The sequence below is a fragment of the Liolophura sinensis genome, chromosome 7 (assembly GCF_032854445.1).
Source record: "Liolophura sinensis isolate JHLJ2023 chromosome 7, CUHK_Ljap_v2, whole genome shotgun sequence".
Taxonomy (NCBI): Eukaryota; Metazoa; Mollusca; class Polyplacophora; order Chitonida; family Chitonidae; genus Liolophura; species Liolophura sinensis.
Window position 1 is genome coordinate 44,860,926 of NC_088301.1, and position 60,948 is coordinate 44,921,873.

General features: G+C 39.7%; 4 protein-coding genes and 1 non-coding gene across 6 annotated transcripts; 2 read left to right on the forward strand and 3 right to left on the reverse strand.

The window, feature by feature from the left end:
* Positions 1–21,597: 21,597 nt before the first annotated feature.
* Positions 21,598–29,610, reverse strand: LOC135469579 (solute carrier family 25 member 3-like). The gene is made up of 7 exons (XM_064748067.1): positions 29,529–29,610; positions 29,298–29,421; positions 24,805–25,109; positions 24,352–24,533; positions 23,769–23,941; positions 23,111–23,221; positions 21,598–22,246 (listed from the first exon to the last, which is right to left on the reverse strand). Exons 2-7 carry the CDS (start codon positions 29,410–29,412, stop codon positions 22,086–22,088), a joined length of 1,047 nt encoding a protein of 348 aa, XP_064604137.1. The 5' UTR covers positions 29,413–29,421; positions 29,529–29,610; the 3' UTR covers positions 21,598–22,085.
* Positions 22,689–22,910, reverse strand: LOC135471985 (small nucleolar RNA SNORA53). The gene has a single exon (XR_010444495.1). It is a non-coding gene; the product is annotated as a small nucleolar RNA SNORA53 (small nucleolar RNA).
* Positions 29,611–30,552: 942 nt separating the features above from the next.
* Positions 30,553–39,448, forward strand: LOC135469578 (pyruvate dehydrogenase E1 component subunit beta, mitochondrial-like). Of its 2 annotated transcripts, none has more exons than XM_064748066.1 (12): positions 30,553–30,590; positions 30,685–30,756; positions 31,709–31,816; positions 33,722–33,784; positions 34,322–34,357; positions 35,083–35,145; positions 35,386–35,430; positions 35,866–36,043; positions 36,284–36,394; positions 36,563–36,654; positions 36,816–36,957; positions 37,863–39,448. In XM_064748066.1, the coding sequence occupies exons 1-12, from the start codon at positions 30,558–30,560 to the stop codon at positions 38,009–38,011; spliced, it is 1,092 nt and encodes a 363-aa protein (XP_064604136.1). In that variant the 5' UTR covers positions 30,553–30,557; the 3' UTR covers positions 38,012–39,448. The 2 variants fall into 2 exon arrangements, with proteins under 2 accessions (XP_064604136.1, XP_064604135.1); XM_064748065.1 differs by having other exon boundaries at positions 30,555–30,590; positions 30,682–30,756.
* A 2,337-nt stretch (positions 39,449–41,785) lies between these two features.
* LOC135470200 (inner nuclear membrane protein Man1-like) lies at positions 41,786–53,484 on the reverse strand. Its single transcript, XM_064749009.1, is given in 17 exon segments — positions 41,786–44,238; positions 44,607–44,685; positions 45,510–45,612; positions 45,863–45,944; positions 47,285–47,321; positions 48,554–48,674; positions 49,041–49,080; positions 49,083–49,142; positions 49,568–49,669; positions 50,168–50,209; positions 50,212–50,333; positions 50,690–50,751; positions 51,169–51,272; positions 51,729–51,828; positions 52,093–52,148; positions 52,336–52,572; positions 52,575–53,484. Coding segments are annotated over 17 exon segments (2,409 nt in total). The 3' UTR covers positions 41,786–44,086.
* A 1,598-nt stretch (positions 53,485–55,082) lies between these two features.
* LOC135471818 (uncharacterized) lies at positions 55,083–57,730 on the forward strand. Its single transcript, XM_064751174.1, has 4 exons — positions 55,083–55,467; positions 55,843–56,226; positions 56,395–56,431; positions 57,370–57,730. Exons 1-4 carry the CDS (start codon positions 55,324–55,326, stop codon positions 57,417–57,419), a joined length of 615 nt encoding a protein of 204 aa, XP_064607244.1. The 5' UTR covers positions 55,083–55,323; the 3' UTR covers positions 57,420–57,730.
* The last annotated feature ends 3,218 nt before the right edge of the window (positions 57,731–60,948 follow it).

A 60,948-nucleotide genomic window follows, 5' to 3' on the forward strand; every position in this document is an offset into this window, starting at 1 on the left:
GACTCTTTTCATTCTAGACAAGACATATAAGCAAAAGAAAACACATGTACAATGTTTAACGAAAGAGTGGGCCTTTTCGTACAATGTATAACGTTGGCCTTTTACCTTTGACAATAAAATACAGTTTACTAGCTTCAATAAAATCATGTAATCATGTAATTTTAAATCCTATGCGTAGTAAGATATATTTGCATTTTAGTAAAGAAATGGAAAACTGTGGTGTTACCGATGGCGTGGTCAGTAGTGTTTGAACATAAAACCTGATTGGGCATTTAGAAAAAAACACCGTGATAAGTAATCTGCTGTGATATTACACAATTTATGGACAGTCATAAAGCGCCGCTGTGGTAAGGGTGAGTCGGCGTGGTCAGTAAAGAGTTTAAATACAACAATGAGGTATAGGAAGTTAGATGTTATATAGCTCTGTGGAATGGTAGGATGATATGACAACGATGGGAAAATATGATTGTGAAACGATAGCACCTTGCTAATGTTGGGACAATAGGCTAATATGATCAGTAAAGAGTATCCAATATGGTATGAAAATGCTGGATGTAATACAGCACCGTAGTGATGTTAGGCCGTACAATACTGCAGTGTAGTATTGCTGGCAGGAAGATGAATAATGTGGCAACGATGTGGTCAGTAGTGTGTTTCAATGTAACAATATGATAAGGAAGAAGAAATATAGCACCGTGGTATGTATGGTTAATAACATGAGTAAATTTAGCACCAGATGTATATAGCATCGTGGTAAATGAGGTAACATACTGGAATTATTACAGTGGTAACAAAGAGTGAAGTGCCATCCAGAATCAAGGTGAAGGTTGTAAGACAATATTGATGCAATGTTGACAAAACAGAATCTTGGCGAAGCCGATGAGGTGTTGCCATACAGGAAATCTGCATAAGGTTTGTAAGGCGAAGTCGATGAAGTGTCGTCATAGGGGACATCGGCATAAGGTTTCTCAGGCGAAGTCGATGAAGAGTTGCCATAGAGGACATCTACATAAGGTATGTAAGGCGAGGTCGATGAAGTGTTGCTATACAGGACATCTGCATAAGGTTTGTAAGGCGAGGTCGATGAAGTGTTGCGATACAGAGCATCTGCATAAGGTTTGTAAGACGATGAAGTGTTGCCATAGAGGACATTTGTATAAGGTTTGTAAGGCGAAGCCGAGGAGGTGTTGCCATAGAGGACATCTGTATATGGTTTGTAAGGGGAAGTCGATGAAGTGTTGCCATAGAGGACATCTGTATAAGGTTTGTCAGGCGAAGTCGATGAAATGTTGCTATACAGGACATCTGCATAAGGTTTGTAAGGCGAGGTCGATGAAGTGTTGCGATACAGGACATCTGCATAAGGTTTGTAAGGCGAGGTCGATGAAGTGTTGCGATACAGGACATCTGTATAAGGTTTGTAAGGCGAAGTCGAGGAGGTGTTGCCATAGAGGACATCTGTATAAGGTTTGTAAGGGGAAGTCGATGAAGTGTTGCCATGTAGACCCTCGGTAAGGGTTGTAACGCGAGATCTATGAGGTGTTGCTATATAAAACCTTGGTCAGACTTGATGGATGAAGTGTTATGATATAGAACTTCGGTACGGATTGAAAGGAATGATTGATGAAATGTTGACCATACAGAGCCTTAATTGTTAAGGGCTGTAAGACGAAATGGATCAAGTGTTGACGATATGGAAATTCGGTAAGGGTTACACGGAAGCCAGTTGTTAATGGTTTAAGATATGGTCAGTAATGGTAAGTGATGTAATGCAGCAGCCATAATGTGGTGGTCAATAAGATGTTCTCACATAGCTCATGTTTAATGAAACAGCCATTAAGTTGTCAAATACCACGCGATATTTTATCTCTGGCATCATATGTTCTGGTTTCTGTAGGAGTAGCACAATGAGTATAATATCGCTTACACTTTATGTACAGGTACATGCAAAATACACAGACTTCAGTGAGTTCCAAGACGCTATTAATTCAAAGGTTTAAGCGCGGAAAGAAACAATTTATTTTCTAACTTTGCAGGAAAGGAAAAAAAATCCTTTGTTTTATGTATTTATATATTTGGTTGGTGTGTTACGCCGCACTGAAGTATATTTCACTTATACGACGGCGGCCAGAATTATGGCGGGAGAAATCCGCAAAGAGCTCGGGGGGAACCCACAACCATGTGCAGGTTACTGCCGGATCCCCCCCACATGCGACTGAAGAGGAAGCCAGCATGAACTGGACTTGCACTCACAGCAACAGCAGTGGTGAGAGACTAATGTTCTGAGTCATTGCGCGATGCTGGCGCGTTAACCACCTCAGCCACGGCGGCCTCCTTTTGTGTTTTATAAGGTGCACAGAAAAATAAATTATAGCCTATTAAAACGTGTGTTTCAACAAATTTGGGGAAATTCCCTGTGATTCCAGTCATTTCAGACGTAACATAACAATAAAAGAGACTTGTAACAATTTGTTTCATTTCTGAGAAATCTATTTATTTAAGTAGGACATTGAGATTGGGTAGGTGGTACATGTAGGTGGGTCATGCATCCCATGTCGATGTACTCTAATCATGTGACAACAAATCAATAATGCCTACACCCTGAAGTAAAGTAAGTTCAAGTGATTTAAGTTCAAACATGTACGCATGATACAATGTAACATATCGGGTACGTTACATAAATTTAGGTCATACATATGCAAATGGATTGCCTATATATAAGGAGTAGTTGGAATGCAAAATTTCAACAGTAACGTATTGATATCGTATGTGAAATTTCTCTTATCCGAATTTAGAGTCGCGAACTATGTCGTTTGAAGACCTAGGCGATATTATGCTGCGTTGCATGCAGTAAACATTCTCAACCATGTAATATGCCCCTGCTCCTAGGCAGCCATAAGTTATATATGCACAGCCCGTGAGTACGTAATGTGTTATAATTTGTGTCATAACATTACTGCAAAACGGTTATAATATCGTCCATTGGCAGACTGGCCTTTAATACGTCTGAATGTATATAGAGTTACACAGACGTCTTCATTGATTCACACACCTGTATATAATGGGCTATTTCACTCAGGTATGGGCTGTATAGATGTATGGTTTGCTTACACACTTTGTATGAGGATCGTCTTCTCACGCACATATGTATTAAGTAGGTCTGTGCGTCTGATTACCTCAATAGGTTTACCTGAATATGAAAGTCTACAGTAGAAAGCCATCTAGCCAGCCACTGCATGACCTCGTTTGATCTGTAAACCGTATGGTAACGTTAACAATAACGTAAAAATTTTACGTATCTATTTCGCACCAGGACCGGGTTACACAGAGTGTCAGTGAAGTGAAAAGACAGAATACAATGGATTTTCGGCACATCTGATAAAATATGACTGCTCCACATAAATACATCTTATCACCTATCATTTAAATCTGAAATTCAGGTGTTCACAGCTGGTAGTGTTGCTAAAAAGTAGAAGTTGTACGACTTACATACCTATAGTCGCTCATATCTATATACCTGAGTGAAAGGAAAGCCTAGCCGGTGTGTATGTGTCAACCCATGCAATAACGTCGATTACAACTCAGACACTTATAGGAATAAGGGCCAATATCAATAAATTGTTCATTTGTATAATCACTTTTATACCACTTCAACAATTTGTCATTATCTAACTGAATACTCCAATCCCAAGGACTATGTACAATACGTATATACGCATGTCTGGGTCAGCGTCCTTTTTTTCAGATCAAATATTATCGTAAATACTAGACCTAATTTTGTAAGCAATTTCCTACACACAACTTTCAGAACATAAAATAAAATGGAAAATGTCAAACTGAGGACATGAGAGCTTACCTGCCCACCCCTCCTCGACCTACAAAATGACATGCTGACAACTCGAACACCCCTTTATACTCTCTTGCAGGAACATGGACGCCTGCGCGCAGTTTAACTGTCTATTGTGATAATTGTATAGTATAGCGGCGCTTATCCAGCCTTACATAAGTACATAAATATAGAATGTAGAGACTGCTGAGGTGACTAAACACTGTCTGGACTTGCCTAAAACTTTTCTACGAAATGCCTATAAAGCCCTATAGCAAACACGCAGGTAACGACATCCATGCGTATATAATTTAGCAGGTATGCACATGACATTTGATATATACACCTTTATGCACAATGCAATGTCTCCAGTGAAACACATAACTAGTACCTCTGATCGATCCCCACCTTAATATTGTGAAATTTACCTGTTCTTGTTAAAGACTGTTTGGTTAATAGTATAACTGCATAAGACAAGTTTTATATAGATCTAAATCACTCATTTTCGCGCTGTTAGTATAGTCACTATTCGTGTGGACTTGACAAAATATCAAGCCAATATTTACGTATATATCATCATGATGCTTTTATAGATCACATTTCTGTGGTTGCTGGTCTTTTGTCCCGCTTGACGGTGTGCACGTCCGGGTCAGAACTTGAAAGACTTAACATATCCTTGATGATATGCCTGTATATATATATGGTGTGACGTTACAGGACGTTTACCAAACATCATCCAAGTCACATGGATTTTTCTTTCTCTGTATAAAGAATACCTAACCTACCTTTCAAAATTTTCAGGTAGGCGGAAGAAAATGAAACACAAATGCATTGAGGATTTACATGCAGGGGGATGGGGATCGTGCCCGAAGGGTTAAAACGCTTCTCTTTCAATCGCCCAGAAACACGAGGTGTGCTTTCGATTCCGGATTAGTACCGCAAGTTTGTAAACTTCCCTTGTCCTCACCGTTCGCTGGACCTTGGTGATAATAAGCCGTTTGTCCAGCAGCCTATTGTTCGTTGAAGAAAACCAGTTACATGTGTGGATTTTCGCCATTAACTTCCCAAAGATCGATGGTTTACGCCGGTCATTCCAGTTTCGTCCTCCTATACAACTTAACCACTGTCGTTAGTGAAAATCAAGTATAGCGCTTCATAAAAACGAAGCAAACAGGGCCTAAATAAAAAACCAAAACATGATGCTTTTCATCAATCCTCTTTTTTCATTTACAATAGTAAATGTGCTAAGATAAAAACAAGTATGCTAATGTAAAGTACAGTATTCCTCTTTGAGAGATAATAGTTTACATTTCATGGGATAAAATGTAGGTGTTTGTTTTTTTGTTTTTGTTTTGTTTTTGTTTTGGATTTTTTTTTTGGAAGTTTTCAACAACTGATTGAGACACTTTTATGTGAAGCCTGAGGATTTCAGACATTTGCAGACGTTGATTAGATGTACATAGTGGTTTGTTCTTGTGCAATTTATGAAAATTATGTATTCTCGCACTATTTCAGCTTAGATCGAAAACGCCATGATAGTTGCATGCTGTTTAAAGAATACGAATTCCCATTTTTATTCAGTACGGTACATATAGAATATAAGCGTCATGTACGAGAAATGTCATGTCATATATAAGAAATTATGAGCACCTTTATGCCGACAATGGCGATCACACATAGCAGCGGTGCTGTGCATTGTGTTGCTATAAAGTAACTTTGTGTGCAAAACATTACATGTGCTTTCTGCCCAAAAAAGGCCCCAAATCATTAATGGTGCAGTCTAAGCCGGGACATCCATGAATGATTAAACCAAGAAGGGGAGTTTACTAAAGTTTCTATGTACATGTGTACGTATTGGACGTTCGCATGATTGGGATTATATATATATAGTGTAATCGAAAGAGAAACATTGCCATATACATAGTTCAACATAGGTATTTCAACGCCCACATTGTATACAAGGAAGCAGATATTGATTTTAACACATGATAAAAATAGGTATCGTACTACAAACACGTGACCATACAAATGATAAAAGTATAATATACATGGCTATAGCATACCATTTACGAAATGAAAGAGGCGTAAACCAAATGTTCTAGAACACTTTAATAAGTACAAAATTCCACATTAATTGTTGTTCACACATTTGATAACCGGAGTGATCATACTGCCATCCGGTGAAAAAAGTGTCGTTCATCATTTGACCGAAAAAATGTTGAAAGTGACGAGAAGCCAGGCAAATAAACAAACGAAATACCATAAAAATGAATGTATAGGGACAAAGATAGATTAAAAGTACGTTAAGTGACAAAACCTATATTCACGAAAATTATTTAGTGAATAATAGTACTTTATCCTTGAAGTATTTTCACCTTAATGTGAAAACTATTCAGTTTGGAAATCATTATCCGTGAATTCTGAACATGTCATTACATTTAACAACCTATCTCAAAGGTGCTTGTTTCTTATGCGGCCATATATGCCTAGTATCGCGATCTTGGCCTGTTCGCGACACCTCCTCAATCCAACAATAGGCGTTTAGATAGCCTGGGGTTCGATTGTAGCTTTGGAAATCATTTAAATTTGGCTGTTATGTATCTCTACGATTTCTCTTTGTAGCATACAGGTCCTAATGCCGATAAGTATATATGCATACCGTGTCTTTATTTTTTTTCCATTCAATTCATAGTTTGGGACAACCGCATTCCTGGCAAGGAGCTGGAGGTGATAAATAACATATGGTTGAATGGGCGATGCCGATTTTTGCCGATTCCTAAAGCTCTATGTACTACACAACACTGAAAGTTCAATCTTGGAGGTTAGACACATACTGATTACTTTTCCAGAAAGAATTTCTTACCTAAAAGCTATATTTTTCATTATTATGCTAAAATCTTCTTCAATGCCTATCTCACTTGGATTAAAGTTGCTTTGTTTACACCTCCAGTACTTTAGTCATTGACCAATGAGCGAGTTGATGATTGGCTCAGAGCAGCTATGACACCACTGCAAAACTATGAATACAGGAAAGGTCGGAGTAAACTACAGCCATTTGTTAGATACAAGAAAAACCTCCTGACCAAGGCTACAATCGAATCAACAATGGCTGGATTCGAATACACGACCACATTTATCAAGGTCCTGATTATCGCATGCAGCGAGCCAGAGCTTTACCCTGCTGAGCTGAGAGGGCTACCCCTTAGTAGCATTATTATGTGGTGTCAAGTGTATGGTCGTCAAGGTATTCTTCATCAAGAACGATGGACAAGCATCCGGCTTGCCTAGCAAGGGTCACATCTCATAAATGTGCCGGAAAGTTCGTGAGTCACTTGCAAGTAGTTGGTGGTTTACTCCGGTTTCCTCCATCTATGTATGATCACCGTTTCACAAGTGACATATTATTGAACAGGGAGTCTAATTCAAACAACATAAATCATTTACAGGACAATACCATACAGTATACATTGTCAGATTATTCAAGCTATACAATACCCATACCCATGATAGTATTGCAGAGAAACCAAAACAGCAGTTCGCGCATTTGGCATTGGTCAAAGGCCATGCAGCGATCGACTATATTTATCTTGGAGAGGCCTTTCTTATAGACAGCGTTGTGATCATGTCAGACGATACATGTGGACGAGAATGTAGTCCTTGATGAAATAATAAGATCACATCCGTGGCTTGAAGTGGGTGTACACATGAAATTTAATGCGTTTCACAGTGTTACAGTACTTAAGGACACCAAATGACATATACTACATGTACATGGCAATATTAAGTTTGACTCCATAGGTAACTGCTTCAACTCGGTGGCGAGAAGAGGAAAAAGGATACACATTTTGAACTGAATTAGTGCTTAAATGTACAGACGAATCGTTGTTAACGCCCAATGACGATTTAAAACTGTATGCAACCGTCCATTCGGTCAATGGAATATAATCAAAACTGTATCAAATGTATTGGACGGAACGGTTACTTTCAAAAAGAAAATAATCTGTTAAATTTAACCGAAAGTCAGTTGTCCAAATGATGCAACAATGTACTGTTATATTGCAGCATGTTATTCAGTTAAAAATAGCACAGATATTAACGTAAAGACTGTACTAGGAGCACTTAGCAGGACGATAAATATGGCCCATTGTACGCTGTAACAGAATACATTCTAGCGCCAGACAGCGCACTTTCTGTTAAAATGAACAGATTATTTTTGTTGAGCGTACGTTTAAAAAAAGCCAGAAATCGTGGGAAATAAATACAATAAAAATATGAAAGTTGTTGGCATTATAGCGCGAACTGTCGGCTCTGCTCACCATCGATCTATCCCGATTATCAAACGAGCACGTTACTATACACGTTCCGTTCAGTCTATTCGTCGCAACATTCGTATACCATCCGCCAACCAAGACAGCTCTATCTTTTTATCTTCACAAGATTTATTTGGCCGAAGACTACACTGTTGAAATATTCCTGGCCAATTGCGTTGGACTTTGTACGTAGATGATTATAGGTAAATACATGTATCGTACATGGTCTAATTTGATGCACTCTAATGTGACATCATGTTACTGGGAGAAATCCTTCAGTTTTGAGAATGCAGCCTGACAGAGTACATCCGATGTCATCATTGTAGAGTAGCTGCCTCCCACCGCATGAGAAATTGCGGTACATCGTATAGTCAGTGCTAAGAACTACTTTGTAAATGGCTCTCAATATCTTCTGTACGAAACTAGAAGAATATGATGTAATCTCGAGTATACTTACCAGCACCATTTTGATTATGCTTCTAATCATAAATATTTATAAAGTAAGAGTTATAATACATGTGCGATTGTAATGGTAGCTGCATGTCGCACCATTCACCTTACATTACTACCGGAGTTGGGGGTAATTCTCATCGAGCAACGCGGGTGCGAGAGATGCGAGAGAAACACCTCCAAATGTGTCGGATTGACAGTAACAAACATTTACCGCTGTTCACTCGCGCATTAGAACTTCCCTAGAATATATCGACATGAACCCCATAGCAGTTAGCGAGTTATCGAGATGGTGGCCGCAGTAGGGACGTGAACCATTTTTGGTAAGGCCAACCTAAAAATGGTTAGTTAATTGTAGGAACAGGCGATTGACATCGATTTATGCAAAAGGAAGAATTCTTGAGCGTGATCAGCAGTAAATGTTTCTTCGTTAATCTGACGCCTTTTAGGATCGCTTCCTTCCGTAGCTCTCGCAAAAGTGTTGCTCGATCTCACTCCGCAACTACATATACGATGTTACGTCCTGAACAGAGTACGCCCAAATTTTGAAAAAGACTATTTGCGATTATCGACTTGGAGTTCCATCATGGTTTAGCAGTGCTATAAGAATTCAGACTTTACACTTTTAAATTCCCTTGTGTGTCAGTGTGTCGTCAATAGCGCATGGTCTGTGTACTCAGCAAACAATATTCGATCTATGAATAGTGGACCGTTTTATTTACACCAATAACATTTGTTGCTTGTCTGATCTTGAACCCAGAATTTTTCTTTACTAGTAGTACACTGCGTCGAAAACATGTCGGATTGGGGAGGAGAAGTGGAGGCCCTAGGTACGGTACGCTACGGTACGCTACACTACACTACGGTATACTATTCTGTACAGTATACTGTACTATAGCTGGGCTAGATGTTCGTCCAGGTGAAGAAATGGAGGGCATACCGACCCCACGGCCCGCTCTTCCCGGCCAAAGAAGGTGTCACCCTCAACTACCTAACCGACGACGACGACGTGGAGGCGGAGCGCGTGACATTCAGCCCGGAGCAGCCAAAACCGTGCTGTCAGGACCGTCATAGCCCTCATCACGCTCGACCAAGAGACATCATCGATCCTCCGCGACACGATCTTCTGGGATGATATATCATCACACCCTTCTACGATACCGGAATTCAAGAGAAATACCAATCCGCGCAGCACCTAAGGCACGATCCAGACCGCCATCAATTCGTCGGTCGCTTGAAAGTGGCGGACATTTTAGAGAGCGTTCCCATCCCTTTACGGCGAAAGGGTGCTCCGCGTCCCCGGCGCATCAAACAAAGTCCTTCTGTGGAGTGTACAGACCGAGGAGAACTGGCCGTCGATGGAAAAACCGTCCCCGAGAGTAACATATTCGACTCGGTGAACGACGCCGTGCGTTAAAGACAACACTTCCAACCCAGGTGTCGTCATCGATCTGGTCGACGGTACGCCACCGTACACTTCCCAGTAACTAGAGCATTTTCGACAGAACACAGATTTTCAAATCCACGTGTCGGTCTCGACATTGATGCTCTACCTAAAGTTCAACAGGTTCTGCAGGATTCCAATGTGCAAGACACACTCGCTGACCTTCATAGTAAACTTGTCATCACTGAAGCAGACAAGGCTCCTTATAATGTCATCTTTATTAGCATGAATTATTATTATCAAATTCTTGGTCAAGAGCTATGTACAACATCCACGTATTCTGCTACTACATGTATTCTGGAGGAACTATTTAATAATCACAAAACCTTTCTTAAAAGGTTCAACCTTTCTCGATTTATTGCGTGTTCAAGAAGTTGTACCACCAAACTCTTGTCAACCCTACTTACGAGAGCGTTATAAGACGAAAGGTCATTTTGGAATATGTATTGTTGTGCCATAACAAACAATTCAGGTGTCAACTGCATGTGGATTCTTAATAACTCCAAACGTCTTACAGAAGAACTTGATGCTCTTACGCATATACCGTACAAAGACGTATCCACATGGGATTTCTCTACTCTCTATACTGCAATTCCTCACAAAGATCTTATTGAAAGAAAATCGTCGTTAATTGTCTCGGTATTTACTAAAACAGGTCACCGTTACATTAATGTCAGAAGCAAAAATGCTTTCTTTAGTTCTACTATTTATAAAGGTTACCCCTCATGGGATGTACATTGTTTATTGATTACATTTCACATTACTTGAATTTCGCATTAATAACATCTATGTGAAATTCGGAGATACCATTTACCAACAGTGCGTAGGTATTCCAATGGGTACCAGTTGTGCGCCTCTTTTGGCAGACCTATTCCTGTTTTCATATGAATACGACTATATGCAGAAATTACTGAAAAGTAGTATCTTTAAAGCTTTTTCATTTACCAAGCGGTATATTGATGATCTACTGGCGTTAAATAACCCCCATATTACTGAAGCGGTGAAGGAAATCTATCCGCCTTCATTGGATTTAAAGGAGACAACAGATAGTCCTGATGGTACATCTTATTTGAATCTATATCTCTATGTCTCCTTTCACGCCGCCTTTACGACAAGATAAATTCAAGATAAATTCAATTTTGGTACTGTAAATTATCCTTATTTGGAGAGCAATATACCAAAGGGTCCTACATATGGCGTATACATATGTCGCCCTGTAGTATTTTTCAGATCTTGCGTAAATTGTGATGACTTCAATCTGCGTCACAAGATGTTAATTCAAAAACTAGTTTTCAAGGATACTCCATCAAACGCCTTCATTCTACGTTTCTCAAATTTTACAATGAGTATAACACTTCCGTGGGCAGGTATGGACAGAGCGTTCAGAATCTCTGGCGATCTGCATTGCCATCAACCACATAGGTGGCGCTGCTATCCTTATGTACATATCTATCGCGTACATGGTATTTAACAACATACATGGCGCTGTTGCCAAGTGTAACCGCCTATCTTGTAGACAGCTTTTATACAGACCAGCATGTCATGTGTAACATCATAGATGGCGCCTCTAGTAGTATGAGATCCTTACATATTAACGGGAAAGACGTAATCGTTTTGGAAATGGATCTTGCGATTATCGACTTGGAACGCCCTTTACGTACTACGAATGGTATAAGAATGTCGGACGCTTATATTGGTTTATCACAGTTTTGCCATGGCCGGAATTTCCCAGCAACTTCATCGTTTCACAGATGAGTGCCTTGGTCGCCAGGCTTGTGTGACGGCGTCCGCAAATGTTTGGAAGGCTCGGTCGGGTGTGTACTCCGTAACTTGGTAGACACGGGTCACTATGATACCGTGAGCGAGGTATCACTGCAGTAACGGGATGCCCAGCATAATTTTCGTACCGAACATACTCTCGATCAGCATTCGAACCCGAACACAGCATGAAGTCATTGGACCCGAGCGAATTCCGGCATGTTAGGGTCGATATCCTGCAGGCTCATATCGGTGTTTTTAATTATTGGAGGGCATTCCGCAAAGTCCAGTTTGAGTTGGTCTGGGACGTGGATGTCACATTCGTCAGCCTCGGACGACAGTCTCCACCAGCTCAGCTTGCGTCTTGAACTGTCGCTGTGACGGCGGTAAGACTGGGCTTCGTTGTTGTCCAGTTCCTGGCGTATGTCTTCGAATGTCAATCCTTGTCGGCCCATCCTGGCGTGCGTGATTCAGGTGCCAGCCGTGGCAGTGGTAATAGCAACAGTGGAACTGGACGACCCACTGGAAGACCAGTGCTGGAGAGGTACCCCAAGCAGATGCGATACGTCGCGGTGCCGGAGGGAAGGAACTTCTCCACGTCACGTGGCCATCGGATGACCTGCAGGCATGTGTGAGGCAAGGCAGGCCAAGTGCAAAGCGTTAGCATCGAACCTGGCGATCCGTTGACAGAGCTTACCTCCCCGTATACTTGTCACGGCTCGTACGTGGTAACGATGGAAAATGTTGCTGCGCCTTCCAACAATGGTTTTCTTCAGGCGGTCGTATTTGTCTTTCTCACCGATGAGCGTGAACACGGTGCGCAGATGGTGAAACAAGTAGCGGAGGGTGAGCCCTACGATGCTGATGCAGCTTTGAGGTACATGGTTTGGTTTAACGCCACCATCGGCCCCACTGCTTCTGTGAAGGCTATCACGTTGTACCACCGCAGCAAGTCTTTTACGATGCGCAAGCCGTGCTACGATGACGTCTCCTGCACGGCCTTGTACTCGGCGTCTGTGCACGGTTCGTGGGTGAGATCGCTGTCGAATGTGTGTTGGGGTGGGAGCACCGCTTCCTCCAGCCTGGTGGAGGAGTCTATGTAGCTATAACAAAACATACTTTTGGTGACGCGGCAGTCATAGGCTTTAACCCACTTGTAACTGTGATTAGGGGCCAAGTAACTTCGAATGTCAAGAAATATCAGCAGACTTTTCACCAGAAATTGGTGAAGACATGTGAGTGTTTGATAACACACTCCAAATCACCGGAATTGACCAGGAGGATAAGCTATTGTGATCAAGTTGAGGTCGTACTTGCCCAAGTTGAGGCCGAGGAAAAGGAGCTGGTCGATATAGGCGATGAATTTGTCACGCACCCGCCCAGTTTAAGACTGTTTGGTCTCGCTGGCATTGATGCGCTCTTCTAACTGGTCCAGGATGTAGGCGGAACGCTCTGTGAGATAGGAGCTACTGACATCGCTGATGGTATTAAGGTAAGCCACCATCCGTTCGACAAGAGCGTGGGGATCACCGGTAGAGATGAAGTACACTGGCTGGTCCTGGTCGGGCAGATTGGAGATCACTCTGACATTCATCGGGATGTGGTGGGACGTCCATTCTGATGAACCAGTAGTCGCTTAGTCCTCAGGGGCCAGGTAAGCTACGAAGTCGTAACACGCTCGGTAAGGGAATATTCCGTCGACGCACCATGGAATAGTTATTTATTTATGTTTCACTTATACGACGGCAGCCAGCATAATGGTGGAAGGAAACCGGGCAGAGTCCGGGGGAAACCGACGACCATCCGCAGGTTGCAGGCAGACCTTCCCACTTACGGCCGGAGAGGAAGCAAGCATGAGCTGGCTCCATGGAATACACCACCTGGATACTTGCGGCGAACGGTATCCTACTGTGCCGTCGTAATTCACGAAACGTCTTATGGCACACTTCACACGTGTAACATTGAGCGAAACGAGCCTAGTCCTTGATGTAGCAGAAATGCTGATCGTGACCGCGTGATGGAAGCATAGCGTTATGGACCACGATGGATGAGTTGAGCCGAGTAAAAGTTGTCCATGGGCACGTGTTGGTACACTTGAATGTTCACGTTGAACAGGCTCTGTACAGTGTCCAGCGCACTGAGAGCTATACCGCGGGAATACCTGGGTTCCATCTCTAACGCTTCCAGTTAAATTCAGTGGTGATGTCGAGCCTTTTTCTCAGTCTTTGGGGTTGGCCTTGTACAGATGTACGGCGGAAGACCGAAATAAACACAAATGGCCCCTGTTAGTTCCACAAATCCCTCCAAATAACGTGAGATGTCCCTTGTTATTCTGCAGGTAGGGTAGATACAATACGTTAACCAAGAGATCTACGGTCCATTTCCTGCCTGGACGTTGTTGCTGTGCCCAAGTGAGGGGGTCTGTGCTGAGGAGATGGAAAAATGGAGAAATGAGTCCATGCATGCCAGCCCGACTCTCCACGCGGTACGACCAATCAAGTAACCGGGAGTTATTAGTACAGGCGTGAAAGTAACACACCTGTCCCTTCTCCTTGTGGCGAAGGATATAACCGAAGCTATAGCTGACGGAGAACGATGTGGGCTGGTCATCATAGATGGCATTCAGGTCCTCCTCCATTGTTCCGAGATCACTGAGCCGGTAACTGTAGAGGTCCTGCACCGGTCTGCTGCGATGGAAATGCTGGCGGATGGAACACTTATGCTGCCGGTACATTTGCCTTATGTCGCTCGCACTACTAGACAGGAGATAGTCAGGGGGTAGGTTGGGACTTGTTGGAAGTGGCTCACTCGGATCTTCCACTTTTTCTTCCTTGATTTATTCGTCTCTGAACTTGTGGGACCCCGTCACTCGTTTGCGGGCAAGGATCTGCTGGTAAGACAGGGAAGTCGGGGCTGAAGCACCGGTTGTCGTTGCTGCTGCTGTTTCAGCCGATCTGAATATAGAAGCATACACAGGTGTTGAATATTTTACTGCATAGTAAAGTATAGTTTAGTATACTGTATAGTATAGTTTATTGTATAGTATAGTATACAGTATAGTATATAGTATAGTATAATACAATACAGTATGGTACGGTACAGTACAGTACAGTATAGTACAGTATAGTATAGTCGTACAATCGCTTAGCACGGTCACTTGGAGGTAAGGCCTGGGGCGTGCGACCCCAGTATAACGATATACAATTGTGAATACGACGTCTTCGGGACCAATACTACGGGCATTGCAGAAATGACGCTATAAACCAATAAGGATATAACAATGGAGAATACGTGGTCTTCGGGACCGACCATGGGAGCGAGGAAGGACGACGGGTGCAGTGAAGAGTCTGACAGTGAATTTGATGAATTTGATGGATTTGATAGGGAGGCAGACCAAGAACTGGTACTCATTCCGACTATTCCTCCAAGCTAGCGTCGGATAATAGCAATAACGTTGCCTGACTCTCCAGAGGCGCCTACCACCCTTCTGCAAGTTGATGATATGCCGAGACGAGAAGGGGGACAAGTCAGGTCACCATCCCCAGCAGGAGAGACGGCAATGGGAGGAAAGGGGTGGGTCTGCGCAGGGGGGTAGGCTGGGGGTGCGGGGGTGCGGACACAAAAATGTTCCGCTCAAGACGATGAAGAAATATTTTAGCCTATTTCTTACCTAGCTATTCACATTCATTCCACAGATATTTGCTGTAGCTTATATAGACCAATATTTCAATTTCGTACCAATTTACTAAATAGTATATAGGCCTATTTAGACATGTTATGTGAGTCATTCCATATTGTTCCCGGTGGAAGACAGCGTGTTTTACAGAATTACCTCTCTTGAATCGTACCGCGCTGGTGGGCCAGACAGATGTCGCAGTTTTACTTGTACTGTTTGTAACTCTGGAACCCATAACAATAAATACTATATATTTAGGGACAGCCTGTTTTTAAACCCACCCAAGCTGAATGTGAGTTGTTTTTGAGGGGTTTTTTTAACGTGAAAATGAATGTGTACACATTGGCCAAATCTGCATTCAAAACACTTCGAAATCACTCAGATTCTCTCTCCAGCAATCTAATATCCCGGAGCTGCGGGGGCTTACGCTGCCCCTGGACTGTCACCTAAAAGACTATGATAGTCGTTCCGCCCTGCCCCCCCCCCCCCTCGTGAAGATCCACGCTACGTCCCAACTGCCATGGCCGGCGGTTAAAACTGTCATGTTGAAATATCCGCCTCGCCCAAGGTGGCACACTAGCCCGCGTCCCCTACACCACCAGACAGTCCAAGACTGCCTACGCCACCTATTCTAAGCGAGAAAAAATTAGTCCCCGCGAGAGGGAATCCCCGCACCCTGTCCAGGGAGATAATACATGAACGCTCGAATTACCAGCCCAGATCACCCAACGATCCACGCCGCGCGAACGACGGTCAAGACCCTGCCAATGAAACTCGCTCGGGTACCCCCATTACCCAGCGGTGTAGGAAGAGGCCGGCGACCCCTCGGGCAGAATGAATATGGATGGTACTCCCAGGACATGGCCGTACGGAATGAATTGGAGCTGCACACGCAGCATACCGAGGTGGGGAAGATAGAAACCTGAATACGAAAGCGACCCAACAATGTGGAGTGCTTTATGACCCCGGCGGCATTTAAGACCCAACGAGCCCGAGACGAACTACCCGTACCAGCAACAGCAGCAGCAGTGGTGGACGATGCTAACCTAGTGCCAGGGTACCCACTGTGGGCGGTGTGACAGCATCAGTCACAACCAGGGAAACGGCGTATGAACCGATCGCCACAATAGACTGTCATATATGCTACGTGCGGCCGTCTGATAGATGTCTCCTACCATGCCGCCACGGGGGAATTTGTAGTTATTGTGTGGCGCATTCGGAGCGTCATAAGAGCCCTATTTGTAACGAGCCATTCTACTGTGAGTTGAGATTGTACTACCAATAATGGAGTATAATAATAATAACAATAATTGTTCGCATGTGTGGACCGTGATTGTTGGACGAGAGAAGGCGTTCACAACCACTTTCAAGCGGTTTTATACACACCCAAGCAAGGTGCACTTGGACGGGTCCATTGAGGTTTGTGTACAACCAGTGTATCATGTTTGTATGTATTAAGCCTTAGATTTTTTCTCAGTATTTAGTGTTGCGGTTCTAAACTATGGGAGAATCGAGCGTGGACGTTTGTGTAATGTCCTTTTGTGTAATACATGTTTGTGTGTAGTAAGCATTGGAAGTTTCTCTGCATTTAGTGTTTGCTTGAAAAAATGAATATAAAAATAATAAAACAAAAGTCCTGACTTGATGGAGATCAAGTCCGGCTTATTTTTACAGTCTATCATAGTCATAGCGCGTGCAAGGAACAAAAAAGTGTGCGATTTGTTGGTCACGTGTGGGATGGGATGCGTTTGGGATGGCGTGACGTCCCCGCGAGTAATGCGTGCCACGAACTCAGCGTCCATGGGCTCACCGATTCAGTTATTTTGTCTAACGTCTATAGCTTTATGTCTGTCTATAGCTAGGGGAATTATGTTGGTATGGCGTGGCAAGAAGCATGGGTGGAGGATGCCAGGCTCTCGGGCGTGTGTTAAGTTAGATGCCCCGGGCTGTCTTGAAAACACGGCAGCAGTGACCGTGTAACGATGTCAAGAATAGCACCTCTAGACAGCTTGTTGTAAATGGCGACTAACCTAGAAAACCCATCGAACTTGGTCTGACTAGTTAGTTTGTTAAACTTAGCAATATTCCCCTGTGGGGTGTTAGGGTCAGACATGACTAGCACCTCATCCCGCTAGGAGGAGGCTTGTCGTAAGAGGTGACTATCCCAGCGTCACCTGGCTTGCGTTCTGTGAGTAGTTACAATTATCCCTCTCTACGACAACCCTAGAGACTGTCAAAACAGTGTCTCCCCGTTAGAGGAGGTTCCATAAACTTCCCCCACAACATGGGAGTGTCCAGCTTGCCCGGTGTGTTTGTGAAGTTTGAGCAGGCTGTCATGTTCGGTAAAAATGTAGCGACACGCACCGTTCCCGAGAGTAGACAGCTCTCGCTGCCAGTGAAAGAAAAATGAAGCCAGTGAGTGAGCGAAGAAAGGGGAGAGAGGTAAAGAACCATGAACAGGTGTGGTGTCGTATGGCACGGTACGGATGTAGTGGTGTGTATCCTAGGTATGACCCCGGATAGACGACAGGCTGTCAAGTGATAGAGGTTCCCACCGATAACAACAGCCACGCACGCGACCGGCATACGTTGGGGTGCACCTGTCGTATGGTGTCGTATGGCACGGTATAGACGTGGTATAGGTGTATCCTACGTATGACCCCTACGATAGGCGACGGGCTGTCAGGTGGTCGAGTTAGTGAATGACTTCCCACCGACAAGGACAGCCATGTACGCAACGGGCATACGCTGGGATGCACCTGTTGTGGTCTTACGTTGAGGTTAGCAGCCGTACGCACCGGAGAAACCAGTTCTTACCCGGCAGTTGTTTTGTTGTTTTAGAGCAGATGTGGTGCCCTGCACAAGCCTGGTAGACGTTTAAATGCCTGGTCGGAAGTACGAGGTGATCCCCACACCTGGCAGTCATTTTGCAGCCAGGAGTTTGGGTTTTCACACCTGCTGTGAAAGACGCATCCTTACGCGCCTGGACTCGGAGCGGGAGGTGGTGCGTGTGTGGCATAGTGAAGAGACGTTTGAACATGGCGTGGGGATGGTGGCTGCGATGTGTACATGCACCGAGAACACATTTTGCCCGGCGGAAGAAGTACGGGTTGTCCTGCTGCGGTATCTGACCCAGTGCTGAACCGTTCAGTTTTCTCAGAAAGACCAGTCCGAAGAACTCGTCCTCGCGTAAGACGAACGCTATCCACTTACTTATTTGATTGGTGTTTTACGCCGTACTCAAGAATATTTCACTTATACGACGACGGCCAGCATTATGGTGGGAGGAAGCCGGGTAGAGCCCGGTGGAAACCCACAGCCATCCGCAGGTTGCAAGCAGACCTTCCGACGTACGGCCGGAGAGGAAGCCAGCATGAGCTGAACTTGAACTCACAGCGACCGCATTGGTGAAAGACCCCGAGTTAATACGCTGTGCTAGCGTGCTAACCCAAAGCCACGGAGGCCCCAAACGCTATCTGAACGACACACTGTAGGTGACTTACCGTTCCGTGTTGAGTTCGTCGATGCAATCGCCAATCCCACAGTCCGTAGAACGTCTTTTGACACGCTTCACATGTGTAAATCCGCTCTTTTCTCCTGTGCGTCTGCTCTACATGTATCGTACGTGAACGTCTCTCCCCGTATGGTGGTGGAGGTCGTGGTGGTGGTGTGCGTTTGTTGATGCCTGAGCCAGTTGTCCCGTCTGGGAAATATCCTAGCGCACCTTCGACAAGCGAATTCACCCCTCTCCGAAGACTCTCCTCCGCCAGACGCTCCGTGTACTTGGCGTTGATGCACTAAATTATGCTGGCGACCAAACTCGCGCTGGCATTGTGCACGTATGTGGGCCATGATTTGTTTTGACGAGAGATGCCGTCCACTAACTTTTCAAGGCGTTTCGTACGCGCTACTCAACCAAAAAGCGCTTGGAGAGATCCACTACTGTGATGGGGGTGCACCGTTCCGTCTAACATCAGCCAACTGCGAACTGGAAAACATCCCACGGGTTTAGCTGTAGCGGCATGATCCATTCCTATCTCCCCTCTCTTTACCCCCATCATCGCGGACGTCAACAAAACCTAGTTCGGGGGTAATTTTCCCCCCAGCATCTGCGTTTCTTAACCTCCTCGTCGCCCATTGCTCAGTTTTGGCGCAACAGAGCAGCTCAACCAAACTTTAGATGCCCACCTTTCGCTCACTGGTCCGTCTGTCCGCCTCCTATTGGAGGACGCAGCGAGCGCGACAAACTAACCCACCCACTGGTCCGTTTTGGCGCGCCATAACTCAACTTTCCATGGCGACCAGTGTACTACACCATAGCATACAGAGCCCTAACGCCTCTTCCTCCTCTCCCCCAATTCAACACGTCTGTATACCTTAGTATAGTACAGTATACTATACCAAAGGGATTCCCCCTCCCAGGGTTTGTACAGGTATATGAAAATGAAATTCAAAGAGTTTTGCTGGAGTTTTTTTTTTATGTTTTTGTTTTTTTGGTATTTTCAAGGCTAGTTTAAACAGACCATGGTGCAAATTATTGACTACATTTTAAGTTTGAATTATATACGTTTTCATTTGCATGCACGTATATTGAATAGTACGTTTGTTTTCGCAAGAAATATCTGCACCTCTCACCTCCCATAAATTAATGCCATATATCATTATGCATGGCTTCCTCTGGCTCAGTATTTTTTTGAGACAGTCATTTTAGCCACCCATCAGATTTAGTAGCAAATACTACTTTTCTTTGGCCATACTTCCTAAGCGGCCTTGACTCTTCTAGGTCTCATTCTTTAATTCCTTTTTTTCTGGCTTGGTGTAGCTGCTAGAATCAGTTTGGTATCTTCCAGCTATATCTGGAGTTAATCAAATGTTACATTTAGAACAATTGCCCTCAAAATAATGGACCAATGCTTGGCAACATGTTTTTGTTTTTTTTTGAAGAAAAAAAAATCAATCTTTTTTTTAAACCTATCAGTTAAAAAAATTGTTACGAAATTAATTTGTAAGTTCAGTTTATTTAAATGCAATATTATGATCAGTACATTGGTGTAAGTCTGACAGGAGAAAACCGGACGGCGTACACGTGCATGTAACGGCACATATTCTGAAACATTTAATTTACTTCGGATCCAAAAAAGTTTTTAAGTTTAAATTTTTCATGGGAAGTAACTCTACCTTGATTTATTTTCCTTGACTTTTTTTTTTCCTCCCACAATTGGCGATGAAAGGCATTTCCCAAAATGCCAAGATTCTCCTTCGTTATTTAACAAAAAGGATTTCAAGTATTAATGCAAGTCAACTTGCAACAATGCTGCACCCTCTTTTTAGATTTCTGAAAAGTAATCGCCATACAACTGCGTTGTTTCGCCGAGATGAGGCCGTTTGAAATGGAAGTGGATTATTTTCATGAGAAAAATTGCGAAAATCTGTAAAAAACCAGAAAACTCATGGTAGATTTTGTATAACGTTTGTATTTTTCTTTAAGTAAACAAATGTGTCGCCAAAACATTCGCATGTTTTGAAATTTAATCGCCATTTCAAAAAATTGTTCTAAATTTGCGACAGTGGCAAGTGCCAGCGGAAGCTCTCATTATGGGAGAATTCTCAGCGAGCTCCCAATATAGAGACTCGGCGGTGAGCAGGCAATTTCGGGTCAAACTAAGATTTATAAGGAGTTTCCAGAAGTATTTGTCTACGGACTTTCAAGTAATTGAAAATTTTATTTTTCAAGTAGTTTCAAGGACTGCGCGCACCATGCCTTCCCAATCCCACACGTTTTCGACGCGGTCTACAAATTTCAAATTATCTTCACCAAAGAGAAATGAAATCTTGCTGGCCTATTAGATATGGACATGGATTTAAAAGTATCATAAAACGTTTTATTATCCATTTTTATCAGAGTAAACTGACATTTACAGTAAAATATTCCGTCGTCTTGACTCCACTTGTTGGCACACGTCATGGACAATATTTTTCCACAAACACGATGTAGATCAGTAATGGTGGAGGAAACTGGCTCATTTCACTCCTCACAATTGAAATTTTCGGACATATACTTTCATACTCCAAAGTTGATGTGCCGTTCACTCGTGGTAAATAATGACCACATAAGAACATCAACAAAAAACTATTTTGGTGATGTACATTCATGTTTATTTTTAGTTTTTAACACGGCATTTATCATTTGTGGTCTAACATTACAACCGTTTTATTCCGCATATGAAAAGAAAAAAAAACACAAAAAAAAAAACACGACAGACACTCATGGTAAAGCATACTGACAAACCTATTATACAACATCACCCTATATTACACAGCCGAGGGTCGTGGGTTATTTCCAAATGCATGTTTCAATGTAGCACTCAAAAAAGTTAACAGCTGTCTTGATTATTACCACACTGCAGCCAAAGAAACCCGCATAAAAAATGTGCAAATGTACTTTTTTTCTTTTCTTTCCACAGCAAAGTTATGCAGTATGATTCTTGAACTGGACACAGCCCAAGTTAAAATTGTACAATTTGCTACTTGTTTTTACATTTGTTGAATACATGTACAAGGCTGATCATAAATATACCTAAGACATCAGTAAAAATTTGTCTTTGCTAAGAATCTACTAAGTTAAGCTGTTATTCCAAGTTTCTTCTTTAAACTTTCGGGCATCTCTGGGGGAGGTGGTCTCGGCAATCTAAAGAAGACCTTCACAGAGTCATAGATGAACCACTGCAGGGCTGTTAGTGTACCGATCATGATGATTCTTGGGAACAGGCCCTTCCACATCCCTGTAAAAATCAAATATATGCCCCATCAGTTAAATAATGCAAGAATACATGACGTGCCCAATAAATCCAAGTGAACTTCATAATGTATGAAATGGCTCATACTATGGGCAGCAGAGACAACACGAACTCTGTTAGTGGTCAAGTTTTTTTTTTTTTGTTTTTTTTTTTTAAAGATTCCATTTAACAATTTCAGCCTCAATTTTACACTTAAAATAGTGTAATATAAGTGAATGTCATACTTAAGTAGTCAGGTACTGATATTGATTGGTTGAACATAATTACAATGCCAACATATTTACAAAAACAGTGTACACATTTCTTAGGTTTTCTGAAAACTTTGCAGTGAAGCTTAGTAGAACTGACGCTTTGAGTAAAGGCATTGCAGTTTGTTGTAGAGGGAGGAGGTGAGTGAGGAGGAATACAAATGGGCACTTTTTTCTTTTTTATCCCGCAGACTGGTTTAGCACAAATATGACCCAGCTAAAGAGGCAAGCCTGGCTATTGAGCACTAATAAACCAGCCTAACGAGGCATATTTATGTAGCACACCAATGACTCAAGCACTTCCAATGGTTCAACCCAAAGGTTGGTGGACAATACTTCCCTTCCAAGAAGGACGGTCAGGGGAGATAACTTATCCTGGAAGTGGATCTAAGGAGTGTGCAAGGAGATCATACATCGTCATACTTTCAAATGCTGGAAATAGTTTGGTCCGCCAAATAATCACCAGTACGCCTAGGATAATTAGACAGATGCACACTGGGTGGGTTATTCTGGTGAATTTTGTTTCTTGTCTAAATACCAGAATATAAACATAAACTAAATATATCATGGCATTTCCATGAAAGCCAAAATCGTAACATACCCAGCATTCCAAGTCTCTTGGCAACATCCACAAAGTTGCTTCCTTTGTCCTGGTTTAGTTTGGAGACAATGGTGTCGGCAGGATGCGAGACAACAGCACAGAACACACCAGCTATAATAAAAAAAAAAAAAAATCTTGAGATAACTGAACAAAATTTATTCAGCCTACAGCAAGCAGTTTCATTCTTCTGTATACTCATGTTCTCGTAAAGAAGTGAACTACAGAAATTTCTTTCAAGACCAACATTTTGTCCAACTGTGTCCAAAACTATCTTCATATGACTAGCAGTGATGCTGATAACTATGTTATGATGGAGGGTCCATTTACAGATGGTTGTATATCAGCGGTCTTTAGACCAATCATGATCCCACACTTTTGAACCCTCTGCATTGTTGAATTTCACATTTTAAGCAAACCTACTTTACTTTCACGGATCACTAGACAGAGATACTTCCTTCACGCTTAAGTTTTCAAGCTTTGGGAGTATGACTTTTGATACATAGCGTAATTTTAATTTGTTTTTATCCATATACTCAAGAACATTTTGAACAGACCTACACAAGTTTCCTTTAAGGTAGTTAACAGGATCAAGTGCTTAGGATGAAGATCCCTGCCAAGTAACTTCTTGATCCAAGCTGGATTAAAAACAATTCATACCCAATATAACCGGCAGCAAACGTCACCACTAGCTGTTCGGCTTTACTGCATTCGTTTCTTGGCTTAGGGACAACAAATTTGTAGAGGGCTTCCACTGTTCTCTCAAAGCAAGCAAACTTCATCATAGTGTAAGGAATTTGTCGGGCCCAAAGTGGAACCAATCCCTTGTAAAATCTACAATCAAATTGTTATGAACAAAAGTAAATCCAAATATTCTGCAGTAAATATACATGAATTCAAGAACCTAGGACACCTTTTCTCTAGGGTTATGTTAGGAACTTACATTTGCAAGTGATTAACACCGCATTCGCAATATTTTCACCACCAAGCCAGATAATGTGGAACATTTAAAATGAAAAGCCACCCAAATGCTCCAAAAGGCCCCGACTGAACAATTTTGCCAGTCCTCTAAATAGGATCCAAACACAACTAGATATGCCATCACAAATGCATGAACTGTAAAGACATACTTACATTTGTGTTAATTCTGTTACTGTGTACAGGCAAGCTAAAAATGTAGTTTACCCTGAACTAGAAATACAGTATTAAGATGTTGAGGTAATAAAAAAACCTGCAAAACCTACCCACTGACACCCTCTTCCTTCATTATTCTCGGGAATCCCTCTCTGAGAGTTTCTGACCATCCAGGTTGTGTCTGAATGCGGACCTTTACTGCTTCCATTGGGCACAAAGCAATATCTGCGAAAAATTCTGCTGAAGCACTGGCTGCCAAATACAGGGACGTTCTCCACAAGTACGTATTTTCCTGCAAAAAAATGAAAACCGTGAGTGAACTTGAAATTTGAAAAATTTTACCTGAAGAGTGATTTACAAGAACAGCACAGCAATTCAGCTTTTAAGGCAGTGTCCAGTAATTTTTTTGGTAACAATCAAACCCTACTAAACTTTGAAAAAGAATGCCAATATACTGATACCTTCAGAAATATATTCACAGACTTGATGGTGTTGCAGTTTGTGGGTCATGTTTACTACTAGCACATGTAACTCGTTTTACTTGCATCCCATTATGCACTTACCTCCCCCAACATGTTTGAGTACAAGACTTTGAACACCTCGTAGAAGCCAAACTTGCAGAGACCTTGCATTGAATAACCAATTGCTGTAGGGGCCCATCCTCTGCCTAAGGCACGCATTCCACCCTCCTTTATGGTCACTCTGAAGCCATTGATGATATTTCCATATTTGGCTGGGTCCACCTGTATCCTACATTTCACCAAATCAAGAGGCACAACTGCTGTATGTGTTACACCACAACTCAAAATGCCACCAAAACCACATAAGGCATAGAATTTCTGGGAGCCATATTCGCAGCTGACGTCCTCTGAGGGGAAAAAAAAAAAAAAGTGAAAATCACAGATAAATTGTCTTGCAAAGATTTGAGGATTTTGAGAAATTACAAAGGGTAAAAGGCAAATTTCATGCATTGTAAAATTTACAGTTCAAGATGCAATATTTAACATTTATTAAAACCCTTTGACCATTGTAGTCTGCCCTTCCACAATGCTCAACCTATAAGTCGTTAAAATGCTCAAATAAATCCATGATTCTGGCATACTAACCTATTTCACTGCGAATACCAGGTCAATCACCTAACTTTGACTATGTAAGAATAAGGTGAGAAGCAAGTGATCTTGCATCTAGCACAGTATTTCATTAACTCTGGAATGTGCCAAAGCCCAAGCTCTTGGATCAAAACGAAGAAGCCATTAGAATGTATTAATTCAGTGACCACAAATTGTTTCAGGTCTGCTGCGTCTAAGAAGTCAAACTGTTAAACCAATATCTAAGGCTTCACATTTAAATAGACCAGTTTAAATTGTCAATGGCACTGCATGTATATTGATAGTGCAGTTATAGAACAAAGGCACATTGAGATGATCCCTGCATCATTGGTTACTTTCCTTAGTGCAGTTATAGAACAAAGGCACATTGAGATGATCCCTGCATCATTGGTTACTTCTCTACTCAAGAGATTATAGACTAACTTAGAATGAAACCAAATGAACTAGGATGTAACCTAACCTGAATGTAAGCTGCTTGTCAAGGACAGTTTATCAGTCAGGCACCATTTGAAGCCAGACATTTTGCACATGTACTTCCAACAGCATGCAGAATTTGACTGGATGCAAGGTTAGCCACAGGTTACTTCCGCTCCTCTCTTTATACTGGGCTGGCAGGCATTGTAGTCACAGGGGCAACCAGTGGTAAACCGTACCCCGATTCACGCCATATCCGACAAGTCCTTTCTAAACAATAGCTACAGTCCAAAGCTGGAGTCAATTTGGCTCTTACCTCTCACAACATCTTTGGTATATTTCATTTAGCAATACCACACCAGCCCCGTACTCGTGACACTGCAAACTGTTTCTAAACATGGTGTGTCCATTACGCTAGTTGTATGAGCATGAACCATCTATGAACGATAACTTTTTCAAGACCCATAAATGTAGTGAAGGCAAAATGTAGAGATGACCGAGGTTAATTTGAGTCTTGTGTATCCTTACAGAATGGAATATACAGGGCTCGAAATAAGCTGCGAATGATTGTTTAAGGTTACAAGCCATTTTTCATTCGCTCAAGACAGAGGAAACTGGAGAAAATAAAATACTTAATACCCTGAATGACAATCTGTTGAAGAGTAACATGTTGACAATTTATTCTAGACTAAACTTTCTTTGAAATCAAAAGTATTGTAAAACCAAATCCCAATGATTGAAAACTTTAAAACTGTTGTGAGGCACTGCAATTGGAGTCCTTAGGCAAAGAGAGTAAGAATAAAAAAAAAAAATCACCAAAAAATGCAGTTATCTACATCTTTTGTGGACATGGTATCGCGATAATTAACTTCTCGAATTCTGAAAACTAGTTTAATGTTAGCTTATTTATTGTTCGTAGTGCATTTTTACATGGTCTTAAAACCTTAGATCAGGGGGTACTGTAATTTTAACCTTTATGGTTTCCTGGTACCAGTATGAAACAAAAATGAAATAAATTATGCTTACATCCCTACAAATTAACATTAAAATAAAATTTAAAAAATAAAGGTAAATTTTACTTCAGAAAAAAATTTCTAACTAATGTAATTACTTAGTGTTAAATGTCACTCAGGAAAATAAACAAAGAATGTTATATAACTGCATAATACATTCCCCCAAATTTTAGGGTTTCAGGCTGTTCAATAACTGTAACCTTCCCCATAACCTAATGAGTTACAAGTGAACATAGTCAAACCTGTTGTATGCGGCCAGTGAAGGGACACGTAAAAAGTGGCTGCATATGACAGTTGGCCACATAAGACAGGTTGTGAAGGCCAAGCCAAATCACAACTGAATTAAGTTTCATGAAATCTACACATGTAGGTCTACATAACAATCTTATACATAATTGTTAAAGCATTAATCTGTTCAGCTACATAAATTTCATAGAAATAACTGTAGTAAAATAACTCCATAATTTCAAGTTTTGTGGGGTAGACCTATGGATTTCACACATTTAACAGCCAATTACAGAAAGTTTCAGGTGAGGCCACACATGACAGGAGAACTTTCTTCCCGTCACTGTCACGCCCTAAAAAGCCATGTGCTAGTTTGGCCTACGTAGCTATAAATGACTATTCTAATAAAGTTTTGGACTGTAAATGGCAGACTGCTGAGATGTTCAATAATATTTGTCATTACTGGTGAAACAACAACAACATGTATAAATGAAGGAAGATCAATTTCTCCATGTGTTTGGTACAGGCAATATTTTGGCCAGGCGAAATGAAAACACAACACCATTTGTCTGCAAAGATAATGGCCAAGCAAGCCAGATAATTCGTTCATGGCATTCCTAGCGCGGGCCTCAGCATGGAGCAAATCCACTGTCACAGTGCAGGGGTGTCCGGACAATAACCAGATAGGCCTGATTAAAGAACAATAGAGTTCACTGCTATTGACCAATAATGATCATACTTCACTTCTCATCACAAAGTGGCAGGTCGTAACTTTGAATCACTACAAAAACTACTGAAGTCGGGTGGTCGCCATTTTGAAATTTTTGAATGTCCGATGCGACAATCATCATTACTGTTGAAAGTCTCGGTCGCTCAGGACAGGCTAATATAGAATTTGGTGGCAAAATATATTGGCCGCTGGACACGTTGGACAGGTGCCCTCATATTACAGGTTGTTTAACATGGAAAATTGTTTGGTCATGGCAGAGAGTGGCCGCTTACGGCAGATGGACGCTGATTACAGGTGGCCATAGGTACAGGTTTGACTAATCCTGTAACCTACAAATAGGTTACTGGTGTGAGGTTTTATTTCAAGCCCTGAATATATCTGCGATGTAGCGTGTGCTGGCGAGCTGAGAGGTAAGAGCCAAAGTTGACGTCAGGTTTGGAGTGCAGCCAGTGTTTAGAAAGGACTAATCGGACCTGACGTGAATCGATGTATGGTTTAACTTTGGCTACCCCTGTGACTACAATACCTGCCAGCTCAGTAAAAAGAGAGGAGTTGAAGTAGCCACCTGCTGCTAATGCCAGGTATATTGTATGGCTTCAAATGTCAGGCGCTGTCCCATAAAATTACATTCTGCCTCGAGATACTGTTACTTCTACTTAGTGTGTTATTTTAAAATTCTTAGATTCACAGTAACACCAAGTTCATCTGTGCCTCTAAACAAAGCAGCCCACTCGATGAAAAAGATTTCAACTAGGTCTGCGCTGATGGGCACTCAAAATTACCTGCACTAAAAGTTATTTTCTATGACCTTCTGGGGCCTGTTCCTCAAAGTAGTACAAGGTAAATACCATGGCTGCGCATGCCGTCAGCGTGCGATGTCACAGTGATTAGAACGACTTAACATTACAACCCCATAGAGAAACCGACCCCGGGTTGGATTATGAAGACGGAAGTGTTTACAGATCACCAGGAAAATATACTTGTTTTCTAATGTATTTCAGTACCTCATTTACATTTCAAAGTTCCACAAAGTAAATTTATTATTTATTTGATTGGTGTTTTATGCCATACTCAAGTGAAGAATATCACTGAATGGAAAAATCCCGTCGGTCCTATCGGTGAAGCATTTTGCGGAATGAAGAGGGCCTTTAAATCCGCTCTTGAACGGTTGCACCATTATAACCATATGCAGGTATAATCCTATGGCATGCACCCAACCTTATGCCGATAGTCACTTCGTGGTAACGTTAAACCTTTATTGACATTCACAACAAAAATGTTACAAATAGTGCAAAATGTAAACTCATTTACATTTGCGGACAATAAAATCAACTGAAGACGAAATCATGTCCAAGCGCAAAGTCACTCAAGGGCAGTCCCGTCACCATGCTCTCCGTTCAAGTTTCCCACTAATCGACACACGTGGGTTTGACGCGAACGCTACTCTCTAATGTGGCAATGAACAAACGAACTTCAAAAATGCTACAAACTAGTGTTTACGACAAAGCCAAACAAATGCTTCTTCCTCCACAATGCAAACAATAGTGTTCAGTAAAGTAAAATACCTGTGCTGGCAGCAGCAATAGTTCTATTTTCGTTGATCTTTGCACCCTCACATTGTGCCTGGAATGGGGCAACAAATGGACTGTTCTTCGCCGTCTGAACAAGTGACTGGAACATTTTGCCCTCCTTCAAGTAAACAGAGAAGATGATATAGAAAATATTCACCTCAAATGCTCATTACTAACACAAGAGACCTGATATAAGGGAAAAGATAAGAAAGAATTCCACCATACCAAGTTCTCAAGATGGCGACGTTGACTGAGAGACCGGCTCTGTGGTTGTCACGTGGAACAAACTGATCTCCAGTATTTATTGGTTAAACCATAGTGACGTAGATCTACGTCGCCAACGAAATAGTTGAGATTCATTCCGTCATCAGCCCATGTGCACAAGTTCTTTAAGACTAATTTATCTGCATTCAGCTGATGATACCATACCCCTAACAGGACATTTCCGTAATTATATCAAAGAAAAAATGTGTCTCTTTAAAGTAACATAAAGACCAACTAGGTTTTTTTTTATTTCAGTTATAGTTAGCAGCATCATGACCAAAAATAAATAGTTTGGTTATTCGTAATCTTGTTTCTATAAATATAACCAAAGATGTAATGATGGAGTTCACCCGTAAATCACTCCTGATATCACATAATCCTATAACACCTATATTTCACCCTTAACTAATATTAATAAAACATATATTCCAATAGCGGGCAGTAATATATGAGATACACACATCCGGGTAATGGAAATTCTCAAAATGGATGAAGAATTCAATATGGGAGTCACTGTGGGCTTTAATGACCAGTTTAACCTCCAGAATAACAAACAAGATAAATTAAATAACTATTTATAGTTTGCCCCTCGGTTTATCTGACTAAAATAGCTTGATTTCTTATATCTTGCCATTGAAAAAATGTGTTTTTACAATGGATAAATAAACTTTATGTTTTGTTGTATGGTATTAATAAGAATAGTCTAGTAGTTGAAGTAATAATAGCTGGTTTTAAATATTGAATGGAAGGCCTTTCAAGATTCCGTACTAAATACCAATAAACTCAGGTTGTAGGGACTAAGGTAATTCTTCTAAGGTTCATTGCAGAAGGAATCAAGACTAGGGCATCCTTTCACAGCTTACATAATTGTACATACTTTTAAAGTATATACTGTTATTTTAACAACCTTCCCACCCTTGACACCCTCATTCTCCGGTGTCTGTGGACATGAAACTCTGACGCAGTGCATCGCGTGGTGCAGACAGCAAAATGGCAGCTCACATCATCCGGCGGTTTGGCCAGGTTCGTAAATTAAGTCATTATTTCATGAAGTATTCATGCAATCTGACAAGATACCGCGTATTTAATAAGGTGATTTCTTTTTTCATTTTAGCAGCCTGCGGGAGTTCTAGTTTGGAACTGTTTAAAGAAGAATTTCAGTTCAACCGCGCCGAAAGCTGCAACTCAGGTAAATAAATGTTAAATTCCCTTGTGAACGCACCGCTTCATTAAGGATATGTTACTGGCAAAAAATGCTTCTTATATCAACTGGAGTGAGAGTCTAATTAGGTTATAATATTATTTCATCTATATCGACTTTATGTTTTCTTGGTCAAGCACTATTTCTTTTTGATTGAGATAAATCCAATATCATGATAACAAGGCAAGGTCAAACAAGGCAGGCCTGTAAAAGATCTGTACATACATGCAAGAGGTCAGTCATATTGAAATTATGCTTTATTGTGCATATGGTGTGCTGCTTAAATAGGCCTTAATGTTTCATTTTAGGAATGTGAATTATCATCCAAAAAAATCCTCATATGACTAAGTGGAACACCTCACCTTTCGAGGTTGTTTATAGTTTACGCCACCGGATGGCAGAAGGCATGTATCTGACCTTACAGTAAACTTTGAATGAGGAATTGAAGGATAGAGGATATAAAAGGCGTGTTTTGTGACATACTTTGGTTGGTAAAGTGGAAAATTTAAATAGTTCTTCATATTATAATCTATCTGATCCCATCTCAAGATAATATATAAGAGGGCATTAGATAAGTGTTTGTATTCTAAGGGTTCTTTTGATGGGGGGATGTTGTGCTGTGTAAAAGGATAGTTATGTACAAATCTGCACATTTTCTGACAAATATTACATATGAATGTCAATGATAATGAAATTATGCCTTTTTCTTTTGCATATGGTGTGGAAATTTGGGATTAGTGTTTCATTTTAGGAATGTGAACAAGAATTGAAATATGTGCACTGTTCATACCAGGTACTCTATTGGCTCTAAGATGTGGTAACAATTTGATGAAACATTTCAGGATTAGTTCTGGATTTTAATTTAAAGCTAGATGCATGAGGTTTCGTATTAATATAAAAAAATTTTATATTCCAGTAATTCCAATTATTTGCTTTTCAGATGACAGTAAGGGATGCTTTAAACTCAGCCCTTGATGAAGAGATTAGTCGAGATGACAAAGTTTTTTTGCTTGGGGAGGAAGTGGCTTTGTATGATGGTGCCTACAAGGTGAACTTCATTACACAAACAGAAAGACTTTGTATTACCTTCAGGATTACCCTTGAGAGAAAGTTGTTAATTTCCAAGTCATAAATCATAGAATGTATGATAGGAATTAATTCATGAGCCATTTAAAGAGACTATACCAGAGAATTTCTGTATCGATGGCTTGTCTGTATCTTAGAAAACAGCGTCTGGGATGTGCTCAGACTCGTAGATGTTCGGCTAAAAGGCAGACCATTTTCGAAATTGTAAATCAAGAACATGCATTTCACATCAGTGAAATAGTTCACTGAATGTTCAATTGTTCTGTAATGTCATGACGTCACAATTGCTTGTGCCAAGAAAGGAATGAAACGTAAAGCCAAGCGCACATGAACGTTTGTTGTCAAAACAAAAAGAACAAGGAATCCTCAAAATTTGCTAGTCTGTGGGTAACCACAACAAGAATTCTGGAACACATGATCCAAAGATTCAGCTTGTTTAATCTTAGGCAACAAAAAATCCAGAAACAAATGAGCTGGGCACAAGATTTCACTCATTTGCGGGCAATCGTGATGTTGTGAGATCAGCCAATTACACAATGATCAGAGTCTATGAAAATGTCATGTGAGTACATACAAAATGGAAGCTGTGACATCTTTTTTGGGTCACATCACCTTGAATGTATCATATGACCACCTTTCGCAGAGTTTTCGAAAATGGACTAAAAATGTTGCTCGTGTGCTGGTAGCTGATATTCTGGATCATTTGACGCCGGGATCTGAAATCCCAATTTTTGACAACAAATGTTGTCCGTGTGTGCTAGGCTTTAGCGTCTATTTTGCATTAACTTTGCTGTGTGGCCTTCTACAGCTGTATATGGTAATGCTCATTAAATTTTTTAGCATGCATTAATTTTTGTAGTTCAGGTCAAAATGCACCTGCAAAGAAAATTATTAAGCAGGGGTGAGATTTTCCGAAAGTGTGTAAATTGGATATTGGAGGACAAGTACAGACAGTTCAGTTTGAATTGCTTAAGCCAAATATTTATATTGGGAAATTTTTATCTCTGATACAGTATAATGGCTTGGGTGGGGCGTCTCTCTTGCCTTTGATAAGTCAGCGTGGGAAGCAGCACTCAATGAAAGAGTGGAGGAAGTTCGTCCATCAAAACAAGGAGACACATTACATGCTCTCTAAGGACTCCTCCATTGTCATATGGTTAAAAAATCGTTAAGGGCGACGTTAAACCCTAAGCACTCACTCGCACAACTTAATTACATGGCAGGAATTTTCATTGCTATTTATGTGTTGCAGTTAATGTTAAAAGAACATACATGTATTAAGAAACACTGAATAACAAGAAAGACACTGTCACTTGCAAATAAGCTGATTTGATTATTTTAGGTTCACCTTTGTGATTAGTTTCCCTCATTTTTATCTGTGTAAGGTGACATGACTTCATAAGGTTCAGGAAGTACTTTGTTTTTAACGAATATATTAAAAAGTTGTTTGTATGGGGTAAGTTTTAACCCTAGTCAAACATTGATTAATCGTCCTGTCCATTTTTTTTTCCACAGAAATCAGCATTTTGGCTTTTTATTTTAGATGTAAAAAAAATCCATGTAAAGCTTGCTTCAGTCAGGTTATTATTTAACAAGTGTGCATTTATTTACTTGAGATTTAATTGATGACTACCAAATCGTATCTGTAATAAATAATATCTACGATAATTTCGCATGTTATAACCAAAGCTCACAAATTAGTCTTTGTCACTCCAAATAAACATCTGTTTAATTTTTTCAACAACAGTTTTAATGGCTGATCAGATAGAAAATATGATATCAGCATATGTTGAAGCCTTTTAAATGTGTGTGTACTGTGAAGCATTTGCACCACTCAGTGTTATTTGAATATATCATTTCAATCCAGGTTAGCCGAGGTTTGCACAAGAAGTATGGGGACAAGAAAATCTTGGATACACCCATTACAGAGGTAAGTAATCAACGCGGCAGTAGTGAATTGACTAATAAAAAGTGAAAAGATGATTCACATACATTTACATGAAAAATAATAATATAGTGTTTTAAAAAAGAAAAACTCATTTATAGTTTTTAAAGACTCACTGCTTGACATGTGAATGTATGTTAAAATTAGTCTTTTCTTTCAGATGAGTTACTGTATTGATTGTTGGTTTTCAAAACAGTAAGCATTGGGCTCTGGCCTCTTATATTGGCTACTATCACCGATGTATGTGTTTTGACTGTGACAAAAGTACTTGCACACTGATGTTGAGAAATAAGCAGAACAGAATTATTTACAAATTTGCAAAAGCAAATCATTTTTTGAGCAGTGTTTGTCATATCAGATATTTGTGCTGCCATTTTATGAGCATATTTTTATAATCGTCTGTAACTAAGGAAGTTATTTGTTTGTTTGCAACTAAACTATTTATTGTTTATTAAATATCAATGAAGTTTAACATATTTCGAACATGCAACAGATTACACGACTAAGTTTTACTGTTGACAGATGGGCTTTGCTGGTATTGCAGTTGGGGCTGCCATGGTAAGTATCTCAAAGGTTGAATTCCGTTCTATAGACGAGATCAGTGTCCTTCTAAATTTAACTCTGCTTTGGGAGAGGTAGATACAGGGTCAATCCTGGGTCTGGTCACACCTAAGACCTTAAAAGAGCAAATTGTAGCTTTCTTGCTTGGCGTCCAGCATTAATGGGATTGTGCAATGACAAGTTGACCCAAATCAGTATAATAGCTCAGGTGGGGCAGCTTGTTTGCTTTCGTTAAGTCGTCTCAGTGAAGCAGCACTAGATAAAATAGAGGGGGAATCCATCCTGCAACAAAGAGGCACCATACACGCAAGGTAATATAAAACATCTTTCGTCTTCTATATAGATGTTAGTGTTATTGTTTCTTTAGCAATAAACCTGCGGTAAGCTGGAACAACACCTTGACATGACCCAACTAATATCAACAGGACAGGATATCAAATCTGATCAGGAAAATAATGATATTCAGGCATTGTGGTGTCAGTACTCTAATGGTTTTGTTTCCTTTGTTATACTTAAAGCTGCCAAGAGAGATCTTAACTTCTGACTCTCTTGTAAAGATGGTTCTTAGAGATAAAATAAATGTGTGGCATTTGTTATTTAGTATTCCTGTTTTCAAATAATAATGAAGTAATAACACATCAGATGTGCAAGTAAAAACGAAACATTACTAAACTGAAATGTACCACAATAACTACATGTGTGTCAACATTTTCTTTAAATAGGCTGGTTTGAAACCTGTTTGTGAATTTATGACCTTCAACTTTTCCATGCAAGCTATTGACCAGGTAGGTCCTTGTTGATAGGAAAGCAAATCATAAATTTTTTCAATTTTTTTACATTGTTAATGCAGAACAATATTTTGCTCTGATATCATTTTTATTTAAATTTTAATCTTTGTTCCAATTTAAGAAACTGTTTTATCATGATGTTTTACTGCTTGAATAGCATGAAGTGATGATGGATAACATTGCACAACAGATAAATGTACAAAATTTAAATAGCTGTTCCTGTTTACCTGTTTTTAGATTATCAACTCAGCAGCCAAAACATATTACATGTCAGCTGGTCAGGTAAGTCATGTAAATTTGAAAATTAATTTAAATTGAGTATTTATGATTTTTCCACAACATAGATTGCTTGCTCTTCTATGAGATATTGTAGTTGTCATAAAATAGTGTGCAAATGTAATGTATTATGTATTGACTGGAGCCTGAATTCTTGTTTAGAGAATAAATTAGTTCTGTCAACCCTCATCTCAGAAATATGTTTTGTTTGAAAATATTAAGACAACAGAAATACTGTGACAATATAGTTGAAATATTTACATTCACTATTGGTCAGTCATTTTGATTTTAAAAAGAAGAACAATTACATTTGCTTTCTGTTATTGTGATTGTTACAGTGGCATCTGACAGAAACTTTCCATCTCATTTAACAACCAACAACTGAACATGCATCACCCTGGATTATAACTGTTATATTATACAATGTATATTTCTGATCAGGTGCCTGTGCCTATTGTGTTTCGTGGACCAAATGGAGCAGCTTCTGGTGTTGCAGCTCAGCATAGCCAGTGTTTTGCATCCTGGTACAGCAGCTGTCCAGGTCTTAAAGTTCTCTCCCCTTATTCCTCTGAGGATGCCAAGGGCCTTTTAAAAGCTGCAATTAGAGATCCAAATCCAGGTAATTTTATTTTTAATTGATCCAGACGTGGAAGAGTGGCATAATATTTCATGAATGTTATTATTGAGTATTTGTAACAGAAAAACACAGAATTGAGTTTTTGACACCCAATATTCAGTTTTTAACTGAACTTAACCACAGAATACGGTGGTCTAAAGTTGACGTGTATGAATCCCTGTAGTATTGCATGTACTTGTAGCTTTGTATGTACATTGAATTTGTCTTGCTTTTGTTTTACAGTTGTTTTCTTAGAAAATGAGTTACTGTATGGAGTGCCCTTTGAGATTTCGGATGAAGTTTTGTCAGAAGATTTTGTTGTGCCTATAGGAAAGGCTAAAATAGAAAGAGAAGGTGAGTAGGATACCATGTCTAAGGCCTCATATATGTTAAAAATTCTTAAGCATCTGAAAATTTAATCTTTTCTTCAGGATCTAGATAAAATAATTGTGTTTGTGTGTGCATTGTACTTCATGCACAAAATATTGTATTTTCACATCATGCAATTTTATATTCTAACAGGAAAACATGTGACACTGGTTAGCCATTCAAAGACTGTTGGTCTAGCTCTCGATGCAGCCAAAGAACTTGCCAATGCTGGTATAGAAGCTGAGGTAAGTTTTCTGATACTTTCAAGTGCTAATGTTGTCCTTAAAATGAAGCAGTAGTCCTGGGTAAATGAAAAATGTAAATGTAATGGTTTATACTCAATGCTGTTTTCTATGGAGTTTGGAAACGTGTTAATTTTGTTCATTTGTTACTGTGTGCCTCTTAGGTTATTAATCTACGCACACTGAGACCCATGGATGACGCTGCCATTATAAACTCTGTGATAAAGACAAACCACCTCGTGACAGTGGAAGGAGGATGGCCTCAGTTTGGTGTCGGGGCAGAGATCTGTGCAAGGATAATAGAAAGTGAGTAGTTTGGATGGCTGTATTCAAGCTCTGGCAATACAGGTAGAACATAATGCTCTGTGTTAAGATTGTAATATCAAGGTGAGCTAAATTTTTAAAAAATTTAACACAAATACAGAGAGTGTGAATCTTGCCTGATAATTCACAATGTTGGATGAAGAGAATATGCGTGTGCAGCTCTCTACGTTTATTGTCTCTGCTAGCTCTAGCAAATTTTGTACAGAACTTTGGAACTGCCAACATCATTTTGTTCAGGGTGATTGGTGGTGTGGTGGAGAACATTAGTGATGAGGCTCAGCACATAGTAAGGGATATTATTAATTTTAAGTGAGACTTACTCTCTTTATGCAGAGGTCCATAGCCTTCCATCTATACTGCCTCTGGTGAAAGAGCTCAGATCTGATACAGGTAGTTAATTAGCCTAATTCAGAATGACCAGTGGAAATGAAAGCACCGTCATAAATTGATGTTGTTGTGTAAAGCTACTGTGACAACATGGGATTGGTGCAGCACTGAACGTAGTGGGAAAGTGAATACAGGTGAAATAGTTGATTGAGATAAAGTTTTATGTATTGAAGCTATTTATGGTTCATTTTTGAGCTATCAATGATTCCAGATATTTCTGAAGTAGTTTTCCTTTTCAATTGAAATGAGAAACTCAGTAGTCAATATCCCCAGTGAAAGTTGTGTGTATGTTAATGAAGACACGCCTCCACCCACAAACGTAAACTTGTACTGGTTTCCCCAAGGTATGTTGCTCAGAGCCTTCATTGAACACTGATTACGTCATTTTTCATTTGTCAGAAAACCAGTTGCCTTTCACCCTGGATAGAATCTATAGACTCGAATGCTCTGTCATGGAGAAAGTATATTTTGGGATTTTTATTGTTTTTGTGTTATTTCAGGTCCTGCTTTCAACTATCTTGATGCCCCTGTAGTGCGTGTGACTGGAGCAGATGTACCCATGCCCTATGCCAAGCTTCTTGAGGAAAACTGTTTACCACAACCGCATAATATCATAAAATCTGTTAAAAAGATACTCAATGTCCAGTGACAAAAGACAGAAGATGTGTGAATGCAGATGACGTGCATGACTTTCCATACAAAGTTAGGCGTGGAAGAGTGAGAAGACTAACATGGGCAGAGTAACACTGAATAGCCAAAGAGCTTTCTATGCACAAGGCTGACTTCAGAGGTTAACTTGACTGATGTCAAAATGTAACAGACCATGTGAGCTCACCAAGACAACTCAGGGTTCAGACAAAATGGTAATTTTTATAATGAGGATCTCCATGTGCCTCAGCTAGCATTGTTTCTGAAGGAAGACAAATCCTTGTGTTAGTTCACAGTTCAACATAATTGAAGTGGAGAGTCTTGGTGACCTAGATGTCGTCTTGGGTACATGTGGAGGAACTTAGCCCTTTTGCTAGGTATTCAAAGTGATCTTAACTGTGAAGATATGTAGGAAGGAAAACAACCGCTAGGATGACGGAGAACTCTTACAAGGAATAAATGGGATATCAGATGTTTTTGTTTCGTTTATTGAGTGTGAAACATAGAATAAAGAAACCTTAGGAAAGTTGTTTGCTGAATCAAATTGTGCTACCATGTTCTGCTCAGTGTAATTATTTCTCAAAGAAATATATATATAGTGCTATTTAAGTTTGAATTTAGTTTCTGGATGTACTCTGTTGCTGTATTTTTGTTTTTTAACACCCGGTAATTGGAAAAATAATATTTTTGTACATATATAGGTATTTCCGGTAAAATTGTGCTACATTTATAAAAACATTTCTAAGTGTAAGATGGAGTAAACTTGTTATTGTTTCTCCATATGTATTACATAGTTCCTGTATACAAAACCTTATGGAGTTGAAAGAATCTCTTATCGTACTGAGACCGGTAACAGCATTTTAATCTGTTTTTACAATTCTGATGTCCAAAAAGTAGTATCCAGTATGTAACTATGTAGGTGGATCAATAAAAATAGTAAGAACACTTATGATGAAAAGAGATATTTAACTGATACTTCTAAGCATAAGGAAACTAGATAAATTTTTTTGAAAATTTCTTTGTTTAGTAAAGATGGAATATAAAATTGATTGCTCTACTCATTCGAAGCAATGTGTGGTGTTTGGTACCTACCAGATGAACAGAGATGCACTTGTGCACAGTGGGGTGTTATGTATGTAAAATTTATTACACTATTGCATAGAGCTTTCCCTATTGGTGTTAAAGCCTACTGACCATTCCAAAGTTAGAATAAAACAGTTAAATGAACCTAAATCCTTACCAGACCCTTAACCAAAGGGGTCTTATCTATGATTCTACCTTTTCTCATGTGAAAGAGCAGCTTTCAGTGCAGTTTAGGCACGATTAATTTAATGGCCATTCGTTGGATTGGCCATTTTCAGCACTTCGTAAAAAGTATAATTGTAGTAGTCAACACAGAATAATGCCTTCAGAATATACTTAAATAAACACCTTGCAAACATACAAAAAGGTTGAATTACAGTACATTTAACACTCACTGCTTTTGGCGACCGTGTTAGGCAAGTGGCATAAGGCTGTGACATAATTTTGATTCCCTGGTTGTCATTGATTTGGGTTTTGCTGATAATCAGCTGCGCCTAGGGCCATTTTCACAGTCTTACATTCAGTCAAGACCACTTTTTGTCAGTATGGTGTGGAAATAGGTCTGTTAAATGTGGGAGTGCAAAACACCTTGGAATTCATTATTTTAATGCATAAAATTCAAATCAAGTAGGTGAAAAAAAAAAGGAGGGGAGGGGGGGGGGGGTCCTTGGCATGATGACCCAGGAGCCTTCCTCCAACGTGGTCGCTGTGAGTTCAAGTCCAGCTCCTGTTGGCTTCCTCTCTGGCCGTACATGGAAAGGTCTGCAGCAACCTGTGTATGGTTGTGGGTTTCGCCAGGGGTGTGGCCGCCTTCCTCCCTCCATAATGCTGGCCACTGTAGTAGATTCTTGAGTTCAGCATAAAAAACCAATCCAATAAAAAAGAAAGATACCTTTCAATTGGCTTTTATCATGGAACATAATGCCATAAATGTCTACTCATTTTGATAGCTATGTCACGAACTTCAACAGAACTAGGACTACCTTAATGGCCTAATGGTGACCTCCACCCATAAAACTGATTGCAATGGTGTAAATGGAAAATTCTTGAGTATGATGAACAGTAAAGTCCTAAAATCTGCTTGTTTATATGCAGGGGACCTCTGTGGCTCGGAAGGCGCGCTAGCACAGTGTTATGACCCAGGAGCTTGTCGCTGTGAGTTTAGGTCCAGCTCATGCTGGCTTCCTCTCCAGCCGCACTGCCCAGTTTCCTCCCACCATAATGCTGGCTGCCGTTGTATAAGTGAAATATTCTTGAGTATGGCGTAAAACACCAATCAAGTCAATAAATAAAATTTTCACATACAGGCAGACATACATGTATGGGATGGAAACCTATGGTTCCCCTTCCACCTGTTAAAAGAAGTCAGTTGAAAATCTATTTACAAACTAGAGTCGATCACTGACTATAACATTTATACACCATTATGCTGTCAGTTATATAATTTATAAAGAGGTGCCAAACAAAAAAGATGAATTTTTTTTTTTTTTTTTTTGGATTGGTGTTTTACGCCGTACTCAAGAATATTTCACTTATACGACGGCGGCCAGCATTATGGTGGGTGGAAACCGGGCACAGCCCGGGGGAAACCCACGACCATCCGTAGGTTGCTGGCAGACCTTCCCACTTACGGCCGGAGAGGAGGCCAGCATGAGCTGGACTTGAACTCACAGCGACCGCATTGGTGAGAGGCTCCTGGGTCATTACGCTGTGCTAGCGCGCTAACCAAACAAAAAAGAAAACAAAAATATATAGAAAGACAAAACTAGTGTTTTTCCAGCCATCAGTGCAGGTAATAGAAATTGACATTTTATTCAGGTTACTCTGCAAAAATACAAAGCAATTTCTTTTGATTATGGAAATCATGACTCCATCTAATTGTATCTATTTTACATCATGTATATTGTGCGTCATCTTGCGAGAGCCAAGCTGACACCGGCTAGTCCCTCACACCCAATATTTATGACATTTGGAATCACCTTTAAGACCACCATGTCAGCAGCATCTTTGACACAGCAACCAGAGGCTGGATTTCAGTGTCACATAAGATAGACAGAAAATCACGATAGTAAACATGCATCAACATCTTGACTATGACAATTATACAGCTTTGTCAGGGTTGTCACAAAAAAACAACTTTGGTAGACGATTACTAGTATCTTAATTTTCCGTCAAGAAGTAGTAATTAATAACTAGATATTTTTTCAAGCACTATCATATACACTGAGAGAGGCCTTTGTGGATTTTGCTTACATATTACTTCAGGGACAGAAATGATTTTTACAAAAAAGATTTTTCACATCTTTTTGCATACACTTAAGTCTTTGAAACTCTGGCATATCATTATTGTGCTTTCTTCCTGAACAACCAAAACCTAGTGACTTAATATCAATCATGTGTAACCGAGTCTGGTTTCAGGTGGAAATAAATTTAAATCATTGTAAAAATCGCAAGGCTGGATATTAATGATTATTCATATATGTAGTTGGACTGCTTTTTTTTGTCTGGAAAACTCTGCTACACTTCAAATCTCAAGACACATGTTTCTCATTTAGCTGAAAGCAACTTTTGGCATGGGCAAACCCACTATACAACACCTATACAACATATGTAAGTGTCAAAAAAAAAAAAAAAAAAAAAAAAAAAAAGGAGAGAACGAAAAGGAGAGAACGAAAAGTCAACGTACTATATGGTTCCTTTTAACTGAATTTCCACAACGTACCAGACAATTTTTCATCCTTGTGTTCAAAATATTTATACAGTTACCACACAGCTAGCTAATGATAAGCAGCAGGTCACTATGCTCATTATATACATGATATCCATGGGCGGTTTGCACCAAGTTTATTGTATTATGGCACCAAATGCCTTTAACCCATTTCTTCACGGCAGTTAAAACATACTTAGGCTATGGTCCCAGTTTACAGAACGGCACACAGCAAAGTAAGCCCGTAACTCTCATGACAACAAATGCTGTAGAGACATGAAGTGCACTTACCCAAGGAATATGTTAAACATGTTCCATGAAACTCAGGCCAGGGCAACATAGCCATGGGCAATCAAAATCTACCATTTGCTAGTTTTCACACCTGATTGACCTTTCCACTCATTATGTTTAGGAGAACAGCTTTGTGCAAGTGGGCTCCAGGACTCCTGTGGCCATTTTGCTTTGCATGTGTAATATGACCACATGTCCACAGAGAACAACAAAGACAGTAGAGCCCAGCATCAATTTGTGACAATCTGTTTTGACAAATTATTTAAAGTAGAAGATATGAACACATCTTTTCAACAACAGACAACCCGCACGCATGAGGACAAACAGCAATGTAGAAAAGATTCACTTTACTCCTTAACTGTTTCAAAAGGTGTTAACTAGGATAATTTTCAAACAAACGAAACATAATTTACTACATGTATATTGCTTGACATTACAAAAAAACAAGTAGGTCAGTTCTTCTACTTTCAGGAATGATTTATATTACCAGTCTTAGTGATGTTACTGACTTATTGGCACCACAAACACTGGACCTCGAGAAATACAAAAAATGTCATGATTCCAAACCTGTTGGAGCCAATCAAAATGTGATTGTGTGTCTGTTGTCTTTCGACAGTCTCTTTGCATGTATACGATATAGAGAATAAACATCATATGAGAATGTAATGTGACTTCTTCATCTGAGGGTAAATACCCACATATTCACTAAATCTGTACAGCATATTTATCTTGAGAATTGTCCCTAAAATATCAATAGAAAAACTCACATTTTAACTGATTCAATACATTAATAGAAAGAAAAAAAAAAATGTTCTTGGTACATTTATGTATGAGGTACAGAAGTAACATATTATGTAAATTATCTTGCACATATTTACAATTAATTATAATTCATGTTTTGGTTGATGTCAATTTGGCAATATAAAGCTAAAAATGGGTGGAGGAGAAAAACAAAATGTTGATGCAGATACTGGTACTTAAAATATGTACAACTAAGAGATGATATTTAAATGTACCTACTCTACAATTACATGTTACACACAGATGTGATTCATAAACTTGCCATAAACTTGCCAAAAACAACAGAGGTACAAGTAAGAAGACAAACGATGAACATGACCTCAAAAATGACCTCAGGCACAGTTAGGCATTTCAATATAAATGAAAAAAGGTCCCACTTCTCTGCATCCTGTATTAAAGTCAAGCAGAAAGGGCTTGTTAGTCTAACATTCTGACACCTAATTCTGCACAGTTGTTCACTACTACAACAGGCTGATAATTCATGAACACTTCTTTTCTTACATATTGCTTATTAAAATAGATGCACTTAGGCCACCTTCAATGACTTTGTTGCTAACAGAAACACTGAAAGTACTGATGTTGGAATTTATATTCCAAAACACTTACATGTAGGTTATGTTTAAAAATGCATACACATTTATATCTTTTACAGAGGAGATGACAATGATTCTGTGAGAACATGATCAGCAGATGCAGCAGAAAACAAACTACTGTCCATTGTGGTGGGAGGGGTGGTGGTGGTTAGCTAAATATGCATACATAATATATAATGGGATGAAGTAAATCCACAGATTATGAACAAACCAACCAAGTGTTGGACAAGGGGAAGGTAACTATAATCATGTGTGAAAACCAACCACACCCTCCCAGCTTGGGAAGTGAGTTGATTGTAACAGTCTACTAAAGAACTGTGGTTGCAATGCTAAATAAAGGCACTTTAACAGGCAAATTGGCAACATATAAAAAGAAACAAGGGCTCCTTCCTTGTAGCATCAGCAGCAAGTCTCTTCAAAATCCTGTGAGGAACAAAACCACATAACTTACAAAATGACTGCCACAGGCACCATCCAAGGTTAAAAGCCATGTTTTACAGCAAAACTATCATAATACAGTTCACTGGCAATCACGTCTATGGATTATACTGCGACGGGACTTTCTGATTTAAGAAACGCACCATCTGAAAAACCATCTGAGTTATGTCATCTCCAGGGAGGAACGATGGAACGGCTGGGCCAGGGAAAGCCTTCTGTCTGTTGTGGGCTGTAGAGGTTCTACACAGTTGACCGACATAGGAAAGCTTCGGTTATAATGTTCCAGCTTCAGATATTTCACAGTGACAAGTTTCCCTGTAGACATATAAAAGAGCATTATTGTGGAATCTTTCCCCATGTGCCTCTGCCAACAAACAAAATACAGATACTACATTTGGATCAAAGCATTTGGATCAACAAAACCACAAAATTACCGATTTTTTATACCATTACCACTTAGAGACACAAACACCTGGCCTTTTTAGCTGCTACAAGTCTATCTCTGTCACCCAAATTTTTTACTTTCATCTTGGCCATTCACTTATCAAGCAGCCTGAGAGAAAGACTATATGAAACTGACGAAACTTAGTTGTTTAATTTCTTTCTTCAGAGACATTTATGTTATTGCTTAAGAGTCTAAGTCACACTAAATGAACAGATATCTCATGAGAGTGATTCCTCACCATCAAACCACCAGCCATGGAGCTGCTTGAAGGCCTTTCCAGCATGCCGGGCATCACAACACTTCACATAAACCACTCCCTACAAATACAGCAGAGTACAAATTAAATAAAATGCCAAACAAATTTATAGTAAACCATCCCCTTTCCTAGGGACCAGGAGCCAGTTTCATGAAGATTACTTAGCTAAGTAATGCCTTAACTACCATGACAACATATGTCTTAGAGATATAAAATGCACTTTCCTTTGGGCAACTTAACACTAAGCATGCTCCATGAAACCATCCCCTGGCAAACCTTCTGATTTAAAGCTGCAGTCAAAACTGCAAGAGCTGGATTTGACATGACAGCCTCACTAATGAAGTGGCCGGTTAATGCTCTTAGGATACAAGTACTATTAAAGTGGACAGACAGCATTTTTTCTTAATCCAGAAAATTCAATTATATAAATTCCAAATGTATATCTAGGCATGTAGTGAGAACAGTTTAGAGTCGAGGCTCTGGGATCATAAAGCCATCTTAAACTTCAGTCAAAATTTCCATCATTACACTCGTCTTCCTTTAGGTTATTCAAGCTGAAATTGGTTTTACCATAACTTGCCCAAAAATTGCATTGTCAAGCAATATTTTGGCCTTGTTACATAAGAAATAACAATTTTACAGTGATCTCAAATTTTTACTAAGACTTTAGTCTGAGATATCTTCCTGATGATTCACGAGGTAAATAAAAAAAACTCTCAGTGACCTTCTGAATATCAGTTTTAATACCGCTGCACAATCTCCTCACAAATTAGATATCCATGCAACTGAAAAGAACATGCAAGAAAAATTTATTCAAAAATTCTTCAAAGGTACATGTATGTTTACTACAATCCTTCTCTGTATGATTACTGCTTGACCTCTCACCTCGTTAGAGCCTCTGTCCACAGTAAGATGTACAATCTGGCAGTCTGAGCACTTCTCTAAGATGGCATCTTGAACAGAGATATCCCAGTCATCTTCATTTTCTCTGAAATCAATATACCAAAATAAGTTAAGCTATGAAAAACATGACACAATCCAAGACTTTTATCACACATGGTTTTTATTTCTTTAAGAAATTGGCTTAAGTAACAGAATAATCGCCATTAGAGAATTATACAATCTTGGAATAGCACAATATCTCATCCTGAAAATTGGCCAAGGTCAAGTGTTTGTAACCTGGAATCGTGCTATATGTTTAAAGTGGATACAGATACTGTAAAAGAACCATGACTCACTTGTCAGCATTAAACATGTTGGACACTTTCAGACAAGGTGATGAACTTTTGGCCACATGATTAAGTTTGTCTTCTCCAAAAGCTGAAAAAGGGTGATACTTAGACATGATTTGCCGTTTCATTTCGTTTTCATTTATTGACCTGAGATCCAACAACATAGGCCCACTAACTGACTAGAGAACAAAAATTTAAAAAACCACATACAGAAATAGCATAACATACATGTACAACAAGGCATTCTGGAAGTACTGTTTTCACAATACATGTACCCTATCGGCATGAGATTTCAGAATGACACCTGAAACTTAAAACTGTGTCAAGTTTCAATACAAAGAAATCGTTTGAAAAGGCGAAGAAAACTGATTTGTGACAGACTAACAGACTGGTGGACGAGATGTAAACCTATCATCCCCACCCACATCAGGGCTAAAAACATGCTGGTGCTTATAAATATAATCATTCTTTTAAACATTAAAGGGGCATACTGATAAAAGAAATTCAGAATTTTTGAGTTGGTTCGGCTAAATACAAAAATTAGTAACATTTCACTCTTAACTAAACACTCTAGGCCTCTATTTTCAGAAAACTGTCCAGGCAATGAGAAGGGGAAATCTGTCACTGGTCTAAGCTGTCCACCTGACAAGATAACATGCAAATGAAGCAGCATTGAGATTCTACTACGGAAGTCTACTAAACCTAATACGATCTTCCTTTCTATTGACCATGTAGTATAAAGTAATTATAATTCACAATGATTTGTCCGGCAGAAATAAAGTAACATGGTAGGCTTACAACACAGAACCGTATCTAACATTTGAAGTTCACTGAACATCTCCCATTTACACTATGCACTACCAGGGGAGGTAACCCAGCCAAATGTATTTATTTACTTGATAAGTGTTTTACACCGTTCTCAAGGATGTTTCACATATATGTTGGCGGCCAACATTATGGTGGGAGGAAACCAGAGGGAAACCCCTAACCATCTGAAGGCTGCTGGAAGACATTCCCACGTACGGTATGAGCTCACACCAAGCACAATGGTGAGGGGCTCCTGGGTCATTCCAAAGTGGTTAGTGTGCCAGCGTGGCCCCCAAATCCAATCAAAAGGTCACTGTTTGGCCACGTTTCTACATATAGCGACTTGAGTGAGTGGATGGTCCATTGGAGACCTCTCATAAAACTAACCATTTGACTGTCCACTTAAACTTACACACATGTCGGTAGACATCTGGAAGTCTGAACTTTTAAGTAAATAATGTTTAAAACATGATTAATAACATGTTTATCATCCCAAGTAAGTATGTAAGTAAATAATGTTTAATAACATACAGCATACCGCAAAAAGTTGCATGAAGGGAAAACAGTCAAAAGAATGACTAACAGACATAAACATCATTTGGATGTTAGACATGTTCTTACCTTGGCCCTGCCAAACTTTTTGACCTTTTGGACAATTCTGAAAAGATAATCATTACACCATTTCAAACCAAAGTTTTATTGTAGGCTTACATGCAATTTGCTATCTGCCTGCTTAAAAAAATCAATGAACCAACAGAATGTGGTTTGCAAATAAAATGGACATACTGAATCAGTGGTGTACTGCCTGCCATCAGAGCAGCCTGCACCTCAAGTCAGCCTGCCCTCACTGGAAAGGGCCTGCCTTCATGGCAGGTAATAGCCTTAATCTACATGCCCACAGCCAATGGTCGACAGAGCCAAACATTACCAACTAAAATGCCTTCGACAGAAGGGATGACACAATGAAGCACAAGCATAACATATATTATATAAATTGATCATTCTCCTGTCTTGGTCATACTAGTTCAATTAAATTGAACGCTGAGGTCTATAATTTTCAACAATTTCTACTATTTACCTGCCTCAACGTTTAATCATCGGATTAAAAAGCCTGGTAGGTTCATTTCGCACTTTGCAGAATGGAAGTGGGCATTCAAATCCACTTTGAAATGCCAATTTCTGGTGTGCATTAAAGAGAATAGGACCTTTACTACCACTCCTATGAGCATAAATCCATTCCTGAATCGAAATGTTGTTGGAAATCCACAGAAAGTCAAGACTTGCGGACATTATGTGCACATCTGCTTTGTTATCCATGTTTTCTGCATGTGGCCTCAGATAAAATCCGGATTTTTGATGTACCCAATGCGTTGAGCGTGCACACCGTGATATTGAAAGACAAAAAGTCAATACCTCATCTCCTGCAAAGTGCCTACATTACGAATTAAGTATCCGAAATTGTTGAAAACAGATCTCAATGTTTAATTTAACTAAACTGTAGTCATACAACCCATTGCTATCAGATGAGAGAACCAATAGCTTCACCTTTGTTCGGATTTTTCACAGTAATGTTCATTAGAAAATGGTGCACGCCACAATATTGCAGCTTCTCACTAGCAACAGATTTGAAGTTAAAAATACAAACTCTCCAGTGCCCGGCTTCTCGTACTGGATGTATGCATCATGGTTACCGTACAGGGAACAAAGAAAATTTCCTCACCCACTGACACTCCTGTGTGGTACGGGTACGTTTGTAGAGCACGTTTGCTGAAACGGGCATGCTACACAATCCTATAACATGGCCCAAAGCAATTTTTGCCTGCATTTGGCAGACAAAGACAAATTACCACGTGTCACCTGCAGAAAATTGGGTTTAAATCAACATCTTACCTGGAGCCATCTCCACACAATGAAGTCTTCTCCGTGGATTGTTTGTGTCTCTACTCGAACTCGAGACTCGTGAAGTTCCACAAACTTAACAGCTTTATTCCAAATATACTGAAACTGTTTTCTGAAACGGAACAGCGATGATAGTGCTGTAAAGTTCTCCCATCAAAATGGAGCTAAGGAAAGTTATAATCATACATCTAAAATAAGGACACCCACAGAAAGTTTCCTTGAATGATGATAAATGTGCGATTTTTGCACTACAACTGTGCATTACATCACATATCTGGTTGAAGGACAGTAAGTTCACAAACACACATTCTTACTGTTGTCATACTGTATGGGGGAAACTGAACCTTGGATGATAAACAATACTTCAAGAGGAAAACTTTCAGAAGTTAGTTCATGTCTACTGAAATCATCCACATATCTTAGCTTGAATCAGAGATCTTATCTGACTGTAGGCAATGACAAATTGTTTATCAGATACCTCTGTGAAGGAGGGATAAGCGTATCACGGACATGTTGAATGCCAGGTAAGGTTTGTCATCCTCCTCATCATGAAGTGTTTCACAGTGAAGTTTTAAAACATCTGCACAATTATAATGAACAAATAAAAAAATATTATTACACAAAACAGGGATTTATCTTGTTTTTTCATCCAAATTTGTACATGTAAATAATACTCAAAGGGATACAAAGTAACATATACCACTTGTTATAATAATAATTCCAGTACTCGAATACCTAGCATGGTTTTTTTAGACTCGTGCTGCATCCTGCCCCTAAGTCAGCACCTGACCCCTTTTTGTCAGACATAATGTCAACAGACACGGAGTAGAAATTGCCACATTGTCCCTTTTTTCAGGAGTGTAGCTTTGTTACCAGTATTTTTTGATTTCTAGCTAGATGCCCCAGGCACTTACAAATAATCATCTCTAAAACGTGTCACTTTAAAATAAAGTGATTAAATCACTGACTATCCCATTCATCAAAACATTATACATGTACACTTACCAATGATCTTCTCCACCATATCATAAACTAGCTTTTGTTCCACTTCCTGTCTTTTTACTCGATAGTGAACAACATAGATGGTGACACAGCCAGCAACTATCACTGCAAATAATAACGGTTAACAATCATTGTCTACAAGCAATAACCTGCACTGAAAGATTTTTGTGCACTCTGATAGCATTAACTAACAACTGCCACAAATTGGAACCATACTTGAAGCCTTATGAACTGCATACTCCGAACTGCTTTAATTAGGGTACATTTGGCTATAGGCCTGAATAAATTTTCATCTTGGAGAATGGTGTCATGTGCGATGGATTAATACAACGCTGTATTAATATTTTGATTTATTTGATTGGTGTTTTATGCCGTACTCAGAATATTTCACTTATACAACGGCAGTCAGCATATGGTGGGAGGAAACCAAGCAGAGCCTGGAAAAACCCACGACCATCTGCAGGTTGCTGACAGACCTTCCGTTGATGACTTTTTTGTTTAAATTATTTTGTGCATTCTATTTCAACATAAAATGCTTTCTCTTCACTTAGCATTGATAGAGCTAAGGTAAAATCAGTTCTATACTTATAATATTATACTTACAAAAGATGACGACGGCAAAAAGCCAAAAGAATCTGGTTGTAACTCTCTGATAGCCTTCAGAATGCGACAAGAGAGACTCATATAAGGAACTGTTGACTCAATAAACACAACTTTTATCTGCTTCTGACAATAATCTTGTGCCGATTCTGCACTGTCTTTCATTGCTCTGAAACAAGTTTAAAAAGAACCCAAGGAAAGGTGTGCTGATATATTATGTAACATTTAAAACCATCATCTTCCACAGAATAACAATGTAATAAACAGTTTGATCGTGAAATTATAATTTGCAAAGCAAGGAATCATGCTGAGACTATTGTATTTGGTGGTAGACAAATAAAGCCATGGAACAACCAAGTTATGTAAAACTTTAAAAGAGTTGCATTGGTTGGTCTCAAAAGTAGGACACTTCATCAACCGTTATAATGGGTTAGTTGTTTTGGGGAAATTGCCTCCTTAATTGGATGTCACTAATAGTACCCACGCTATATACCCATCAGTGTTATATGACCAGTGTTTTAGTACCTGATATGCCAGTGTTGGTTATGAATCACGAGACTAGTCACAACATCTGTATACATCTCTCCCTGAAACAGTCACATTCAGAAAAGATGAGACTATTTAAGTGCAGTGTTGAAAAAAAAAAAAAAAAACAGAAATGAACCAAATATTTAGGCAAATAATGGGATTTATTTTTCTTTTTCTAAATGACTGAAAATTTACACCCAAAATCGAAATATTTCATGATTTCATTATTAATGGTTATGGAGTTCATAAGTGAAGAAAAATCAGGCTGGGGTCTAAGAGAAATAAAGGTACAAAACTGACAGACTCCTGACAGCCTTATATTTTGAGATAATCCCATCTAATTTTAAGTACAGTTCATACCCAAACTTACACTCGATGAGTATAACTTGCCTGATCCTTACTTTTAGATTGATTAATTGGAGTTTCATCCTGTACTCAAGAATATTTCACTTAGATGAGCCACAGGAATTTCTTACTTTTAAATGATACATCTTCTGCTGTTCAAGGAAGTTCTGTATGAAGTCTGTCAGCTCTGATCTACTCATATTTCCTGTCTGCCGCTTCTCGCACTTGTAATCACCTGATAATCAGAAACATCTACATAAAATCCAACAGATCACTGATGTACACTTAACTATATTGACATAGAGGCTGACTACCATGTGTACTGGGAGTAAGCAATATCTCTAAAAGCAGCAAGTCTTCACATCACAGTTTAACTAGACATCAAAATTTTCTTAGAGGTAAACTTTAAAACAACAGTATCCGACCTTACTGCTGCTTCCTCACATAATACATTAAAATATTGTAAATGACCTAAACTTTCGTCCGCGACTTGGTTACTCACTTTGCCTTCTTATCAGAGTTTTACAGATCTTTGAAACATGTTCTGGGCTTTGTTTAGACGGTAGAGTTGGATACCCCACTGGAAATGTTAAATATCAGCACCAAGACTAATGTTTTATGGCCTCTAATATGCAATCTTAGGGGGAATTTTTAAGTCAAATACTGCGATCCCGGAAACTGCAGAACTCACCCAGCCTCTGACTCAACTCATCATACAGAGGGCTGATGACTTTGAAAGCTAGATGAGACACTTCTTCTTCAAAACATGGCTTTTTCTTATTTTCTCCATTCTGAAAAACAATTAATTTACTTATTTGATTGGTGTTTATTTTAGGCTATGCACACCATATGTAACTATGGTACATGTTGCAACTCTTACGGATAATCACCACTACATATAACTCATTGTATATTAGTACATATTTACATCTACATGTAACTGATAGTGAATTATATAATATTCACTGACTGCAATTTAGATATAGGCAATGGATATTCTGCAACATTAATGTATCTTTAAAGTTTTATAGTCAAGTTGTGACTAACTGAATTACCTCATCACCCTTAGCCATAGCTCTCCGCCATTCTGTGCAAATCAACAAGTCATTGGCTGAAAAGAAAAAAAATAGTTATAAAAGCAAATTTGACTTCGCTACAGTGTCACCACTGTCAAACAGCTTTTCTTGTTCACTATTTCGGAAATACATATCTGTTGTATGGCAATCAAAACAGACAGTTCACCGTTTGTGCATGTTCACCTCACTGATAACAGAATTACTCAGTGACTTCATACTAACCTGCTTTAGTATCATCCACAGGAATATCGCTGGACTCTTTCATACTAAGATAAAGAACGCTGAGTACAAGGAAAAACACTCCAACAATAACTAACAGAACCATTGAAATGTGTTGGTTATAGTTGACCTTCAGGCTCTGCTCCTTTGCCTTGAACACCCGCTGCAAACGTTGATCCTCTGCCATTTTTTCAGCAGAAACATGACTTGGTCTTGATGAGTTAAGTTGCTGACGTATTACAGATGCTGATGAATTTTGTTTATATAATGGAGAGTTGTCAAAAGTTGGACTGTGATTTTCAGAAGTCCTGTGCCATGATTCTCTAACAGGAGTGCTTGTGCTGAATGGGGAAGTGCTTGAATTGTTTTTTTCATTGAAGAATTCTCCTTTGAACCTCGATTACGCAACCAATTTGTCCCGAAGCTGCCTGTTTCACTGTTCAAGTTTTGATTGTCACTTTCATCCAAGTTGAATGATGTATTTATACCGCGGCTCTCAGCAACATAAGTGCTATCATCTGCAACATCTGAATCTGAGGAGTCAAACTCAACTGGCTTAGACCTACTATTATAGTTCGTATTTCTGTTCCATGGTGAGAATATCGACCTGCCAAGGTTACCTAGCTCTATACCCAGAACGGTTGCAGTTTGTCCCGTTTGTGATTCAACTGATACAGCTGGAGAACTTGGCGATGCGGACCGTCTTCCACTTGACAAAAATGGTGCATGCAGTTGATTAGGGTTGGACGAGATCACGTTAGATTCGTGTTTTACACTATTAAGAACAGGACTGCCTGCTGCATTTTTAACACCATCAACTACACCAGACAATCGAGTTGACGCACGTCGACCTGCTGGTTTCAGTTTCTTTCTACCTGTAACTCTTGCTTGACTATCAGGATCCCCGACATCGCTTTCATCGGAACTAAAACTGGCTATCGCACTTCTGGGAGATCGCGTGCCTCGTCGAGGTCTGCTTACCGTTGTCGGACGTTTAAATACTTCTGATTGTTCCTTTTCAGCTTTTACCCGCAGGTGGTTAAGCTTTTTTATGAGCACTCCACGTTTTGCGGCCTTTATCGGAAGTTTTACTGTCTCTCCATGCGTTCGAAGTTCCCTTGCAAGCTCTTCGTCTGTTAAGTTGTCCGCCATGATAGACGCAAATCCTAGACCGGAAGTTGTAAAGTAAACGCATGCCCACGAATATCGTCAGGGGCTCCCTACCCAGTACTCACAGGGGTACACATCGACCGGTTTCGTTTTGGTCTTGATTTCATGATTAATAAATTAATAAATGATTAAACAAACAAATAAATAAATAAATAAACCAAAATTTAAAGCCAAACAAGAACCAGAATTTTAATGTCACTTCCTTTTATTTTATTTGTGTATATTTTAACAGCATTCTGACTTATAACTTTTGTACATTTTATTATAATTGGTGATAGGCTAATTTAAGAGGAAACTTAACTTCCTAATATCAATTTGTTGATCGGCACTAGCATGGGCATACACGACATAGCGTTCAACACACGCTTTTCCGTATAGCAATATTCCTAGCTAGAGGGATATTAAATACGTGCGTAATTCGGTCATTGGCCATGGAAACCCGTCGGATGGTGATGCTATATCTTCCCGCTCTTCGCGAGGATACGTGCGAGGTCGAATCCCATCGAATCACGCACAAATATGCTACCGTCCTCGTGTCGCGTCTCGCTAGGCGCGAGTATGATCACTCGCGGCCCAAGGACAGAATACCACTTACTTTCTCGTGTTGTGGTTCACAGTTGCATGGCCGGCTTGAGTTTGAATTGGTTGAGCTGAGCATCCCAACCAGATTAATTCACGTGCATGCAAAAAACCAGGCACGCAGTGCATATAGGCCTAAATGTCCGTGTGTTTTGACGAATTATCATACCACGCTCCGTCACGAACGTCGTATGTATGTACACCGTTTCTAGTTCTTTAGTGCATTGCATTGGACGTTATGTTGGAATTTGGTCGGCGGTTATTAACCGTGAACGTAAACTGTGGTAGACCTTTGGTAAACGAATGACTGTTTAGAGGCCTACGTGCATGAAGAACCAAAAGTCGTTAGTTACAAATGCATTTCTTGCTATCTTAAAGGCCAGAACTTCCGGGGACTATAGGCGTAGGCCTGCGCCAAAACTATATATGGCGTGGCCAGACTTCACACCACGAGTTTAGTTACAACCAAAAATCGCCTAAAAAGCGTGTCGATCCTGCTATTTAAAAGGCTAAAACTGGACTATACAGTGGCGTAGAAAGTCAAAAAGGGGGGGGGGGGCGAGTCCTTTCACTTTTAAAAGGGGAGGAGGGGCAGCATATATCCTTACATATACATATGCCACATAGGTATATATACACCTACATACACACATAGCGCAGTATCCACTAAATATTAAGGTGCCTGTCTATTGAAGGAAGTCATATTTCTAATATACCATGTACTTTCTCCTATATTAACTTGAGTTATCTGTTATTTACAACAAAAGGCTAACCTTGTAAAGCGCTCAATAACCTGTATGTGTTTACGAATGTGAGATCTGATTCATTCTCGTCTCGCGTCCTGGCTTAGTATAATCACATAGTCCTACCATTCAGTGGTGTTGACAGTGAGAAAATAAAGGCCAGACCAAATCGAGAATATATATATACGCCAATGGTTGACATGTTAAAGACCTTCTGATAGCATTTACCTACACGCTGATACACATGTCGGACAACCTAGTAATGGTGACACAGATCAGTGGTTTACATGCGTGGTTATGTTGAGCAAGTATATAGCATTAACACATGTACAGGTGGGGTGATTTTTGCCGGCAAAAGATCTTAAGCGTGTATATACTTAGTTTCGACAGCTATATGTAATCTACACTCCATAGAAATGGTACATAAAGTTGATTACCGGCCAATCCATTGCTGGTAACCAACCGGCCATATGGTATATGCTATACTCATTTTACAATAATGGACGCCTATAACAGCTTGAATACTGTAAGAATCTACAACCGCCAAAGATCCTCCCTAACAAAGAAACCATGGGCTACAAGAGTGGCGAAGACCACAACCTCTTGGAAAAACAACATTAACTTCAACTGCCGACAAGACCAGGTAACAAGTCTGTTGTCAATTTGATCTTACTGATGAGATCTTCATACCGATGGCTTATATCCACGCCATACGATTTAACAACGTACACTATAAATGGCTATAACGTCTGTGTGGATACCTTCATACAAATACATAGGCTATATGTTATCAGTGTAATTCACCATTAACTAATATTTGAAAGACTATATAGCCTACCTTACGCAACACGTATAATTTTATAAGTGGGTATGGCTCGTGTATATAGTGATTACAGTATTCAGTGACTGCATCGTATTTGTGGTAGTGTATAAGTAGCCTTATAACAATTAAACGGACACAGCTATGCAGTTTATCTTGTGCCGATACAGAAAGCACAACGTTCTTTGTTTGATGTAGGAAAGGTTTGGGACTCCAACAGGGAGCCAAGTCGTTATTCCTGCAAACAGGAGACTCTTCGGCTGCATACAGTGCGTACTGCTTCCGTGTCCAGCAATCACCAAAGAACCGGAAGTGGAGAAGAAACGACTCGAGGCTAAATATACTGGAAGCCCTCTCCGATACATAGGACGCCTTGTGCCAATTGATTGCAACGTGTATGAATCAACATCAAGTAATGAGATTTATCTCTTGTATGAAAGTATTTTGTTCGTTGTAACGAAGTCGTATAAAGATTTAAGAACTCGTGGACTACAAACTCGCCTTGGAAATCTGGAGTACTACGATTACCTAGGGTTGATGGACGGAAAGAAGGCTAGGCCGCTGCCTCAAGGACAAGCCAAGGTATTTGAATGCATATTTTTCTGTCGTTCGAGTGTTAAACTGTAATGAAGACCGGTTATTTCAGTTTATATTTGGTGTATATATCATGTATTTATATTTGGTAAACGCGATTATCGAGCTACAGCCTGTATGCATGCAAATATTTTTATTTCATTTTTCCGCTTTCAGTTTCCAAAATTGTCGGCTGCTGCAACTTTCTCCGAGGGTATGTATTTTACTGATGTACACGCATTATATATTGCCGTGCTTGTAATTTGCCCTTACATAACAACACACAACCGTATGTTTATTCTAATAACTAATTATTCTAATAACTGATTAAGAAAACTACACACCAGTACATGCATCTGTATTTAGAACCGCCATTCTGTTTCTGTTTGAACCAAAAAGACTACAGCATTCAGATTTAGCGCACTTTGATCACACTATAAGAAGTAGGCTTATAGCCTAATAGGCTAATAGGCTATAGGTTTTTGGGCTCAGCATGTATATAGGTCTTATCCTGTTTGAAGGCCGTAGGCAACATCGAGTATGCAAGGGTTTAATGACTGAAAACCTCAAGTTGCCTGGAGCTAAACCCTAAAGAGATCAAATGAGATCGCATTATGTTCTGCTTATCTTATTCCGCTATAATGACAGGCCAATCAAATTAAACGCACATAATCTCCTTACATTCACTTTATAGAGGTCGATAACTGCACACTGATCCTGACATATATTAATTCTGTTCAGACAAGGGTAGATAAGTATCCATGTTAATATATATATATATATATGAGTCATATGCATGGCCCGGTCGCTGTGAGTTCAAGTCCAGCTCATGCTGGCTTCCTCTCCGGTCGTACGTGGGAAGGACAGTCAGCAACCTGCGGATGGCCATGGGTTTCCACCGGGCTCTGCCCGGTTTCCTCCCACCATATTGCTGGCCGCCGTTGTATAAGTGAAATATTCTTGAGTACGGCGTAAAACGCCAATCAAATAATAATCAAATGAAATATCCATGGCCTGTCTTGTAAATGTACATATAAAACAGCCACGTGTCCTATAAATCACGACCCTAATTACTTACAGATATGCACGTAATTAATTACAGATTTACGGTAATATAGACATTTGTTATACTTTTGTTTCTTTTGCATGTAGATACTTTCCTGGACCTGTACCGTACCTTGGACATCGCTGTTAACATGTGATGACATCTCCGTGTGTTGGTGTTCCTCCATTAATTCATCAGGATATGTTACCCGAAGCTTGCATGCATCGTTGTATATATTTTAGTTTTCTCTACATACATCGATCGGTATAAACGTGTACATTTTATGAATAAATGACCTTCCATGTACCTTTAAAATATGCTTTCAAAATGTTTGTTTTTGTAGACTAGAGCCACAGAAAATGCAAATCTGTGCACTGTTGTTAAATGAAAAGACAGCTATGTATAGATATACTTATTTGTCTGTATCGAAGCCACTTGTTCCATATATAAAGACAACGTTCAGACAAAATAAAGGTACAACACAACAAACAAATGGTACGAAAGTCCTGGGAAATATGACTATGGCTGTTCTATGAGTACCTGGGACATAGCCGACTGGCTCGCAGAACTCTGTACACATCCCTCATATCCAAACTCAACACAGAGAAAAAACTGACTTCAATTATGGTGCTATATATTACAGAACAGATCGTGAATCTGTCAAATCTTTTACGCTATTAAACTTTAATTATTCGAATGATTTTTTTTTTCATTTTGTTACAACAAATTTCTGAAATTTATCACATCGTGCACAAAACCCTGTAATATTTTATCTTTTGTATACCTGGTCGTAGAGTTTCATTGTCACTTTATATGTAAACTAGTCTGAAATTTCTAAATTGATACAGGATATAAGAGAGCTTTCGTAGAATTTGATATTTATTACAGAAATATGGTATACGACATGGTATACAACATGGTATACGATACACACACACACACACACACACACACACACACACACATATATATATATATATATATATATATATATATATATATATATATATATATATATATATGTATATGCTTACAACTCTGTATTTAAAGTACACGACACAAAAAGCACTGTTCTGAATAGTGTGGTACGACATTAACCCCATAGAGTACAAAGGACTATGAAAAATAACTCAGATGATATACACATTTTAAAATATTCATTAATATGCCGACACTCAATTTCAAATGTACATACAATATTCAACTAGGTTTATCTTCCATTTATATATAGTCTGAGGGTTTCGGAAATAAATATTTACAGTGTCCTCTGTAGTGTATGTAGTCTATATAATCACACTTAATACGAGGATACACCCGCATGTTACGGCTTGTCCAAAAACCACAAAATTTAAATCCTGGTATATGGACTAGCTTGCATAAGCAGGACTTCGGCATGATATTGCATGAACTTCATTTTCCCACGCCAATGTGAATGATGTAGGCCTATCTGTATGAATGAAAGATTGTACATGGCCGAATTATCTGTAACTGAATGATGATTCCTTAATCCACCATAGACTTGCTGGGTGAAGTTGATTTACGACTCGTCCGATTTCTCTGTGATATGGTACAAACGCAAGGAGTTTTCTGGAGGAACAATTTCGGAGGAGCCAGCCACTGATTCAGATTCTGTCTTTCCACCAGCGTTTGTGTTACGTCCATTTATGTAAATTTCGTTGGAAGTGGTGGATTTGGGTGACTCTCGTGCCACGCTTCCATTCGGCGCTCGTGTCTTTTTCGTCTTATCCACGGTGCTGTACATCGCTGAGATCTCCTCTGGAGTTGGCCGTGGCGGAGCGCGCCTTTCTGGTCTGGCAGGGCGGACGTTGTCCTCGATGGTGGCGTATGGGTCTACAACATTTTCTAGTGTGAAGGCATTGATCATGCCATTCAGTCGATCCATACGTCCGCGATGTTCACGGCTCCAATCTTTCTGTCGAAGATCTGTTGGGATGGAATCCTGTGGGGAAAAATCCAAAAATAATTGTACATTCAGTCAAATGGTTAACCCTCCCCAACCCTAAAAAATAACAAACAAAGGGTTGTTAAATATTTATCATCATTTGAGCTGAATTAAATTCATCGCTTCGAACTTCACTCGCATTCGCCACCATCCACGACAGGTCATCGTTATAATAACTCAGCTCATTGCACTACGGGCATTTAGGCCTACTATAACTGTCCAAAGTTTTCAAGAGTAGAGAAAATCAAGACTGATTTGTCTTACCAGATTGTCGTTTGGATCCCTTTGATATGCCTCATTGATCCTTGGATTAATAGTAAACCGTCTGTTAAAAGAGATAACGTATGTGATCACAATTATCTTGGCAAAAGTATTCTGAATAAATGATGCTATTATACATATACTATAATGCACAGTAAAGTGCACACTTATTCACTCATATACAGAAAAACACTAAAAAACGCATATTATACGAAAAGTATACTGGAAGTAAAGGATGAAGTAGATGCAAATTGACCAATGGTGTATCTTTTTTTAACCTTAACACTGTAGAATAAAAGTCGATAAACAGCGTTTCTCCTTTCTCTTTCCCATACACCATTGTTGACCGGTAATGTATAGGCCTACATGACTAAACGTCATTCAATGCACTGTAAACATGCAGTTATTGACATAAGACCTGCTATCAGTCTCTACAGGACCGTTTAATGCGTTTACGAGCTTTATAAACCTATATTAATTATTATTACCCAAACAACCTTGAACAAAAGTGGCCAAGATCGCCGGGTTTAAATAGGGTTCTTCCCATCACGAATTACAGGTGTGGTACACGTTTACTTGTAGAATTTCGCCGGTTTACTCCCACTACAATGATGGTCGCCGTCGTATAAGTGAAATATCCTTGAGTACGGCGTAAAACATCAATCAAACAAAATATATGATAAATAAATCCAAGAGATAGAGCATTATCAAGTATACGGATTGAGGGACACCACAACAACACCCCTATAGGCCAATATGGGTGGACGGTTAAAAAGCATACAGCAGTCCAGAAAAAATGATTTTACATCATAACTACGTATTGTGTAGCTTTTCCCTCGAGATGTACACAATATTAATGGACTACATACGCACCTTGATTTGTCCTTTTTCCTACTGACACAACAAAAGTAAATGGACACTAGAATGATGGCGGTTAGTAAAGCACCCCCTAAAAATGCACCAATGACTGCGCCGATTAAAACACTTCTGGCCACCTGATGTGCCGCAGCAGTCTTTGGTGTGTTAGGCTCTGGCGTTGTGCTCAACGGGCGACGTGTGGGCAGTATATCTGAAAAATATACCTTAGTGGTATACCGTACTCTGACTGCCTGGTTCATGACATATTGTCTGGTTCAATAAATAACCATATGAATATCAAAAAAGGGCGAAGATGAAAATCACGTATTTGTATTTTACAAGTAGTCTTAAAGACACGATAAACCCTCTTAAACAAAATTCCGTATTATGTTTCGTTTAGCCAAAAATATTGATGCGGGTACTCACTCTGTGCGGGTGATGCAAAAGCGATGACAAAACGAATATTGATTCGTGGTGAGTGTGTTATGGAGTGCGGCAGAGGGGTTGTTGGGCAAATGGCCAACGAAGCTTATATATGAGATGTAAAACAATGGACAGGGAAGGACAAATCTAGGTCTGTACTGAATCTACCAAGACAATATAT

Excerpts from the sequence above, each read along its gene's own strand:
- LOC135469578 (XM_064748065.1), top strand. The coding sequence starts at position 30,558 with ATGGCAGCTCACATCATCCGGCGGTTTGGCCAG. Across the intron at positions 31,817-33,721 it reads TGTATGATGGTGCCTACAAG|GTTAGCCGAGGTTTGCACAA; the intron begins GTGAACTTCATT and ends ATTTCAATCCAG. Across the intron at positions 33,785-34,321 it reads TGGATACACCCATTACAGAG|ATGGGCTTTGCTGGTATTGC; the intron begins GTAAGTAATCAA and ends TACTGTTGACAG.
- LOC135471818 (XM_064751174.1), top strand. The coding sequence starts at position 55,324 with ATGGACGCCTATAACAGCTTGAATACTGTAAGAATCTACAACCGCCAA. Across the intron at positions 56,227-56,394 it reads TGCCTCAAGGACAAGCCAAG|TTTCCAAAATTGTCGGCTGC; the intron begins GTATTTGAATGC and ends TTCCGCTTTCAG. Across the intron at positions 56,432-57,369 it reads TGCTGCAACTTTCTCCGAGG|ATACTTTCCTGGACCTGTAC; the intron begins GTATGTATTTTA and ends TTTTGCATGTAG.
- LOC135469579 (XM_064748067.1), bottom strand. The coding sequence starts at position 29,412 with ATGTTCCAGTCACTTGTTCAGACGGCGAAGAACAGTCCATTTGTTGCC. Across the intron at positions 24,534-24,804 it reads ACTCAAACATGTTGGGGGAG|GAAAATACGTACTTGTGGAG; the intron begins GTAAGTGCATAA and ends ATTTTTTTGCAG. Across the intron at positions 23,222-23,768 it reads GTTTGCTGCCGGTTATATTG|CTGGTGTGTTCTGTGCTGTT; the intron begins GGTATGAATTGT and ends TTTTTATTATAG.